The sequence below is a fragment of the Eublepharis macularius genome, chromosome 1, assembly GCF_028583425.1.
Source record: "Eublepharis macularius isolate TG4126 chromosome 1, MPM_Emac_v1.0, whole genome shotgun sequence".
Lineage (NCBI taxonomy): Eukaryota > Metazoa > Chordata > Lepidosauria > Squamata > Eublepharidae > Eublepharis > Eublepharis macularius.
Genome location: NC_072790.1, coordinates 175,413,560 through 175,485,648, shown reverse-complemented (window position 1 = coordinate 175,485,648; position 72,089 = coordinate 175,413,560).

Here is a 72,089-nt window from a genome sequence, read left to right as displayed (position 1 = left end):
GAATGGCAGCGCATTAAAAGGCACCATCCCGTAACCACCCGTCCCCAGCTGGGGACTCCAATAGCCAGCAGGGTACGCCTGCCATGCTGGGGGTTGCCCCGCAGCCCCCTGGGTCATACCCCCATACCAACCAACCGAGGAAGCCCATGGCTGCCCTTGTCCAGGGAGAGCACTGGAACCCAACTGACCCCAGGTAGTAGCCTGACCCCAAGGGGAAGGAACTGCGGCCGTGGCCGTGGCCGGAGTGGGGCCAGCCTGAGAACCAGGCGCCTGTGCCGGACTGGATGGCATAAATGTAGATCCCAGAGGCAAAGGGCCCCAAGGCCAAGTGTGAGTTGGTGGTGTGGTGGTACTCTTACCAGCATCGTCAGCGGGTTCAACCACTGTCACTGAAGGTTCCACGGCCAACGCGACAGGCCCACCTTCATCTGCCCAGGCTTGCTCAGTCTCACCAACACCTTGCGCCTCCATCGTGGATCCCAACTGTTGGTTGCCGTCTCTTGCTGAACCGGTCGTCGCACCTGTGGACTCCTCAAGAGCAGAGAGACGTGTCAGCACCTCTTGCCTAAAAGCTGACTTAGAAGCCAACCTGCTAGACTTGTGACGAACAGGCCCTCCTGGTGGGGCAGGAGTAACACTCCTAGCCTTTTCAAGTGCCGCTATGCGAGCCAAGATCTGCGAAGTGGACACTCCCCCTTCCTCCTCATCTGAGGAAGACAATACCGGGGCAGTGCGTTTTGAAGCAGGCCTTTTTGCCGGCTGTTTGCCCTTAGAAGGGCCCTTAGCTTTACCTTTAGGCATTGTCACAACAAAATGGCCCCCAGGTAAGAGCCAGAAAATGGCCGCTGAAAACCTTAAGAAAAAGGCTGCTCCAGGAGAGCCAAGGCCAATAAATAAGACCCCCCGTACAGCCACCAAGAACAAACAGCCACCCTGTCTTCCCAAGAAGGAGGGGGGGGGGTGATAAGAACGACAGCCACCCCCAGCGCCAGCCAGGCAGTAAGCAGAGGCCCAAATAAAAGCCACTGAAAGGCCCCCAACAGCCAACCCCTAGCCCCGGAGGACGCTTGGGGGGGGGAGAGGAACCCAAGCCACTCGCCGCCAAACAGGGGGGGGGGAGAGCCGGCACCCCGATCTACCAGCCAGCAGCGGGCCGACCACCCCAGACACCCCCAAACCGTGGAGAAACGGAGGGAAGATGAGAAGGCCGCTGCCCTCTAAACGTCCCACGCTGGCTCCAAACGGCGCGCAACGCCCAGGAGCGTCAATAAGGAACGCGGCTAAACGGCCCTGAAGCTCTCCTGGGTCAGCCTGCTTCGCCGCCGAAGGCCGCCTCCCTCAACCCTAGCTTCGCCGCTCGGAGGACGGAGCAAGACTCCGACCGTCTCTCCCGAGCGCGCGAAGCCGACTGCAGGGCAGAGAGAGCGGAGCTGCCTAGCAAGGCTTGGCTCCGCCCCCTATAAAGCCCGCGTTTTCTTCCCTCCCAGCAGCCGCTTTCTCCATCCGGGGCTGCAAATGCGGCCCCCATCCTAAGCAGCTTTGAGCTGCCGGCTGGGAGGGGCCGTATTATACCTGGCAATGCTCATGGTAGTAGAGGTGAGATAGGAACTCTATGCTCTTTTAATTAAAATCCAGTTCTATTCAGATCAATAGGATTTGCTTTAATGAAAGTCTTTGAGAACTAGTTAAACAGGGTGCAAGTTGGCTTTCAGGATAGTAGTCCCTCTCAATTGGGCATTATCTTTTGTAAAGATTAATGCAAAGCTTAGACTTTGTCGTAATTAAGTTGAGATCATTATTCCAGATAGAATTAAATACCTGTTGTACCCAAATTATGTGTGTCTGGTTATCTTAACCAATTAAGAGAAATGAATACACACAAAGAATGAAGTCTAATGAAGGATGATGTAAAGAAAAAAACAGATATATTTGCCAATATAGGACACACACACACAGCTACAAGGTGGGCTCTGCGTGTGCCACCAGAACAAAGGATGGCATGCTATTTTAAAGGCACATTACATCACATCAGAGAAACAAAGTCACACTCAAGGCAAAGCATCTGACCTCTTTCTCACCTTTGGATTGGCTAGTGTCCATTTTTCAAACTTAGTCTCGTGAGTGACAGCATCTGCAATTCTATCCCTGTTCATACCTTCTTCTTATCAGTTTCCCCTTATATGGTCATTTCACATTTACTTCAGACTCCATAACCCATCAATTGTGCTGCATGTATCCTTTTCCAGGGGAGGGAAACCCTTACTCTTTCTTATCTTTGTTTCTGCAGATGTGTCTAGGGAAAGTCCATCTATTCATGTTTTCTAGGCACCAGGAGGAGTGTTGCCAAGTAGGCCCCCTCCCCTGCTTTAAAGCCTGCTATGAACTGTGTTAAAGTTTCCTGCGTTACTGTTTCACTGCTGCACAAAGACTGCTTTGCACGTGTGTGTTCTGATACACGTGTCAGTTTCCTGCCTGCGTGTCAATTGCCTTGCTGCTGCTATAGACTGTGTAGTTACTGACTCCATGTTTGGATAACTGCACAAAGGACTCTCTTTCTGGGCAGCCCTGCCCTGACCTGTATCTGGACTTCCAAGTGTGTGTTTGGACTGTGTTACAAGTGTGCCCCGTGCCTGCACTGCCATCTGCCACGGACCGTGCCTGTTCCCTGCTTTGGACTGTGTTTTAAAGTGTTGTTCCCGCTGCCTCCATGAAAGCCTGCCTCATATGGGCCCAAGCCGCTGCTAGCAGCCGGGCGCCTGCCGGGGAAACCTCCAGCGAGCCTGGCTAGGCGCTCCCTGGTCAGTTCCCGCCTGGAGCCTCCCGCGAGCCGGTCCCCGAGCTTGCCCTCGCTACCGGGCAGCCTGCTATCCAGCCCCAGCTATGCCCAGCCGGCATCCATGTTCTCAGGCAGCAAGAAGACCCTGGGAAGAAGACTACTTTGAGAAGCCATTTCGGCGAAGCGGGCACACCACGTCCGCAGCGAGAGCCCCTCGCCCCGCTCTGCATATCTTAGGAGCCGCCCCGGAGAAGAACTAAGTGCTGACCATCCCAAGCACTTAGAGAATGCATCTCAAAGAAACCTCCGCATTCCAGAAGCTGATGACATCAGGACAAGCCCTGTCCGCTGGAACATCCTTTCAGCCCACTTGGATTTCCCCCTCCCTCTTTTGTCCCCTCTTCCTGAGGTGTCACTTATCCCAATCTGATTACCAAAGTGGCCCATCTAAGCCATTCAGTAGCCCATTAGACCCTTTGTTTTAAACTGTGAGAACCACCAAGTACAGCACCAGCCCCAGGGTACGTTTTGGGGTATTTAAGCTGGTCTCCCAGACCACTCGGTGCCTCGGCCATTCCCTATCCAGACCTCCTTGCTGTCCGTCTGTGGTCCCAGTGCTGGCATTGGGCCACCCTCGCTGCCGTGTCTCTGCTTCGCCCCAGGATTGTGAGTATTTCCCTTACCATCGTTGGGAACCCGCTAATGCGAATGTCTCTGTATTTCCTACTCTGTATTTCTTAGACCTTGTGTGTTCCTTGTATGATTGTGCAAGCTAGGCTTACGCTACACTCAATACACGTGTTTGGAACTTATTCGTTGTCTGCCTCTTTTTCACTAGAGTGTCTGGGATCGGGACCTCCGTATACATAGGTTATGATCCTCGCTTAATATTAAAGTTACAGACTGCTGCAGCTAATTCCCCATTATAATAAAAGAGCAGTTCTGGTAACAGTTTACTGGTGGAGAATGCGGGCATAACCCAGTTCGTGTGAATACACGTGAGTCGACACGCGTGTCTTCAGCGAACTGACTTAGAGGAAAATTTTCCAGACCTCAGTGTAAAGAGCGCAATTTAGCTCAGGGAATTAAAAGTGTGAGTGTGTGGCTCTAGCGAGCATTTCCTATCTTGTGGGTTGGCTTTTCCCCATTTCCTCCTTCAGCCAGCTTTGGACTACTTGCCTTTTGTGGTGCACCGCGAGGCCCTCCAGCCGTTATAACCGGTGTACTGTGGGTGAGGACCTCTGAACTGGTGAAGTTCCTGGCCACCTTCCGGGCCGCCTAAACGCGTCTATGTGGGTGGGATCCCAGAAGTAGGCTCTATAGATATATATATCCTGAAGCAGCACATATAAAATTCTTTTCCGCCCTCCCCCGTCTCTCCTAAGTCCATCCAAACCCCGTTCCTGCCAGCACTTAGGCTTCAATCCCCGCTCCGGAGGAAACGTGAAGGGATCGATAGTCCGTTTGTTCAGTCAGTTTAGCTTTGGGAATCTAAAGCCAGGTTCCTGAAGCCCCGCGGCAGCCAGCCGCACCGTGCTTAAGAGTTTTAAGGTAGACTCTTGGGCGCCTTTCCGCTTGCGAGTTCTAAGTCAGACTCGTGGGCACCCCTCGCTTGGGAGTCAGTGGGACTCTTGGGCACCCTTTTGCTTGGGAGTTGTTAGAACTCTTGAGCGCTTTTCCGCTTGGGAGTACAGTAAATTTACTCCTGAGCACTTTCGCTTGGGGACTTGCAGAGGCAGTCCTTGAGCGCTTTCAGTCTTTTGGTCTTGGCTTGGAGACAGTTTAATCGTTTGTCTCTGAGCGTGAGGCCTGGGGACTTTTTGGAGTTTAGTTCTTGGGCAGAGAGCTTGAGAGCATTGTTGGCTTCTGAGCAGAGGCTTGGGAGCATTTCTGGTTGCCTGAGCAGAGGCTTGGGAGACCCCTTAATTGCAGTTTCCGAGCAGAGGCTTGGGAACACTTTTTGGTTTTCTGAGCACATAGGCTTGGGAGACCCCTGAGCTTTGGCTTCTGAGCAGAGGCTTGGGAGCACTGAGCGTTCTTTTTGGTTCTTGGGCTTAGAGAGCTTGAGAGCACCTTCTGAGCCAGTAAACTTTTCCTGGTCCCGTGGCTTGTAGGCAAGCTTGAAACGGGAATAGGAATTTTTCCTTCTCCCCCGGTGGAGAAGAGCCGAGTGTAGGACCCTTAAAAATCCCCTTGTGAACCTAAAAGTAGAACCTTAAAACCCCCTGGTAAAAACCCTTGAGGACCTGAGGGAAGGATAAACCTCCCAAAAGGGACATAGAGAGGAAGAAGTTGTTAAAACCCTTGAGCAGCTTTAATCGCCCCACCCCTGGTGTCGCTGATCCACTCTTTAACCTCCCCCGAGATCAGCCCTAAACGAAAAGAAAAAAAATGTACCAGGCAAACCCCACCGTGCCCCGCCTGGAGAAGTGGCTAGTGAAGAAGGGAGATTGCCCCTGGGAAGCCGGTTCCTTCAAGGGACCCGACCCGCTCCAGATAGTCAGAAGCGCCTTCCAAGATTTTTGTGAGAAGGAGAAACCTAGGTCAAGTAAGAAGGACAGATACGGGGCCTGGGCACTTTTCACTGCCCTACAGGACAGCGTGTCCCTAATTAATAAATTGCAGGTAGCGCAGGAAGATAGTGAGCAGGAAATAGAGAGGCTTAGAATAGCCCAGGACAAAGAGAGGAAGGAGCTAGAGGAAAAAGCAAAGCGAGAACAGGACGCCCTGCATCTAGAAATCCAGAGTCTCAGGGCCAAACTAGCCGAACAGGAAAGAGACCATGAGGAAAAGACAGTTGAGTGGCGCGCTGAACGCGTCAATTTCATATTAGAAAAGCAAGGATTAACTACTGCCCTCCAGGACGCCCAGCACAAGGCTGAAGCGGCCACCGCTCGTGCTGACATGGCTGAGCATGCAGTAATCGAGGGACAGGAAAGAATCGCTAAGCTAACCCATGCCGCCCAGTTCATGGCAGAGCATAACCACTCCAAGGTAACCTCCGCTGACCACTCCGCTTGTAAGAGGGAGCTAGAGGCCCTAAAGCAGCACCTGGGAATGCAGCAGGCCGTAATTTCCGCCGTGCATCCCGCAGCCCTCTTGGCCCTCCCCGAAGGTAGTACCGACAGCTGGTCATCCCCTTCGCCCCAGCCCGAGGAAGCCCCACAGCCCCTCCATCCAATAGCCACTAAAGAAATTGTCTCCATGGACGAGGACGGCAAGAAGACAGACCGGGTCGTTAAGGAAACCCGCAATTGGAGGCCCGACGAGCTCCAAGCCATAGCAGATCGTATGGGGCCCCTAAACCGAGACACGGCCATCCAATGGTTCACTCTCGTGACCACCTCTCAGCCCTCCGCTAGTGGTTCCGATGTGGCCCAGCTGGCCCGTCAATGCGCTGCCCCTGAAATAGTCTCGGCCCTCAATGCCTATATCTCTAACCGAAGGCTAGCCACCCGCAGTCAGTATGGGTCCATCAAAGAGTTGTGCGCATTCCTATGGCCCACCAAGAGTTTAAAGGCCCTGTATATTGCAGAGTCCCAAAAGCCCGGAGAGGACCCAGAGGCATACTTAGCTAGGAAGCAGCTTCTCGCTGAGCTAGCAGACGAAGTGGACCTAGATGCCAGCGATGTACCCGACTTCGATGAGCTAGAATTCAGAAGGGCAGTCATAGATGGGCTCAACAGCACCACTCGCCTAGCCCTGGCAGGAGTAGAACCCGGGAGCATCTCATGGGGAGACCTGGAAGCTCGCATCAGGAGCATTGCTGGCCTGTTGCGAGAGACCGGAGCGATCTGCCATGTAAAGTCCCCAGCCTCCCATAGGAAAGAGAGTGAGCCCATCAACACAGTCACGTATGCCAACCATGGTCCCCACTCCCAATATCGGCCCCAAGGGCATAGCTCGTACTCGGAGCCTAGAGGTGGAATCTTGCGTGGGAGAAGCGGTAGCTTCACTCGGGGCCGCAGCCAGAGGGACTCCCGTTCAGGAGTAACCTTTGCGCCCACCCCCAGTCGCTACCCTTCCTCCCCACAGGGACCCTCTGAGCCCTGTAGACCTGCGCTGCCCTCGGCGCCCCCGCCCCCTCGGGCACCTCACCCCTACAATCACCAGGTCTACCCTCCCCCAAGTCAGGCTGACTCCTGGAGACCGCAGCCAAAGGACCATGAGGAGCCCTCTGACATAGGAGAACCGCCACCAGCTGGGAACCCCTTTTTCCAATAGGGATGCCCGGGGGTCACACATGCTTCTCCCCACTTAACTGCCCGTGGGAGAAAACCAAAGGTTGAGGCTAGCCTTCGACCTCCGGGAACTAAAAATAGCTTGGAACTTAAAAGAGAGAAGGAAAGATTCCAAAGGGTGATTCGCACCCAGAACCCAGCACCAACTTTGCCAGACACCTCTGAAAGAAATCTGGCAGAGCTGCAAAATAAAATTCAGGAGCTCATAAGTGTAAATAGGGAACAGAATTTAAAAATAAATGATCTTAATAAAGAGAATGAGGAATTAAAAGAAAAATTAAATGCTTGCACAATAGAGAAAGAGCAGCTCCACAATAAATTCCTTAACATGCAGACTTTGCTGGAGAACCAGAATAATGAAACTGCCACTTTAAAAACCCTGATGCAAAATCTCCTGGAATCCCAGAGACTCACTGAGGCCAGATTAAAGACTTTAGAGGAACAATCAGTGATTGAATCAGCACCCCGCCCCGCCAAAGGCAGTGAAACATGTAGCCAGTCACCTTTGCCTCCAATTTCTGCCTCAGCCCCCATGCCCAAGAAGCCAGAATTCACTTTAGCTTCTGAGCATGTGCAGAGTTTAAAAGTCATTCCCCAAGAAATTGTCTTGGCTCCCATAGACTGCCCCCAGCCAAGCTATGTACAGCCCTTTGTGACTGTGCCCTCTTGCAATGATCCCAAGAACCAGATAAACAGGAGTAAAAATGCAGTTCCTTTAAAAGAATTAAATTGCTTTGAGAATCCAGTGCTTGCTACTACACACCAAATAGCTTTCTGTCAGCCTTCCCTGACTGACACCCCTGAAGAAAACCTCATGTTGGCCCTGTGTGGTTTAATAGTGCTTGAGCTAATTCAAAGACATTTGTGTATCTGTTTCCACGTTTTAAAAGGCTCAAGCCCAAAACTTAATGAAAAGGTAGAGCCTCCAGCAGTAAGTGCAGTCAGGAATGTAATAATGCAAGTGAGCAGACTCCAGAAAGAATCCCAGTTGCTAGCAGCGTCTAAAACAGACTGTTCCCACTCAGCGTTGCACCCCCACCCCTCATTGAAATGGAAAAACTGGCCAGACCAGGATTCTGACCTCCTCCCAGTTCTTCCTTTTGTCCTCTCCCAGGCTGAAGTAAGCCCAAATAAATGTAATCACTGGTTCCCTGTCAGAATTTGGAAGGGATTGGAACCAGGAGTGGAAAAGCCACCTTAAGGAGACTTGAGTTCAAGTCCCCGCAGCCCCCGTCCTTTTTCGTTGTGCAGTCTTAACTTTATGTGTGTGTGAACCTGAAGCCCAATTCCCTTTTGAATTTAGATGTAAAAGGCCAACTTAGCTTCCTATAATCATGTAAAAGGCCAACTTGGCTTCATATAATCATTTAGTGTTTTTGCTATTTCTTTTCGGTTCTATTCTTTAACTTCATTGGCGGGCCCCACAGTTGGGACCCTAGGGGGAAACACGGCAATCAAAGCCAAATAGGACCACCACCGAGAGTGATTCTTAATTGGATTGTAAGCCGCTTGCTCGGAAAAAATTGCACAGGCAAAAGAGATTTGCTGTGTGTGAAAGTGTTTGGAGAGGCTTTAGCCCAAAAGTGAATGCAGTCTTCCAACGTTGAAACCACCAAAAAAGGTGATTTCTTTGTTTGAAAACATTTCACCCGCCGTGCTGGTGAAGATCCCGCATCTACGTAGATTCGGGGTCTCACCTGCCAGACCCACGCTTTCGCATGATGGTCGGCTTTGGCTTTGAGGGCCGTGCCTCCCCTGGAAAAGGACCCCCAGATCGCCCAACATCCCTCTTCTACTAATGCTCATATTCGTCATGGTGAGTTGCTATACGGCGCCACCATCTAGTACGCTTTAGTGCAAAGGTAAAAGACCCGCCAGTATTTTGTAAATATGTTACCCCTGGAATGTGTTATTGGGGTGCGTTCGCCACGCACAAGGGGCAGCGTGCCTCATTTACATAGCCAGGATCCCCCGCGCCAAGATGACCCCCGAATAACCCAGACCCAGTGGCGCCGGCAGATCTCGGCCGCCTCCGCCGCTTTTCAATAAACGCCGCCGAGCGCCCTCGGCTCCACTTCGGCCCTTTCCGCCAGCAGCCGCTCGTCCCACGTACTGAAATCTTTTCCCTTGCCCGTACCGTACAAGGGAAAAGAAGGGGGGGAGACATATCGAAGTTATAGTGAAGCCCTGCCAGGCCTTCCAAGGGAGGGCAACCCGAAAGTACCCCACACCCGTATGCTTCTTGCTCCGTGTGTTTTTCTTTTTTGCTCAGTGCATTTTTCTTTTGCTCAGTGTATTTTTCTTTTTGCCCGGTGTACCTTTTTTTTAAACCAGAAAACGGGGCCTCCCGAGGGAGTCCCTCCAAAAATTGGTTGTCCTGCAAACATATGACGAAAGCCCATTTTTGAAAATTAAAGCGAGGGCCCCCGTCTGCAGCAACCCTTATAGTTAATGGAAGCCGCTCTTTAGTTTTTTTTTCCTTTCAAAGCGGCAAGGCCAGGCCGAGCCGGACCGATAGCTCTCAGCCCGCAAAATAAAAACAGCCCGCCACCAAGCCAGGGGCACCTGAAGGCCACATAGTCCAGGCACCCAGGGACCCCTGGGTCGAGTTTGCATAATCCCGCCTAACGTACAGCCGACCCTTGCCCGACGCAAAGACGTCCCCCCTGAAATATACACGCTTTAGAAAGAAATCTTCGTACAGGAGTTCCCCAGAGCAACAAGCTGGAAGGCTCGCTTAGTGCTCCGGGACTTCTCGTTCGAGCCCCACCCAATAGACAGTGCTGGCAGAAAAACGCTCTCCCTTTTTCTTTTTCCCCCTTTACGCCATTTATTTTGCTGCAACAAACTCAGGGAACCTGTACTTATATCCGCAGGTCTCCCCAGGATATTTTCACTACAGAAAGGAAAGGAAGGCCAGGAGATGAGGCACCTGGCTACTCTGTGTTTGCTCGTGCTGGCAGGCACCCTAATAGAGGGACGCCCGTCCAAATTAATGCCCTACCCCCACTGGAGATGTATCAATACACTAGCAGGGAATGAGATGATGGTCTGCAAGGTTGTGCAGCAGATTAATATGACCACCCCCATGGATCGCACTAACTTCCGCAGTTGCGAAGAGCAGTGGATCCGACCCCCAGAGCTTGTTATTTTATGTGTGGGAGTCAAAACCATGTCCCAAGAATTAGTATGTTACTCGCCTACTGACACAGTGTCACCACTCGCTCCGATTCCATGTATGTTTCTTCCCCGTATCAGGCCAGCCCCCACCGCAGTCCCGGTGGTAGACAAATATACCACCCCTGCCAACTTCGAAAACTCGCCATTTGTCACTGAGGCTTTCGGACCATACTGTGAAGTTATTTTAGTGTCGGCCGCAGTATGGAAGGCAGGAGACCCCTTTAGAATGACCATCTTACTAGGCACTACTACCACTGAATATGCATCAGTTACTATCACGCCCCCTTCAGGCACAGTTCTCTCCTTTGCTATAGAACGCTGGGAGAACCAGACCTGGATTGTAAAAGAGGAAGACCTAGCCAAACATGGCCCACCCGATTGGATACTGGTTCAACAGACGCCCGAATGCCAAACCAAGCCCCTAGTAGAGAAATTTCACCGGCTTGGGCTGCTCTTTGTAAATTTGACTCACGAACCAGGCAATTATTCCCTGCTGATCCGGACCCAGGAGACCCACACCATCCAAATTGACCCTTTGATTGCTAGCAATGAACAATTAAGCCAAGGCGGCACGCATATAGTGGGCTCCCATGTTTTGAAAACTGACATTCGAGAGAGAGTTCTAGTCCGCCCGCAAATGTCTTTAAAAGAGATCCGCATAGACTTAGCTGAGCTAAATGTAACCCAGAGGCTGCCGCAGTGCGCTCCCTATCTGGAGGCCGGTAGCAAGGGTTGGAATGCATGGCTACAACTGTGGATCGATCCCTCTCCCTCTCTCTCGCGTGCCAGACGAAGCATCGCCGACTGGACTGCTCCTGCAGCCGGAGGCTTAGCAATCATGGATTCGGTCAATATTGAGACTCTCGCTAATAAGTTTGCCCATGTTACGACTAGCATCTCCGACTTAGGTAAACCGGTGGTGCAGTCCCTAAATTCCATTTCGAATGGGCAACACGAGATCAGCTCCATTTTAGTTAACTGGGAGAGTCAAATTGAAAGAGATTTTTCTCTGCTGCTCAAGGGAACACAGTCTTTGGAACGCAACGTGTCAATAGCCATGGCATGTATGCAGGCCCAACAATTAAACCAGGCTGTGGCCATGGGGCTAATTCGGCAAGCCACGGACGGGCACTTGCCCCTGGAAATTAAAAGATTGATTATGCCCAAATTGTCACCCGTTGAACTGGAGCTTGAATCCTGGTGGTCTCTCGTAAATTCCTCATTCTCACCGACCACCCAGGAGCTTAAATTATTTTTGTTAACGGTCAGTGCGCACGAGTCATTCCACGTGTATCCAGTCGTGCCTCTGGGACTCCAAGTCAGCGACACCGAGGTCCTCTACGCCCGCCACCCCGACCATTGGGCCCGCTTCACCCCGACCGGATGGCAGCTCGTCAGCCTCCAAGGGTGCCAGCATCGAGACCAGACCGGCTTCATTTGCCAAGACCAAGCCTTTGCACCACATCACCCCTGTGTAGCTCCACAAGTTGACGCCCTCAACGAGTGCCCCTTCGAGGTCGTCCGGGAGAACAGCTCCGCTGTCGTCTACATTGGGAAAGGATGTGCCTGCATGCGAATGGCCTGCGATTTTGTGGTCCTGAACTCGTTCCAGCTGAAGCCCGTGATCCCGGGAGTCAATCGCTGCTTTTGCAACCTGTCTTCGGTGGCAGCCTGCGACTTCACCTACACGGTACCGGTCTGGACCCAAGAAGAGATCCTGGTGGCACCCTCCATCTATCGTTATGTGAAGCCCATTCCCCTTGGCATCGGTCTGGAATTAATCCACGAGCTCCTGACCCACCCGCAGCTCCACCGCACCCTCCAGAGCATCCAGAGGGACGGGGATACCACTGCTTTGGTTGTGTCCCACAACGGCAAGGAGATTTTGGATCTTGTCCAGCGGATTAAGACCACCTGTGAGCACTCATGGTGGGAAACCCTCTTTGGCTGGAGCCCCACTGCCACTGGAATTTACAATTTGGCTTTGCACCCGATTATTGTTATTTTGGCCTTCCAAGTTTTGTTATGTGCCTCACTGCTTTATTTGGGCTGTTGGAGCCGCCGACAGCTCCAGCAACTCCAACTGTCCTACCGTTTGGATCATTACAATCCAGACCTCCTCTTGCCTTAAGGGTTGTTCTTGGCGCCCTCCTTTAACCCTTGTTTATTTGCTTATGTTGTTATGAACTATGACTATGTTTTATTATGTGTACGGATCCTGAACCAGCCCCATGGACGCTTTGCTGCCGGACACCGCTCCGAGGCCCTTTTGTGGACTAGGGGGGGACATATTTCTCTGCCTCCCAGCCCACGGCCCGCCTACGAACGACCGCCAGCGGCACTACCTCCATGAGGACTAGAACTGTGTGTCTGAAGCCCTTTTCGCCGCTCACCGACCCTGCTCTGCGGATTGACGCAGACAGCAAGGGGGGGTGGAAGTGTGTTTTGGAACACATGGACTAAGTTTGCTTGTTCCTGTATATATGCAACCCAGTCTAGCAGCTGTACTGCGGACTGAGCCATCTGTGATCTTTGTAGCTCTATTGTTTTATGAATTTCTTGCCATTGCTTTTTATGAATTTCGCTCCCATGAATTTAGCCCCGAACTAGTCCCGCCCTCTATCTACTGCAAGTGCGCCCACGATCTTCCCATGAACTGGGACCCTTTTTATCACCCCCCATTAACTTTATCCCGATGAATTTGATTTTAACCTTTTGAATTGCCTTTTTAACCTGACTCCCTCCGCCGAGGTAATTCTAGCCTATTTATTATTTTATGAATTGGGTTTTAACCGGGACCCCTCCTGAACGGTCTCTTTCAAAGGTTATTTTATTTCTGATTTTAAGTTCGATGAATTTGGTTTTAATCTGACTATATGAGTTGGTCTTTTAATTGCAGAGTTTATTTTTCTGTCCCCTATGAGCCCTTCCGCCGCTTACCCCTCATGAATTATTTCTTCGCACTTGCTTTTACTATGGCTGCTATCATCTATGAAATCGGTTTTAACTTCCTGAATTATCATTTTAAACCCTATGTATCTATGTATTTATGATTTTAACCATTTATGAATTAGCCTACCCTCAATGAATTATGCCATGCTTGCACATTTCACTTTACCCTGTATGAATTATCCCTGCTTTTAATCCTATGTATTTATGATTTTACTTATCTATGAATTGATCCATGTATATTAATTGCCCCTGGTTTTTAGTACTTTTAACCCACCATGAATTCCGTATGAACTACCTTCATCCATGAATTAATCAATGTACACAAATATGAATTATTGCTATTTATATGCATGAATTGCTCATTGCTGCCTGTATCACTATGAATTGCTATTACCTATGAATTACTGCTATTTATTCTGACGATTGCACTTAGCACACCCCCTGGTGTGAACCCAGAGACCTGCAGCCCATTGGCTGATCTAAATTGCACTTATTCGGTTAGGTGGTTCTCCAAACTAAATTTTTGAGTGACGCCTCCTCCCCCTTCCCTTCCCACTCCTTCTTCGCTCGAAGCTCGACCACCGGACATTGCCAGCCACCTCGCCTTTGAAGTCAAGTTCGGAGACCCGCGTGCCTGACGTCCCGGGGTCGCCGAGGGGGGGAATTGTTGCCAAGTAGGCCCCCTCCCCTGCTTTAAAGCCTGCTATGAACTGTGTTAAAGTTTCCTGCGTTACTGTTTCACTGCTGCACAAAGACTGCTTTGCACGTGTGTGTTCTGATACACGTGTCAGTTTCCTGCCTGCGTGTCAATTGCCTTGCTGCTGCTATAGACTGTGTAGTTACTGACTCCATGTTTGGATAACTGCACAAAGGACTCTCTTTCTGGGCAGCCCTGCCCTGACCTGTATCTGGACTTCCAAGTGTGTGTTTGGACTGTGTTACAAGTGTGCCCCATGCCTGCACTGCCATCTGCCATGGACCGTGCCTGTTCCCTGCTTTGGACTGTGTTTTAAAGTGTTGTTCCCGCTGCCTCCATGAAAGCCTGCCTCATATGGGCCCAAGCCGCTGCTAGCAGCCGGGCGCCTGCCGGGGAAACCTCCAGCGAGCCTGGCTAGGCGCTCCCTGGTCAGTTCCCGCCTGGAGCCTCCCGCGAGCCGGTCCCCGAGCTTGCCCTCGCTACCGGGCAGCCTGCTATCCAGCCCCAGCTATGCCCAGCCGGCATCCATGTTCTCAGGCAGCAAGAAGACCCTGGGAAGAAGACTACTTTGAGAAGCCATTTCGGCGAAGCGGGCACACCACGTCCGCAGCGAGAGCCCCTCGCCCCGCTCTGCATATCTTAGGAGCCGCCCCGGAGAAGAACTAAGTGCTGACCATCCCAAGCACTTAGAGAATGCATCTCAAAGAAACCTCCGCATTCCAGAAGCTGATGACATCAGGACAAGCCCTGTCCGCTGGAACATCCTTTCAGCCCACTTGGATTTCCCCCTCCCTCTTTTGTCCCCTCTTCCTGAGGTGTCACTTATCCCAATCTGATTACCAAAGTGGCCCATCTAAGCCATTCAGTAGCCCATTAGACCCTTTGTTTTAAACTGTGAGAACCACCAAGTACAGCACCAGCCCCAGGGTACGTTTTGGGGTATTTAAGCTGGTCTCCCAGACCACTCGGTGCCTCGGCCATTCCCTATCCAGACCTCCTTGCTGTCCGTCTGTGGTCCCAGTGCTGGCATTGGGCCACCCTCGCTGCCGTGTCTCTGCTTCGCCCCAGGATTGTGAGTATTTCCCTTACCATCGTTGGGAACCCGCTAATGCGAATGTCTCTGTATTTCCTACTCTGTATTTCTTAGACCTTGTGTGTTCCTTGTATGATTGTGCAAGCTAGGCTTACGCTACACTCAATACACGTGTTTGGAACTTATTCGTTGTCTGCCTCTTTTTCACTAGAGTGTCTGGGATCGGGACCTCCGTATACATAGGTTATGATCCTCGCTTAATATTAAAGTTACAGACTGCTGCAGCTAATTCCCCATTATAATAAAAGAGCAGTTCTGGTAACAGTTTACTGGTGGAGAATGCGGGCATAACCCAGTTCGTGTGAATACACGTGAGTCGACACGCGTGTCTTCAGCGAACTGACTTAGAGGAAAATTTTCCAGACCTCAGTGTAAAGAGCGCAATTTAGCTCAGGGAATTAAAAGTGTGAGTGTGTGGCTCTAGCGAGCATTTCCTATCTTGTGGGTTGGCTTTTCCCCATTTCCTCCTTCAGCCAGCTTTGGACTACTTGCCTTTTGTGGTGCACCACAACATGCACAAATAATATATTTCATGTCTCTTTTCTATACTAGTGTGATCACATTGTGCTTACATGATTAATCTAAAAGTTACTACTAAAATTTGCTAATCCCACATACCTATTGTAATAAATGTCAGAGCATGGGAGGGAAAGCAATGCATGTTATAGAGGCATCATGCTTGGTGATGTTATCAGTCAGAGTCTGAGATGCAGAATAGGTTTGTGGAAGCTGAGTCCTTAGTTATTCCAGATTTAAATGTTATGATTTAACATCTGATTTTGAAGTTTGCATCGACATTCCCCAGAGAACAGATAACTGTGTTCTGTGTGTTGTATTTATTTTTAAAAGGCTTACTAATGCAAGAGCTTCACTCTTCACTGTTCATTTTGTGTGTGAGAGTGTGTGGGGAGGAATAATGAAAGAGCACATTGTCTTCTTTCATCTCCGGTAATTCTATTTACCCTGACAATATTTTTTTTATTTCTGTCCTGCTTGCTCAGCAGTTGAGGAAATACCCCTTTGACATCCTTTCCAAGTCCCCGAGACCAGCATCTCAAAGTGCTTTTTGTTCTTGAAGATTCAGTTAGCTGGAAATTGTTTTTGCAATCCTTAAAAAACAACAGTGCCATTAAATTGCAGCATGTGTAGATGTGTAGGTAGCTACTCAAATTCTCAGAATATACATAAAGAAGGTCCTCCTTTTCTTCTGCTCTCCCGCCCCTTACATGTCTTTACCTATATGTTGCCCATCCTTCTCTCTCTTCTCTGCTCCATCATTTTATTTTTTTTAAAAAAAAATTATTGGATTAGAAACATTTAATATCCATTACAATCAATTTCCTTTAAATTCTAATATTCCAATTCTAACCCCCTCCCTTCCCCCCCCTTTTATTGACTTCCAACAGTTTTCCAACCCTTTGTCTATTTTCCCCCTACTCATTTCAAACTTATTTTATCTATTAAACATATATTTTCACTCTCTTCTAAGCTTATCTATTATAACACAGTGCTATCTCTATTTCCTTTCCCTTTTAACTTATCAACTATCTCTATTTCCTTTCCCTTTTAACTTATCAACTAAATAATACATTCCTGGCATATATTCTTCAATAGTCATTTTAGTAGCCTGTACTCTATCTTACTCATTCTAGTCTCGTCTATATGGTACAAACAATTTGTCCCTCATTATACATAACTTTAAGTACATTATAAGCATTGCATACATTCAATATAAGTCTATCAATTTGACCCATACTCCATATGTTACTCTTTACTTCCTTCTACATATCTTATCTTTATACTATTTTAGTTATCTAATTTCTCCATTATACAACTATCTGCCAAAAATAGTCAATCATTTTAACCCATATACACATTCAGCATGAGTCAATCAATTTAACCCATATTCTGTATGCTACTATATATTTTCCCCCCTTTCTTGCATTCATTCATTTTGATTATATAAATTCTCCATTATACAATTATCTGCCAGTGATGAAATTAATTAATTTCTATCCTTATAGATCTTATAATAACACCTCTATTACTTAATACTATGTATAATAGTCAAATAGAATAATTGCTTAGAAATTTTCAATTAACTCTCCACCCCCCGGTATAGTCACTTCCCTCTTCTTTTGTTATATTTCAATAATTTTCAAACTGCCACAGTTCTCTTCCCACCTCCCATTTTTTCACCAAATACTGTTTCAGCTTCTCCCAATCTGTGTTAAACTGTCCTGGATCAAGGTCTCTCAGTTTTCTTGTCATTTTATCCATCTCCGCCATGTACAGCAATTTGTAAATCCAGTCCTCAATAGTTGGCACTTCTTGTACTTTCCACTTTTGCGCGTACAAAAGTCTGGCCGCTGCTGTCATATAAAATAGCAATGTCCTGTATTGTGCTGGAATGTCCTCAATTCCCAAGTTCAGTAGCAGGAGTTCTGGGTTCTTATTAACTTGAAATTGTAAAATCTCACTTATTACTCTTATTACTTCCCCCCAGTACTGCCTAGCTACTTCGCAAGTCCACCACATATGATACAAAGATCCTTCATGTTTTTTACATTTCCAGCATTTATTAGACGTATTCAAGTTCCCTAGCGCAATTTTCTTTGGTGTCAAATACCAACGATAAATCATTTTATAGACATTCTCTTTAATATTGGTGCATGTCGTGATCTTCAACGTATTTTTCCACAAGTATTCCCACGCCTCCATTGTTATTTCTTTGTTAAAATTTATAGCCTACTTCACCATTTGCACTTTAACTGTCTCATCTTCAGTGTACCATTTTAACAACACCTTGTAGACCTTAGAGATTTCCTTTTTGTCTTCTTGTAAGATTATTTCCTCTAATTCCGAGTTCTCCATTCTTATCCCTCCCTTTGCACAATCGGAGTTGTAAAGATCTCTAACCTGTCTATATTGAAACCAGTCATAACTTAAAGACAACTCTTTTTGCGTCTTTATTCTTAATTTAGAAAGATCTGTTCGTGTTATTTCCTTGTACGTTAAACATTGTTGTTCATTATCAACAGTTCTCGGGTCTATTACTTCGTAAGGCATCACCCAGGAGGGAGTTCCTTCCTGAAGGTAATCTCTATACTTCTTCCAAATTGTGAAGAGGCTTCTCCGGATGTAATGGTGCAAAAACATAGAATCTGCTTTTACTTTTTCATACCACAGATATGCATGCCATCCAAATATTTTTTTGTATCCCTCTAAGGCCAGTAATTTGCGGTTTTTCAGTGTCATCCAATCTTTCAGCCACACCAAGCAAATTGCATCGTAGTATAGTCTTAGATTGGGCAGTTGCATTCCACCTCTCTCTTTTGCGTCCTGTAATACTTTCATTTTCACCCGAGGCTTCCTGCCTGCCCAAACAAAGTCCGATATTTTCCTCTGCCATTTTTCAAATTGCTTAGAGTCCCGGATAATTGGTATTGTCTGTAACAAAAACATCACTCTTGGCAACGCATTCATCTTGACTACTGCAATTCTTCCCAACCATGACAAATTCAATCTATTCCATTTAATCAGATCTTGCTCTATTTGAGTCCACAATTTCTCATAATTATTCTTGAATAGATCTATATTTTTTGCAGTCAGTTCAATTCCCAAACATTTCACCTTACTTGTTACTTCACAGTCTGTTATTTCCGTTAATAACTGTTGTTTTTGTTTAGTCATATTTTTACATAGTATCTTTGACTTCTTTTTATTTACATAAAAACCTGCCAGATCACCAAATTCTTTGATTTTTTCTATTACCTTAGGCATGTTCTCGATTCGATCTTCCACAATTAACATTATATCATCTGCAAATGCTCTGACCTTATAGGAAAAGTCTTTTATTTTTATTCCACGGATCGCATTATCTTCTCGAATCTGTATCATCAAAATTTCCAAAACCAAAATGAACAACAGTGGAGACAGCGGGCAACCTTGTCTTGTACCTTTGCCTATAGTCAATTTCTTAGTCAGTTCGTCATTCACCACAATTGCTGCACTCTGGTCTCTGTAAATTTCTTTCACTGCTCTTATGAATCTTTCTCCCATTTGTAGCTGTTCCATAGTGGCAAACATAAAGTCCCAGTTCAAATTGTCAAATGCTTTTTCAGCATCCACAAAGAAGAAACCAACCTCCTTATCACAACACCTATCATAATATTCAATAGCATTTATAACTGTCCTTAAATTGTCTTTGATTTGTCTATTCGGTAAAAAACCAGCTTGTTCTTCTCCAATAACTTCGGATAACCATCCCTTTACTCTTTCTGCCAAGATCTTCGCAAAGATCTTATAATCATTATTGAATAAGGAAATAGGTCTATAATTTTTAACATTAGTCAAGTCTTGTCCTTCTTTGGGGATCAATGCTATATTAGCTTCACTCCAAGTATCTGGAATTCTTTGATCTCTCAAAACACCATTGATCACTTCTTTTAGGAATGGTACCAGTTCATTGGCCATTACCTTATAAAATTTAGCTGTAAGTCCATCAGGTCCTGGCGCCTTTCCCAGGTTTGTTGACTGTATTGCCTTCCTTATCTCGTCCTCTGTTACTTCACTATTCAATTTGTCTCTCCAATCTTCCGAAATTGCTGGAAGCTTCATTTTCCCCAAATATGTCGCTATTGAGTCTTTATTCACTTCTTTTTATTGTACAGTTTAGCATAAAATTTGTAAAAGGCTCTACTAATAGCAGTCTGTTCCAAATGTGCTTTATTGTCCTCACATATTTTATTTATTGTCTTCTTCTCCTTTCTCTTCTTCAATTGCCATGCCAGGTATTTCCCAGGTTTATTTGCACCTTCAAACGCCTTTTGGTTCATTCTCTTAAGATTCCATTCCAGTTCCTTGTAATTCATTGCCGTCAACTGCTCTTGAAGGATTTTAATATCCTGATAGATTTTCTTTTTCCCTGGTCTTTTCTTTAGTTGTATTTCTTTGGCTTTTATTTTCTCCATAATCTCCTGTCTCTTCTCCTCTCTTTTTTTTCTGGCTCTTCCATTTAAGTCCATTAGTGTGCCTCTAATTACTGCTTTGTAGGTATCCCATACCTTATTGGTTGGTACTTCTCGATTCATGTTATGTTGTATGAAGAACTTAGTTTCCCTTCTCAACATCTCCATATTTTCTCCCTCTTGTGACAAATCCTCATTTATTCTCCATCCTTTCCTCTTAGTTCTTTTTCCGAACTTCCACATAATTGGATTATGATCTGAGCCTACCATGGGCATTATTTCCACATCCTTAGTCCAAAGCACTAAGTCCTTTGAGGCCCAGATCATGTCAATTCGTGATAGAGTGGAGTGTCTCGCGGAGAAAAATGTATATTGTCTACCTTTGGGATTCTGTATTCTCCATACATCTTCCAAAGTTTCCTGTTGCATTAATGCGAAAAAAGTCTTTGGTAATAGTCCTCTTTTCTTTTGTGCAGTTGCTGATTTTTTATCCTGCTCCAAATTTGTGACTCCATTGAAGTCTCCTGCAAGAATTATCTGGTCATAAGAAAGTTCATCTAATTGCTTCCTCAAATCCTCAAAGAAGCTCTCTTTTGCTTCGTTAGGTGCATAAATTCCAATCACCAACACTTTCTTTAAATTCCATGTACATTCCACTGCTAAAAATCTGGCTTCCACATCTCTAATCACTAGCTTTGGCTGTAGCTCCTCTTTTATATATAATGCCACTCCCCTTTTTTTCTTTTTTGAGGCCGCTACAAAATCATTGCCCAATTTGCTCGATTTAAGATATTTTACATCCTGTTTTCTAATATGAGTCTCTTGCAAACACACAATATCACATTTCTGTTTTAATAGCCAGTGGAAAATACTTTTTCTCTTATTGGGTGAGTTAAGTCCATTTACATTCCAAGATAAAACTTTACACTCCATATTCATAGCCTTGTTGCTGGTAAGTCTTTTTCATTGTCCCTCAAAAACTTTTCCATTTCAAATTCAGATCTGATGCGCTTTTTCACTCCTCCAAACTCAAATGACAATCCTTCCGGTAATTCCCATCTGTACCTTATTTTCATGTCCTTCAGAATCTGGACTAAAGCTTTATATTTTTTCCGGTCAAGCAACACTGATCTTGGTAGCTCCTTCATAATAACAACTGTCTTGAAATCAACCTCCAATGGGTCTTGAAATTGCTTACTCACAATCATTTCTCTTATATTTCTAGTCGTAAATTGCACAATCACATCTCTTGGTAGTTTCCTCTGGGTCGCAAATCTTGAATTTATATGGTACACCACATCTAGGATAGCCACAGTTTCCTCCTCCTCCTTCCCCAGGTATTCTGCTAACACCTCGGCAATTTGTTCTTGGGCTGTCTTTCCTTCAACTTCCGGCAAGCCACGAAACCTCAGCTGCTTCTCCATATGTTTACTCTCCGCAACTGCCATTCTTCCCCTCATCACCCTCATCTCTGTTCGTTGCGTGTCTGCTAGGTTCTCCACCGCATTTTCCACTACCTTGACTCTTTGCTGTGTCACCTGCAGGTCATTTTGTATTGTTTCCATACCCTTCTTCACCTCTGCCAGTTCATTCTTTACTGTTTCTTTAACCTCTTTCACCAGCTCAGGTTTCATGTCCTTGAGCTCCTTAATCGCTTCTGAAAGTTTTTTATCCAAGTTCTCTATCGCCATTTGCCACTCTTTTTTCAACATCGTGGGGCTTGCTTTACCTCACTCCCACGAGTCTGCTCGCTTCCTTAACTCCGTGGCGTTTGGCTTGGCGTTCTTTTAATTTAATTTAAATGTCCCGCTTTTATAAGGAAAAAAAAAACGTTTAAAGAGTCCAAAATGTCGGGCGTCTTTTCTCTATGATTTTTCTATATTTTTGTAATCCAATATGGCCTACTTCCTCTCCTGCTGAAGTCGAGACTCTTCCCTTTTCAAAGATGGCGATTCCCTTCTTCCTGTCCTCCAGTAGGGGCCGTCTCTCTCCAGAAGCTCTATTGCTGTTACGTACTTCCTGTTTCCTGACTCCCCACAGCAGCTCTCACGATGGTAAAAACTTTCTCACAGCCTACTATCTCCTTGTGACCACAGGTATGAAAAACAATAGTCCAATTTCTTTAATAACTTTGTTTAGCTTAGTCCTTTTTCTAATACAATTCTTGCCGAATCTTCCCCTCTTTATAATCAATCTGTTGCAGTTTAAAAGTCCACTTTAATACTTCGTTACTTTAATTAATCCATCCCGTTTCAAGAGATAGTGATCTTTACCTTTTTAAATGTCTTTCTGGGTTGTAATCACTGTTTCAATCTCAGATTCTCCTTCAGCTTCTTTCCCCCTGTTGAAGCTTGGGCATGTAGGTCTTATGCCAGCCGCATTGGCTCCAGGACTGCCGCAGAGATTTTAGCCGACCTGTCTTAGGGTGGGACCTCAAGGGTCGGGAGAGAGTCCGTTGCGCAGGACCCCCCCCTCACCCAAAATCAATGCGCCCTGAGGTACTTAAGTGTTCTATGCCTGTTCTCCGCCTGAGAACAGTTGGCCGCGAGCATGTGTTGCCCCGCCGGCCGTTGAAACGGCAGCCCGGTCAGCTCAGCACTTAGAGCTGCGTTAGACCTTCATGGATCCCTAGCCGGAAGTCCTGCTCCATCATTTTATTTTGAGGGCAGACTTTAAAAGACCTGAAAAAGGCTTGTGCCTTTTGGGGCTTCATTGCAGAGTTGTTCAGGCATTATCAGAATGCTTCTTAGGGACACAAAATGCCCAATTAGTCTTCTTAATGAAGATTTCAGTGGGAGGGAAGAGGAGACAAGGAGAATAAATGGAGATGAATTAAATGATGTGAACTGATCCTGATTTGCAAGAGCTTATGAAAATGGTCCACTCATAACAGCAGCATATAGACAGAGGGATAATCCTACTCATGGATAGAGATGGGCATGAACAGGGAAAAAAAAGAACATGATGTTCGTTGTTCATTGCCATCCACAAATAGGGACTCGCAAACAACCACAAACATGGCCCTGTTCACGAACATGTTCGTGGTTGGCTGTTCATGGGGGCCAGCAGGCTCTCCTCCAGCCATCATCCAAGTCAAGATCCCTACTGCACCACTCCCAGAAACCTGACCTGAGCAGGCACCAGGAAAGGTACCAATAATAAATACTAGCTTGGTCCCAGAGCCTGGCAGCAGACCTGGAACTTGAAAGGGTAGATCCCTATCCCACCACACACAAAGAAAATTCAAGCGCCAATGCACTCTCTATCAAAATGCCAACAGCAACTTTCTCACTCCCTCTCCACTGTCTGCAGTCAGAGCTAGAAGCCCCCCTGCCCTCTGCTCTTTGCTCCCTTGTTGTAACAAATTTGGAGCTCCACACTTGAAAGGAAGACCTACCTATCAAGCTAAATTGGGCTTAGATTGGGGTTTCCAGGGCAACAGCAGGAGTTCAGATGGAGTTCAGACAATCCCAGACTAAGTTGCCAAGGGAATTGATTGCAGGCACCAGACTGTCTGGCTTGATGAACAGCAACGGACGAGGCTTGCAATGACCACCTGTTTGTTTAGAATGGGACCTCATGAACAGCTTGTTCGTGAACAGCAGATTGGGCTGTTCGTGGCTTTTTTTTGTTCGTATTGCTATTCGTGCCCATCTCTTCTTATGGAAGACACAGCAGAAATTTCTTGGTGTACCTTAGAGAAGTAGAAATTCATACTCACTGGTGACACAAATGCTCACTCCCATGTTTTGATTCATTCAGTTATTTATTGAATCTAATCAAATCCTATCTTTTGAGTCTGAAGATTTCTGCAAGTCACGTCTTCAGACCATAAAAAAATTATTTGTAGTAAACCAGCAACAGCCAAAATCCCAAACCAATAAAAGTAGCACCAAACTTTGTGAAACAAAATTGTTTTTTGCATATCTCCTCAAAGTCATCGCAGAGAGAGTTTGATAGTTTGAGGAAGTAAACTACATCTGTTGAATTTCTGTCATGTACCTTCACTAAATTTATTACTATGATGAAGGAGCACTTCCTGTTAGAAATGCATGAGACAGAAGCAGGAGTGTGAGAAAGCTTCACCTGTTGAGTTTCTGTTTGAAAACATTCCCTGAGCTCAGAGTTGAGTTGAACAACCAAGACAACCTAATCTGTAAACCAGCATACATGATGAGACTGTAGAACATGTTTACTGCTTATGTGATGCAGAAGTGAAGGCATGATTTATCTTACAGTTTCCAGTTTTCAGAACTTTAATGGCTTTAATCTTCCCTTATAGGGAAGTACTTTTGATCCCAAAATTTCCTTCCTTCCTGAAAAGGTGTGTGGGGTGGGGGTGGGGGGAGGACATTCAATATCTAAGCTAAGTGCAATATCTAAGCTAAGTGCAATTTTATTTGTTTGTTTGTTTATGCAATTTATAATCTGCCTTTCTCACTGAGATTCAAGGTGGATTACACGGTGTGAGATTAGTACAGGCAATATCAAGAACATTCCCATAAACAATGCCATAGGGTAAATAGATACAAATTTATGAAGACATAGCATTAGCAGGAATCCCATACAACATAGTGGATGTTGTCTATGGTTCCTAACTCATTAGCGGAGCGTCTGAGACCCTCTCCCTACAGAACAGCCCTCCTAAACTGAGGTACAATTTGGGGGGAAGTTTGGAGAGACCAACACCATTCTTACTTTCACTGTCTTTCTATGCTCTCACTTTCATCCTTTTTTCTTTTTCACCATAGACACACAGTTTTTTTCTCTCTTTCTCCAACCCTTAGATGTCCTTTCTTTACCTTTTTCCTTAACTTGCCACCCAAATAGGAAGACATTTTGTCTTTCCCAGAACATATGAATATGTTCTCATAGTCTCTCGACCTCTCTGCAAACAGCAGGCACCACTTTCTCTCTTGGCTCCCCCCCTCCCAACACACATATACAGGCATTCTTTTCTTCTATTCTTTCTTTTATACTTTATCCCACCAAATACACAGTCATTCACATGTGTACACATGCACACACACATGCTATTTCTGGCTTCTCCCAAGCATTTCATCTTTCTTGCTCATTCTCCCCCAACACATGCATGCTCATATGTGCATGCTTACACACACATACACACAGAGAGGCATTCTGTTCCCTTTCTGATTTACTGCTGTCCCACTTTGGTGTTTCTAATCCTCTGTTGGATTATTGGTCAACAACAGAGCAGGCCCGAAGGAGTACTTCCTCCCCCTGTAGTGGTTTTTGATGCTGTTTGGACTTTCCTTTATTTTTTAATATCCATTCACCAAAGCTGCTGTGTGGCTGCAGGAACCCGAGTTGGTTCTGGGAAACCCAGAACCAGCTCTAAAACCTGCACATCTAGTTTGACCCTAAGACGTAGGCTGTCTGGGAGTTCTTCACTCGCTGCTGGCTGATGCACGAGAGCCCCCAAATGAAATGCTGCAGGTGGAAGAAAGGCTATACAATCCTGCAGCAGCTCCTGCTGCTATAACAACCCATGACTTTTTCTGCTTTTCCTCAGTTGCCTGCCTGCACTATGAACAGCCTGGGGCCAGCCAAGTAGTTTGGAAGTCGGAGCCGGAGCCATGAGTGGCAGCACCAGCAGCAGGGTGCACATATATTCTGTAGGGGGTTTAGGGGTTGGCTGTTCAATCAGTTGTCATCCTGTCATCAGTGAAGATAGCTTACAGAACTAAAAGAAAATCAAAAAATTGTCTCCTGAGTAAATAAATAAATAAAGGCAAACAGGACGGCTTTTCAACAGTCCTCCTGAATGCCTTTCCAATCCACTTCACAAGTGGCTGAGCTGGCCTCCTCCTGTAAGCAGAGAGCAACCTTCTTTTACTTAGAGCTCATTGTTTGGATTTTATGACAAATAGAATTTTGTGACATTAGAATGATACACCAGGTAACTATTGAGATAACATAGGTGTCTCCAATGCATTTATTGCTAAGGACTAGACATGGGCACGAACAGAAAAAAACCTCCCGAACACCCTGTTTGTCTTTCAGCGCCATCCATGAACAACGGACAACGAACAAGGATGAACACGACATGTTCATTGTTCATTGTTCGTGGGGGAATCCCCCCCTGCCCCCTGCCAGCTGATAGTTTAAAGGGATCTTTAAAGGGCCAGGTAAGTGGGTTTGAAGGGAGGGGGGCTAGGTGGGGGGGTTGGGGTGGGAGGTTCTGGCCCCCACAAACAACGAACATGTCTGGGAACAGTTCATGTTCATCCATGTTTGTTGTTTGTTGTTTGTGGATGGCACTGAATGACGAACAGGATGTTTGGGTTTTTTTTTTCTGTTCGTGCCCATGTCTACTCACGAACAACTTGTTCGAGAACAGCAGATTAGGCTGTTCGTGGTTTTTTTCTGTTCATAATGCTGTTCGTGCCCATGTCTACTAAGGACTTAGAATGTACAATTCCTTGCTTTCTTTGTGCTGGAAAATTCCGGTTAGCAAAGCCTTTGAGCCTGCCAAGTTTGAAGAGTTGCCCCCTCCCTTTTTACCTCTCATTAGTTTTGATGAAAGGTATGTTTGTCTGAAAAGGAAGGAGAGGAGACAATGTTGAATGCCCAATAATATTTGTGAGAGTATCCAAAGGAATTTGCTTGTCTTAAAGGTCCCTCCCCCATCTGAGTCCAATTCAGGAAAGAGCAGAGTAGAATAGGGCAACCATGCACCATACATGCAAAGTCAATTAAATGCACAAACATCAACCCCAGTAAAGAAGATACTAATTAAACAGTGTTTGATTGGTTGAATGGTTGATTTCTTACTGATGAATGGATTGCTTGGAAAAGGTCAAGAGATGAATCCTTGCTGTGTGCACACTAGTGCTGATCTTGAGTGATTTTGTTTCTTAGAATAATGTGAAACAGCGCCTTAAAATCATGGGTTTAAACTTGAATAGCAACCTTCAGCTTTCCAGTATGGATGTACCTTGCTGAATTAACAGTCTTAAGTCATGCATGTTTACTCAGATGTTCCACTGAGCCAGTGAAATTTTCCCCTGTGCAAGTGTGCACAAGATTTCAGCCCCAGTTAGTTAATTTTTATCCATCTTAGAGTTGAAAAAATGTAGGGAAGGCTTTTCTGCTCTGGATAATGTCAGATTTTTTAGCCTGCAGATTCTTCAGTTTCATCTCTGTACACCGTTTAGCTCACATCACTTTCTCTGTGAGTACAGTTTAGTAACACCAAGTGCAAATATTGGGTGGGCATTCTCTTGCTGATTCCCCCCTCCACACCATTCCTCTGGGGCCCATGGGAGAAACAGCAGAGGGGCAGATGTGACGTTGTGCTATGTGCTGACATGACATCTGAACAAAACCCCAGATATGATGTCAGATGTCAGCTAATGCTTTAGAAATTATGATAACATCATAGTAATAGTAACAATACTTTACCTTTGCCCTGTCCCCAAACCTCCTGGTATGCCATGTGGGGGCCCAACTTCCCTAGTACAGTTTGTGCAATTCACAGTTCCAAGCAAGACCTAACTACAATTCATAATGACAGCAGGGCATCAGCAAGATCATTACCCCTTCTCTAATTAATGGTATGGTAGATGTTACTTTTGAGGTCTTTTTTACAAAAAGAAGAAATCTTCAAGTAAAGGAGATTTGAAACCCAATTCACCCAATTTACATTTTATAAATGTTTTATAAACCCTCACTCTTTCCATATTTTCTGTGCTGTTTGCTGTTCAGCAGCTAAAGAGTGTTTTCATACACAAAAACTTGCTGCAGTTGAGCTTGTAATGTGAATATTAAAAGTACATTAGCCAGAATGCTCATTGGAATTATAAAAGCATCTTCTCTGCTTTCTTTTCTACATAAGCAGTAGGGATGAGCAAATGCCCCTTCTTTCATTTCTTTTTGTTCTCACACATGTTGAGTGAAGACACCAGACAACAAATATGCATTAAGCTAATGTTTGTTAATTTATAGACAGCTGACCTGCAATTTATTCAAACTCTCCTTCTTTTTAATGTGGGTTCCTAAGAGGCTACACAACAGGGTCCTTACTATTTAGGTAGAAAGAACCTGGCTCAAAGCTTGGAGAAAAAATGTGACTAGATCTCAGCTTCCTTGCCTATGCACCAAAATGTGCCTAGATGTTGTTCATCAACACCATTCCACTATGTTGGTTCAAATGATGATGTTCAGCAGTGAGAGAGTTACTTCAGCAGGCCTTTGGGTCATTCAAGGCTTTGTGCAAAGACTGCAAGTGGCTTATGCAACAACACTTTGTACTAAAAAAAGGATCAAACTGGAGGCACACCCAACTCTGCTATGGCACATAGATGAGTGGTCTAATATGTGACTGGAGATCTAACCCCAATGCACTGAAATGTGCTTAGCAGCAATCCACTTCTATAAGAAATAACATAAGGGCTACCATAATACCGAATATGAGCACATGAGCACAATTAATGTTTCTATTCAAATTTCAATTGTGTGTTTATTCTGTGCAAATTATCTAGCAGTAAATTTTCATAATACAAATAATCATTTTTTAAAAATGTTACAGCTTTAGTGCTTTCCCAGGTCATTCTTCTATGGGCCATTTTGAGACACAGGATATTATATCTGTGTATTCCTGAAAAATGCCCCTAAAAGAGAAAGGAACATAAAGTACTGAGCCAATCAAAAATACTTTGAAGTATGTCCTGCACGCATATTAAAGAAAGGTGGGATACAATATCTTGCATTTAGTACAAGCAGACTATGAGATTTGTTTTTAGTATTTTCATTCGGGAAAAGCCTGTTGCATATACAGAAATGTTCTGTGGATTCCAACTTCTAACATGTAAAGGCAAAACAAAATTATGTTACTCTGAAAATATAAGGGAGCCTAACACTGGGATACAATGAAATTTATTTATACATTTAGAAATATAAGTTCTGTCTTTCTAGAGCCATGACATCTAATGCAGCTTAAAACCTACAAAAGAGAAATATTACCTAAATGAATAAAAACATTGTCCACTCAGTTCAAAAATGAAATAAACTCTTTAAGAGATTTTTAAAGGAATGATTAACTGTGGTCCTGGATGCTGGCTGACCTTACTAGGTACAATATTCCAGACCACTGCAGTTGATATATTTCTTTTCAAATCAAAGAGATGCCAAAAAGTAATCTTTATTATCACATCTTATTAGATGGGGCATTTCACATTGGAAGAGAGTCAGGGTCCTCATCTGCATGAACCAGAATCAGTCTGGATAGCGGGTCAGCCTTGTCAAGTAACGCATTTTGCCTGGCCATGTCCAGTAATGTAAGGCACTGTCAACTGAAAGACTGGACAGGAATGAGCTATTCATGAATTGCACGTGATAAGCTCGGGGCAGTGAGGGGGTTGGATAGGCAGATTGCACTGTATCTCATTCAAAGGCAGCATGCTCAACTGAAGGATGGTGAGGGAGGAGAGTGGAGGCTACAATAGAATCCTGTGACGATCCCCTGCATTTATGTGGAGCTGCCAACCCATACATAAGTTCTATGTTCACAAAGGCAGAAGGATTGTGAGGACACTTCTGTATTTTAAAGCTCTGAGTTTCAAAGCTCACAGATTTCAAATTTCAGTGCCTCAGAAGTTAGAGCTCAAACTTGGTACATAACAGTCAAGCAGCATTTGAAGTGGGTGAGTTTCAAGTTCCATATTAGCAACCTTCAGTCCTAGTTGAGTTCTCCCCCCTACCCCAACACCATGAAAGCAATTAACCTGGAGTGAATGTGTGGCCTTCAATGAGACATATATACTGCAAGTTGAACACAAAGACTCTTCTGAAGAAAGAGATGAGGAAAAGAATTATCAAGAAATGCTTTTCCACCTTTTTGATTCTAGGTAGTACTCTCTGTTAAATTGTTGGTAACATTCTCCCAGGGATCATTCAAATGAGAATCTAAGGATGAGCATTGACTTCATGCCGCTGAAAGAGCTGCCATGCTTCAGATATATATAATTGCCTCCTTAGAGAGCAGCCCAGCTATCTGGGCACTCATCTAGTAGACCTGTGTCCAAACTGTACAAATTGCCATCTCTGGGTTGGGAAATTCCTGGAGATTTGGGGGTGGAGCTCAGTGAGGGAAGGATTTGGGGAGGAGTCTAGTGCCATAGACTCCACTCCACACCTCTGTCTCCATCTCTGAGGAGTGGGGTGCCACCATAAAACCACCTTTGCCCAAGGGAAATGAAGAAAATTTCAGGAGGATGGCAGGCAAGAAAGCATTTTTTCTTTTGGACAGTAGTAGCTTTTTTCTGTTTTAGGGTGCTCTGACTTGGGGTCTTCAAAGGCATACCCTCACTGCTCCCCCACCTATCAAATTTAAAGGGGGCTGAGGGCTGAGAGGCCCAAAAGCCTCTGAGGGTCCTGCCACTTCAACCTTCCAAGATCCTTGGATAGGTGGCTGTGAAACTGTATCAACTTGGTTGCTAGGAAACTGAGCTATAACTAGAAGGACAGGAAGGAAGTAGGGTAGTAATTAATGGTTTAACATTTAGATTCAGATTGGCTAGCATGCATTAAGTGTGCTCTCATGTTTGCAACCTTTTGTTTCATATTTTTGCACAATGCCTAGTCGTTTATGGTTCATCTGTGTCCTCTACTGGGAGCTGGTTTACAACCAGTATTGCCAGATCACTTACAAGGCAAACCAGGGGACAGTGGGTGGGGAGTGGGGCAGGTACTCATCTCCACATGCAGTCTCCTACACACATAATGACTGGGGGCGATTTTTAGAGAATCAGCCCCCAACATGGCCTGTCACTTCTGTATCACTCCAGAAATGATATCATCTTCCTGCAACATGGGTACACACATGCTTTGTGTGTGTTTCTCAGGGCTGCCTCCCCTGTTTCTCAGTGCCTTTTCTTCCCATCAGCCAGGTAAGCAGTAGGGGGGGAGGTGGCTGGCAGGGACTGGGGCAGCTCTGCTCACAACTGTGTTTTATTTACTCATGCTTATGAGCTGCATGTGTATGTATTTCATATTATTTCCTGTAGCATCTTTCTGATGGCTTTATATTAGAGATGGGAAAAATGGGGAAAAAATGAAATGAGAGTTTTGCATTTTGTTGCATTCCACAAATCATGAAACACGAACTTCCACAAAATCGTCCCATTTCGCGATATAATTCGTTAGTTTCATGATACATCAGAACCCGGGGCACTTCAACAGCCCCCTTTGTACCCAGAGATGCCAAACTTGCATGGAGAGTTCAACAGGCTCTCCTCCAGCCACCCTCCAAGTAGCTCTCTTCAGGCTCTCTTTGCTGACTTTTCCCTCCCATCCTCCTGGCCTCCTGCTTTCCGCTGCTGCTGGCAGAAAAGTCAAGTGGAGCGTATCTGCTTAGGTTTTCCTCTCTTCAAATTCTTTTTGCTAACTTTTCTTTACCGTCCTCCCATCCTCCTGCTGATCTGACATGCCCTCCTCCCTCCTCCAAGTTCTCCAAGGAAAAGCCAAGCAGAGCAGATCCACTCAGGATCCACTCTGGTGAGCTTGGGGGCAGCGGGATGGGATATCAGAGCAGCAGGAGGACAGGATGAAGTGAGGGAAGGGTTCCTGAAGCTGGCAAGCAGCGAGCAGTGGCAGAAGGAGCTGCTGAGGCTGCCACCACCGCTGCTACTCCTCCATCTCGTTCTTAAAAACGGAGAAGGGAAACAGAAAGGGGAAGGAGTCTCTGACTACAGTTCCCAGATAAACTTGAACAGACCTGCATTGTTCAGCTCTCTGGTTGGCAGGGAGAGCTGCCTATCAAGGTTATGTAGGCTAAGATTGGGGTTTCCATGGCAACAAAAGGTCTGCAGACATTCCAGGCCTATGTTGCCTAGGGAATCAATGGATTAGCGCCAGCCTGTCTGGCAGCATGAAACATTCACAAATCAAATGAATTGGCTCCAAAAATCATGGACTTCATGAAAAACGCTGCCCCATGAAACACAGTTTCGCAATAAATGAATCGGCCCAATTCGTCACGAAATGTGATTCGTATTTCAATTCGTGCCCTTGCCTCATTTATATCCATGCTTTTCCATATGTATTTGTGTCTCAAGCATCTAATTAAATGTGAAGTTTGCTTTTGTACAGTATTATGCAGTATTGCCTTCTAATAAACTACTTAAATTGTATCATTCTGTAACACTTTCTAGACTGTTTCTTCCTACTTACAGTCAGATACCCGCATAGGAACAGAAGTCTCCTTCTTTAAGGGGACTGTATTAACATCTACCTCATTTTTGTACTCTCTTTTTGTATTGTAAATGCATTGTGTCTCCATTAGATAGAAGATTGGGATACATAATTACACAAATAAATTAGACTCCCTGGTCACTCCTTCTCCTCAAAACATTTTCCCTCACACAAGAAGATTCAGAGGCTTTGATTAATTATGTCCACTGCTTGTTGGAGACAAGAGGTCAGTATACCAGGGTAGAGGTGTTTTCATGTCCCTTGTTTGTAGCTTCTAGCTTAGTAATGCTAAGGTGTTGAAAAGATAAAGTAACTCTGAAAAGTCTTTTAAATGCTGGACTTATATCCTGACTTCCTTGGGAAACAAGAGGGATTTGAACTACATGATATGCAATCATTTGAGTTCTTTTGTGCAGCTGTGGAGTTTGCCAATGGAACCTGTCTATATAGTTGGACATGCAAAAGCAAGAGTTGTAAATAAGGCTCTTTGCTGAAGGCTCTTTTCCATGTGAATTTGGAAGAGTTAATTGCTCTTTTTATCAATAGTTGTGACAAAGCATGACAAATTTTAATAACAACAACAACATTCAATTTATATACCGCCCTTCAGGACAACTTAACGCCTACTCAGAGCGGTTTACAAAGTATGTCATTATTATCCCCAGAACAAAATACCCTGTGAGCTGGGTGGGGCTGATCCTCTAAATCAAAGCACAATTCCCGGTCTACCTTAGGAAGAATGGCATGGCAAACCTTTACGTTTCATATAAAATCAAATATCTAACTACCTAAAATTGCCATATTAATCTTTGTGCTCTTATGTGAGAGGTGCTTTGATGACAGGGTGGGATGGTTTAGATCAAGTACACGGCTGCATCATTTTAGAATCTTCTTGTTATGCTTGAAAAGTGTATGGGGTTGAAGTGGTCCCCCCTCTCCTGTCTGCTTCCCATAGTGAATTCTTCCATGGAGCTTCACAATTTCTTCAGGTGGCGGGAGGGGTCATTCCAAACATGCCCTATCTTCTCTGTTTCCCTTGTACATATTAGTTGACTACACTATCCCCTGGGGTTATCAGCTCTGAATGCACTTGATATAAATATTGTTCATGTACACAACCATAAGAAAGTAAATAAAACAGTGGCTATGACATCACACTAAATCCAAATGGTATGCATTATATAAATGGTTTAAAACTAAAATGAAAGTAGGAAATGGACTAGGACCATCAGCAATGAAAACATGTATTGTGAAAAGTCTCACCACAACAAGATACAAAAAAGGAAGAATTCCAAAAGGGCATATCTGTAGTTCTATGTACTGAACATGCATTACCCATTATGGAAACAAATCACAAATCATACGCTCTCTCAGTGCCTATCACTGCTAGTTCAAGTGATCCTGCTCCATATTACTATACATCCCAAAACAGTATCATGAGGCTAAATGAATTAATGTTTGCATAGTGTATTGAGCTTCTTGGATGAAAGGTGCAATAAAAGTGTAGTAGTAATTCTATTATGAATCTCCCTCTGTCATCTCTTTATTTTTCTATCCATATAAGTGATATTTGTCTGTTCCTGTTCCTCCTTCCTTGGTGAGACATCATGGGACATGAATACTAGTGACTAAAGCTGGCTACTTTCAGCACTTAAATCTTGTGACATGTTCCAGTTATTACCCTCTTGTGTCCTTCACACTGCCTCTTAAACCAAGTCGCAATCCAGCCCAATAATTCAGTTAATGTTGTGAAAAGCGGCCAGTCTTGGATGACTCACAAATTATTTTAAAAATACCTTTGCAGAATGAAGCTTTTCACAGGTTCCACCTGTCCAAAGTATGATTTGCCACAGGATTTTGGATCCTGGCGTTCAGGGACACTGGGATTAAATCCACATAATGGAGGAAGGATAGCTAAAGTAACCTATGCACCTATGTTGGCAGCCAAATTCTTTCATGTGGAGATTGTAAAGTGGAATGGTAGGCAGGGGTCAGCTATGATTCTCTGTAATATGTACTTTGGTCTTCCATATCGCATAAGGCCTAGTCTACTCTTACAGAGGAATGAGATAATAAAATGGGCTGCAATATCTTTGATATTTCCTCATATAATGGCTCTCTGGGGAAAATAGCCCATTCAGAATGAAAACTTTTAGCTAAACTGTTTACCTCATGTGTGAAGTGCCTAGAGGTGGACAGTTTGCCTATTTGGTAAAATTCAGCTTTTCCAGATTAATAAAAAATACCAAATCAGATTCAATATTCTGAACTCAAGCATTTGAATTAATTCAGTAAAAGTCAGAACACAACCTTCCCTCTAAACCATTGATCCACCGAGTTTGAGAGCGGGCTTCCATGTTTATGAACCCTGAGGAATGCCCAGGAAAGGCACACGTCAAGGTGAGTGTTGAGCTGTGCATGCACGTGCTTACTGTTCTTTTCGGGTGCGGGGGGGAACGAGGCTCTATTTGCACTTAAGCAAAAACTGCCTCATCCAAAAACTCTTCGATCCAATTAATTTCTCCTCAAGTACATGAAAACTCACATAACAATGTACCCCAAAAAAGGCTAGTATTGGCGGCTGGGTGTACACAATGGTGGGAAACTTACTGGCAAAGTTGTGCCAGCATGGTATACCATCACTGTGGGAAAGCAGGAAAGCGCTCCATGGCCAACCAGCACAGCGAATTTTTTTTAAAAAAATTGTTTCTTGATGATGGTGACAAAACCAATATGTTGAGTCCTCCTGTTATGCCATGGTTCCCTGTGTCTTATAGTTTTGTTTCTACGATGAGGGGGGGGGAAATCCTCCTCTACTTTGCAGTAGCCCTGGACTCCCTGTCCCAAACCTACTAGCTGCTGGCATGTTCTTGTACTGTGCATAAAAATGAGCAGAAAAGGAGGGCTAGATGTTGGTTTTTCCTTCATGGGAAGGGAAGTAGAGGGAGGATTGCCCTTTTTTCAAAAACCTTATTCCATCACAATACAAAAATTAAGAACATAATTAATAGTTCAATTTGGCCATAAAGAGTCCCTTGTGTAGAGACTTCTCCTTCATGCGTTACTTCTCACATGAAGACATTAAAGGTAATTCCTTTATGATGTGGCAATGTACTCTATTGGGTGAATCTTCACAAGACTATATTAATCCACAATAGATAACTTTGTACAGATCTAAATTGCCAACCCAATGGCATAATTCATACTCCTTTACCAACAGGTATGACTGGGAGACACCAGAAAGCGGATACCCACCACAGTTTTTGAATATGATGTTATTTATTGTATAAAGGAATATAAGAGCACTTTGAGCATGTTGCACTTTAGGAATGAATATTTAAAACTTTATAAAAATATTAAAAATATTAATTATATTTATTGTTGGTAGATTAGCTGTTATAGATAATATTTGTGAAGGTATAGCCTGGCAGTAGTTTCTTAGCTCGGCAGAGTTGGTTCACTTTGGTAATTGTTATCTGGTTTGCAGGGCTGCCTCTCTTTTTGCTATTCAGCTGCGAGATGAATTCAGTAATATTCTTACTGTGAGACAGAACTAATTGCTGTATATTATATCTACCTGCAGTTTTATGTTATTTGCAGGGTTTTATAGTCTAGGGTTGAGACTAGAGTGGTTTTAAGTATTTGTACTATGCTGATATTTTATTGTGATTTTATTAAATATACCAGCTTGATAATCATGCTTCTCTATGGTGTTTAACTACTTTAAATCCAGTTATAATATTTATGGGTATGTAACTTTTTTTGGTTTGTGGAGGTTTTTTTAGTTGGTTTTGTAGTATAATAGCATAGTACTCGAGCTTCACAAAGGTGTTTGAACAAAGTGAAGCGTGTTGATGCTGAAAACTGATGAAGTGAATTTTGAAATGTAACATTTATTGAAGAGATTTTTAAAAGGAAAAGATTGTAGTGCAATAAATAAAGTGAAAAATACGCACAACCATTTTTTTTATACTGAAGGACCTCTTTGTAGACTACATTGGTGGTTTTCCCCTCAGGCGCTAGGATCACCAAGCTGCTGGGTGAGCTCACTCTGGAGCAGGCCACGTAGAACTGCCCATGTGAGAACTGCCCAGTCCTCCCTCAAGTCAATTCCTGTCACCTTCAGCGTGTGATCCTGGGACTTGTTGATCGTCATAGCAAAGCAGACCTTGAGGGGGAACTGCAGTCTCTTGAACTCAAAGAGGTTATTTGATTGTATGAGTGGTATGCATGCTATGAACATCCCCTCCCCCCTCCCCCAAGCACTGCCGGTGAACAATGTGGCCTCGATGACTTTCCTGTGGAGGGCTTTCACTTGCAGTCTGGTGCTATTGCAGAATTTGGGTGGGGTGAGATTCCAGAGAAGCATCACTGGAGACCTAACTCTGAGGAGAAACTTGTGGGCTGGGAGGCCAGGAGGGTTGAGCGTGTTGAGGAACTCCACGGGTTAGTGGATGGCATCATCCATTTGTACCACTGAGTCCACAGATCAGTACTCCATTTCTGCCCCTTCAAGGGAGTTGTGTTTCATTAATGATGGCAGCCTTGTCATTCTTGGTGGTCAGAATGGCATGCTTGCACAGCCAGTCCATGGACTTCTCTGTGATAGTGGCGATATCAATGTATATCATGGCTGTTAGGTCTGTGTCAGGCTATGGATGACAGGATACGGCAGTCAGATCCCTGGATCATTGTAGCAAGTCACAGATCCTTGGTTAAACGACTTTTATTCAGAAATCAGATCTTTTCCATATGCACAGGTCCATAGCTTTACTTAGAGGCAAAAAGTGACTAAGCAGTACAGCTTCTTTGACATTCCCCTCCCTTCTAAACCACAAGTTTGAGTGGGAAGAAGTCTGGGATACATTTCTGGAGTTTATACATTAACTAGACAAGATATAGAGAACTGTAACATTTCAGACATTACAAGGTCATTTCAATGAGCTTCAAAGGAAGAGATTACCTGTAGTTCTCCCAGCTGTGTTCCGAGGCTGTGAGAGGGAGAAACTAAAGCAACGCATACAGTCTATGAAATCAAACAGTGATGTACATAGCAGTTGCAATATGGAATCAGACAGTAACACAGTATTAGAATTTAGCATCCCCTAGAACTATGACATGGATGTAGGGGCTACAGACATGACATTCTGCTGGGGTCATCACTATTGTGCCCAGGCTTGCAGGGATGGTCACCTTTCCCTTGGACTCGGGATAATCTCCATCCCCTATTTTTAGTAGGAGTTCAGAGAATTCTCCAGCGGACACCTTGCCTCTCAAGTGGAAACTCATGTTCTTTCTTAGTGAGAGTTTCCTGATGAGGGGCCACAGATACAACACCTTGCACACACGTAACCTCATCAGCTCGAGTTCCTCTTGGGACTACTGGCAGAGTCTGCCAGAAGTCTCCAGCCAGCAGCACTGTGACTCCCCCCTTCACACTCTCGTTGCCTCTGACATCTTTGCAGGTTATGCTCAGTGCCTCAAAACACCCCTAGTGCACCATGATGCTGTCATCCAAATGAGCTTACAGTTCTGCAGCACTTGATCCATGTTGTTTTGTTTTGAGATGCTGAACAGGGGTGTTTCTGCATGGATGAGGTTAAGAGGTAGCTTGAAGGTAGCGAAGGATCATATGCCATGCCTGAGTGAGCCTCGACCTTCCATGGAAGTATGTGCCTGTCATGGAGCTCAGTGATAGTAAGGACTTTTCAGGAGGAGAGGAGCCTTGTGTAGCCAGCCCTGATTACTCAGGAGGAGAGGAGCCTCGTGTAACCAGCCCTGACTTAGCAGAGCACAGGGATCAGGAAGAACAGCTGCTGGCTGATCAGCATCCACAACCAGAAGCACTGATACCCTCTAGCACCAACACCACTGGTGAAACACAGTCAAGGATGTCCAAACCCCCAGTTTCACTCAGAGAGTGCCACAGACAACGGCAACATGTGTAGCTGCAGGAAAGGTGGCAAAGCACATGCCTCCTGGCCAGACGCCAGTTGCTTGTGGAGAGTGATGAGGAGTGACCAGAGGATAGCACCCAAGCAGCTGGCTGCAAGCCCAGCCTTACTATAAAACCCAGCCACAGAAGACCAGGAGGCATGGAAGCAACATGTCAGAATTAGAGATGGGCATGAACCTAAATATGACCCAAAAAAACCCACAAACCAGGCCAATTCAGGGTTCGTGAACCAGGGTTTGTGGAAGCTCCTTTTCACGGAACATTCACGAACTGTATACTGGTTCATTGGGTCGTATTTACAGGACTTCAAGGAGTCCCTTAAAGTCTTTTAAGGGACTTGCAAGGGCAGGTCCCTTTAAACTGCCCAAACCCCAGCACCCCTACCAGCCCCAGCACCAGCACCAGCACCACACTTACCTTCCCCTGAGGCGTGGCGTCCTTCCTCTCCTCTCAGGAGGGGCAGAAAGGCTGTTTTTGGCCTCCTCCACCACCCGGGGGGCTCGCAGGGCGGCGGTGGAGGCCAAAAATGGCCACCCTGCCCCTCAGATGGCTGCTGCAGGGGTTCTTCTGTGATTCTTTCCGAACACTGTACCATCATCTGGCATCCTTGCAACTGATGATCACATACAGGAGCTCCAGTCCATGCATTGACTGTTACAAGAACAACTGCAGCTTGCAAAGGAAGCCTACAAGGAGGCTGAGGACTGGAAACAGCAACCTGGCAAGCACCTGAAAGTGGTCAATCAGGTCTGGTTATCTACCCACCATATCCACAGCCAGATGCCCTCTCGCAAATTGGACACCAGGTTCATCGGCCCCTTCATCATCACAGACCAGATTAACCCAGTAGCGTATCACCTGTGATTACTGCCAACATTCTCGATCCACCCAGTGTTTCATCAGCCCCTTCTTGTCTCAGCTCTGCCCCCAGAGCCATACCATCCACAGCCGCATCCTCCTCCGATAACAATCGACGGGCAGGAGGAGTATGAAGTCGCTCAAATCCTAGACTCCCATCACCGGCAGAGACAGCTGCAATACCTGGTTGACTGGTGGGGGTACGGCCCACAGGACCAGTCCTGGGAACCAGCGGGCAATCTACATGCCCCGGACCTTGTATACCGCTTTCACCAGGCCTATCCCCAGAAACCCGGCCCGCCAGTGGGAGTGGGCCCTGAGATGGGGGATGGTGTCATGGGGCTCAGTGATAGTGAGGACTCCTCAGGAGGAGAGGAGCCTTGTGTAGCCAGCCCTGACTCCTCAGGAGGAGACAAGCCTTGTGTAGCCAGATGTGACTCCTCAGGAGGAGAGGATCCTCATGTAGCCAGCCCTGACTCAGCAGAGCACAGGGATCAGGAAGAACAGCTGCTGACTGATCAGCATCCACAACCAGCAGCTGAACCAGAAGCACCAACACCCTCTATCCCCAACACCACTGGTGAAGTGCAGTCAAGGATGTCCAAACCCCCAGCTTCACCCAGAAACCTCAGCAGAAAAAGGCAACATGTGGGGCTGCAGGAAAGGTGGCAAATTGCATGCCTCCTGGCCAGACACCAGCTGCTTGTGGAGAGTGATGAGGAATGACCAGAGGATAGCACCCAAGCAGCTGGCTGCAAGCCCAGCCCCATTATAAAACCCAGCCACATAAGACCAGGAGGTGTGGAAGCAACGTGTCAGAATCCTGTTAGTGCTGTGACCACTCCATTGAACCGTGCCTTGCTCTTGTGACCTTTGGACCGTGCCTTGACTCTGCCTTTTCTTAGTCCTTGAACTTGCTGATAACTGATCTTTGGACTGCCTGACCTTGCTATTTGGACTCTGGAATGGACTCTGACCATGCTATTGGACCAGCCCACAACAGCGCCTCTCGACTCGTCTTCCAAGATTGCTTTGCTCATAGAGAGACTCTGCTGTTCTGTGCTCCTCAGTGTGATCTTGCTGGTACTTGGCCACTGCTGCTTGGTGCACCGCAGGAGTGTGATGTGCATATTTCTTTGGCACATCTCTAAGTTGCTTCCTCCTTTTAGTGTTGGTGTATCTTGCACAACGTTTGCCAGGACGCTTCTTAGGGGTAGTAAGAGGTGATGGCTGTGAGAGATGTGAGGTAGAGTTGGACTGAGGGAGGGGTGTTGTGGTGGGCACTTTGGCAGGTTCATGTGAGAGGTTCACATCAAAATGGCCCCTAGAAAGGTTGTGCACCATCCCCCCATGAACATTTAAAACTCAGTTGCCATACTGACTTTTATATAAAATCCATATTCAGGAGTATTGTACCATCTTTCTTCAATTGTCTGCAGTTTCCTTGACCTGCTTTTTACCTCAGAACACAGAGTTTCACAGCTGACCAATCAGAGAGAGGGGAGTGGAAGCAGGCAGCAGCCTGCCAGCCGCATAGGAAAGCCAGGCCCACAGGGAGATTGGTGGCACTAGTGAACTTTTAGGAAAAGACTGGGGGGTGCCTTTTACCTCAGGATACATTCAGTGACTCCCAATAGCAACTGCATACTGTTGAGAATGTGGGGAATGAGGAACAATCAGACAGCATATGTAAATAACCTTGAAAGGCTGGCCCAATCAGGGAAGAGTGGTCGAGCTGGCAGTGGGCAGGGGCCCAAGTGGGCAGCAGCCTGCCAGCCACACAGGGAAGCTGTATCCCTTTGGGAAAACACATTTTACCCCTTTTTACCCCCTTAGGGTGCAAATTTCTTAAAGTCCCTTAGTTGATGTTTACATCATGAAAGGAATGTTCTCCCCAAATTTCATGCTTCTAGGTCCAGAGGTTTGGGCTGGGCAATGAGTCAGTCAGGACACTTGTCTTTATATATATAGATTATGTTTTGTATTAGTTTTTAACTGATGTAATTTTTGTGAACTGCTTCAAGCACTTAATTGAAGAGAAGTATACAAATAAACAAATAAAATAGATCCAGAGGAGTTAGCCACATTAGTCTGTTGTAGCAAAATAGTAAGGAGTCCAGTAGCACCTTTAAGACTAACCAACTTTATTGTAGCATAAGCTTTCAAGAGCCACAGCTCTCTTCGCCAGATGCATGTGACGAAGCTGTGAGGAAGAGAGTTGTGAACTCTAAACAAATAAAATACTACCTCAGTGCTGTGTCACATAATTAGCACCTCCTAGGGTTGGCATCTCTGGCCTGGGAAATTCCTAGAAATTTGGAGGGCTATGCCTGTGGAGGGGGGAGTTAGGGAAAGGATTTCACCTAGGATCTTTGTACACTATAGACCCTGCCCTCTGAAGCTTCCATTTTCTACAGGAGAAAACATCTCTATAGTCTGAAGGTAGAGTTGCCAACTGTACATTAAGAAATCCTGGAGATTAGGGGTTGGAGCCTGGGCAGTATAGAGTGTGATGAGAGCAGGAACTGTAGCCCATCCTCCAAATCAGCCATTTTGTAAAGGGGAAATGACCTCTGTAGTCTTTACTCTGTAGATCAGTTGTAATTCCGAAAGATCTCCAGGTCCCACTAGAGGTTAGTTGTAATTGTGGGACCACTGTAGGCTCCACTTGGAGTTTGGCAACCCTTGCAACTCATTCTGCTGCATGTGAAGACTAGGCCTAAAAGTTTCCTCTTCTATCCCAAAGAACTAGGTTATGCAAGCATAATTCATTGATAGATATATTAGCAAACACTTTTAAAGTCTTATGCAAAATAAGTAATTTACAAGTCCCATCTCTCTTCCCGTCTTGCCAGTCATCATCCATCTTTCTCTTACTCTTTCTGTTCTACTACTTTAATGTTCAAAACAAAATGCATCTTTTAAAGTTTCCCCTCCTTCTTTTCTTGCCATTTTACTGCTTTTAAAAATTTTCACTCAGGAGACTCTGAAGTCTCTAGTATATTCCTGCTTTGTGAGTTGTCCATAGTGGAGGTGGGCACTAAGAGAATGACAGGGGAAAGAGGGGGAGAAAATCCTAGCTGAATGCATCTGAAGCAGCATGTTTTTCCTGTTTGTCTGCACTTCTTCTTGGTATGCAGGAGGCCAAGAGGGTTGGTGGCATGGAACAAAGCAGAACTTCTCCATTAAAATTTAATGTCAAACAGGGTCCTAAATGTTCATAGGATAGCACTGACAGACTCCCAAATGAGCAAATACAAACAAAACCACAGTTTGTTGGGAAGCCTGAATTCAGGTATCAAGCAAGAATTTAACCAAATAATATTTTGCAAACTATTGTCTGATGTTTGGATGCAACCTTAGAAATGCTTCAGAGAATATTACAATCTTTCCATATGGTTCTTATTGGTTCAGTATTATGCCCTGGAGGCAATTTCTTTCTGAACTGACCTGCTGATGACCTCACTTTGTGAAATATGAGGATTAATAGCCCTTGTAATTTCACCTCCGTTACCATTGCTCCAGATACTTATTCTTCATAAATGTTGGATACAGTTTGAAACTAATTAACCTCTTCGCTTTACATAAGCATGCTTAGAAAAAGCAGAAATAGACAAACTATATTTGATGGAAATATATTTGTTGTAGGGCTGAAATGTTCAGTTGAGAAAAAAATATCATTAAAATAATTTAATTTTGCAGCCAGAAGTGGAATGTGGCAGAGCAGGGTGGGCGCTTGTTTAAGTGCACAGCCACTGGACCAGAGGGAAGACTGCTTCCCCGAGGTCCGGCAGTGAGCCCTGCCCTGCTCTCGCCTCCCGGCCGTCGCTGATTGGCCGGCCGCGATTTGAACTTATCGGCTGCCGGCTTGCCTGGAGGGATACCGGGCAAGCCGACATGGCGGCCGCCGTGCCTGCCTTGCATCCCCACCCCGCGGCAGCAAACCAACCACCCGGTAAGTCGGGTGTTCATGCTTCTTGTACAGGTAAAGATGCCTCTGTCATCTTATCCTCTGCTCCTGCAAATGGGTGCATTATCAAAAAACAATTAAATTTCTTCTAAACTAGTGTTCTTTTATAGATATATGTATTGTTAGTGTGTTATGTTTAGAAATGTGTGTTTTTTCTTGTTCTCTGTGTTTGTTGTTTATTGTCTTGTGGTGTGTGGTTTATAGTTTAAATAAAGAAAATTTTAGTCTAAAAAAAATAAGGTAGTGTTCTTACTGAATAGCAAATATATGCAGATTTAATTGACCAGTTACCTGATTGATCGTTTAAAACTTGCACCATTAATTGATTGAGATTCCATTAATTGGGTAACAATTAATTTGTTGTGATAAATTAAGGGGAAATGTTTGCTATCTAGAATATGAGGATCTGGGCTGATTTCTGGTTTGGCTAATGGTGACCTGACGTGGTCCAGGGAGCTGGACCATCAAGAGTGACTGTTTCAGGCAGGCGAGGTGCTCAAATCACTGGCTGCCACTCCTCTACAGGTAGAAGAGGAGCTAGAACACTACGAGTCCCAGAGAGACCGAGATCTCAGCGGTGGGGAAGGTCCTGGATGAAGGATTTCCCTCATCGCTTTGAGGTACTCTCGGAGAAGGGCAAGCTAACATCTCTGCAGTACTCTTTGAGTCATTGTTTGGCATAAGGTTGCCAGGACCCAAGCTTCAGAACCAGATTTGGCTAATTGGCAATGAAAGAGGCAGCACGAAAGACCCAAACGGAACAAACTGAGGTAAAAGATCTTTATCTGGCTTTCGGACTTAAAGAGAGAAGGAAAAATTTTATTAAAAGTGAAAATTGTGGACTGAGATGATAGAATAAAAAAGGAGCAAGGCATCTTGAAGGAAGAATTGAAATATGATAGACTATAAAGTGCAAAAGAAGTGAAAATAACTTTTGTTTACACATACTTGTGGTTTGGAGAAAGATAGCTGGCTGTGAGAAAAGGGGAGGAGGTGGAGAAACGGCCAAGTAAACATCGCGAGAGAACAGAATGCAAGGAGAATAGTGAGTGGAACTGCCTAGAGAGGTTCAATTTGGAAAAGTAGGAAGAAGGAAGTAAAACAGCAAAGAAGACCCTGGAGAAACAACGCGAGATATAGCAATAAGAAGACAAGAGGAAGTGGATATTCACCATCCCAGAAGAACAAAGGATGAACTGAGCTACCACAGAGACTCTCTGCCCGATATCTGGTGAGACTAAAACAGTACGAATATTTAAAGTAAAAGATAAAAAAGATGTCAGGGGGGAAGAAATCTACTGTAAGTTTGAAGAGAGTAGAGAAGGAATGGCAGGCTGCCATGGGATTGGCTATAGAATCACTGGGAGAAAAAGTTGCAGAGGGTTATGAAGCATTGACACAATCTATTCACAAAATGAATGAAAACCTAATTAAAAGCATTAAGGATGTATTTAAAACAGAAATGGAACCGAGGAACGAGTTGCAAGCAACTAGGCAGATAATTCAAGGAAAGGAGCAAAAAAATACCGAGGTGTCACCAAGTGTAAATGATGGAGAACAAGTGTCTCAAGATTATGTGGCAGAAATTGAATACAGAGCAGCAGAAATCAAGCAGCAAAAATGTGAGATGCAAGGAGAAGTAGTGCAGAATGTGCAAGAAGAAATGATTGAAGATTTACTAGGATTCTTAAAGAATCAAGTGCAAGAATTAGCAACAAGCATGAAAGATAGAACCATCTCCAATTATTTCAAGCAGAAGAAGCTACCAAGCGACAAAATAATTCAAGTGAAGAAGAAAGCCTGGAAAAGCAATATAAATACAAAAATCAAGTTACAAGTGGGAGTTACTTAAAAGACTAAGGCTACAGCTCAAAGCTAGAAGAGTTTTTCTCTTTTTTAGAATTTGGGATGTATGACTTAATTGCAATGTTAAAAGTTAAATGAAGGAATTAGCAAATTAAGACAAATGGAAAAATTGGGAAATGCAAATGTATAGCTAATTATGTGAATTGACATAAAGTAAATGTATACACAAAATTATAGAAGGAATCAAGTGAAAGTTCAAGTTGTTAATTTTAAATTAAAGTGTTATATTAGAGACTAAATTAAATTAAAGGATTGGGACTGGGAAAATGTTAAGGCAAATTTATGTGTAAAAGAAATAGGAACTACAAATGGAATGTTTTGAAGAAACAAATTATTAGTTTCAAGTTAAATTGTTAAGTAAGTGAGTTTAATTAAATACAGGTAACTGATGTAAGAAACAATAGTAATGGGGGGAAGATAGGTTTTAAATAATAGTATAAGGGGGAAAGGAAATGAGTGATAAAGAAAAACCAATTTATATTGAAATAGAGGGGATTTAATAGAATATGGATAATTTATGGATAATTGATGGTTTTTTGATAGTTTATTAATAATTATAGAATTGTATTAAGAAATGATAAGTTAAGATTTTACCTCTAGCTACAGGGACAAATAAAAGCAATACAGAACTAATGATAAGAAACTATGGGGTCATAGTGCTGTCGGGAGTCTACATAGAAAAGGGGGGGAGGGGGTGGGCTGCATCTATGAATATATGGGGGAATGTATTTTTAAGATAGGAGCAAATTGTATGTCAACCCATCCAATAAAAATTGTTTGTTTGTTTTTAAAAAAAATAGAATATGAGGATCTGGACATTAATAAATGCACTTTGGTTGCAATCTTTAGAACATATTCCTGGGAGTATGTCCCACTACTCCTGATTAGGGGTGTGCAAAGGCACACTGTTTCGGGATTCTCATTTCGGGTATACCCGAAATGAGAATCTGTTTTGGTAATTGCTAAATCCGAAATGGCAAGCCGTTTCGGGTTTAGTGATTCGGGTATCGTTTCGGGTTGTTTCAGGATGTTTCGGGATGCTTTTCAATGGGAAAATGCCTCCGTCTTCCTGGACGCCTGGGGGAGGCATTTTCCCAATGAATCAAGCCAAAATTCAGGGGGACCTTCCTCTAATTCCTCTCTAACAACCCCCCAAGTTTCAGACAGATTAGACTTTGGGAGGCCATGTTATAGCCCCCCAAACCAGGTCCCCCTATCCTCGCCTAAAAAAGGGAAACGTCTTTTTAGCTTGCTGCTGCTAATCTTCATTATTTCCTATGGGGGGGAAATGAAGAGGCAGGCTTGTCTTGCCAGGGGTGGCATTTTGCATGCAAAATGCCCCCCAACCCTCTGGGGCCCTTCTCCCACCTCTCCTCCCACCCCCCACCAAGGCTCAGCCTGCTCCCACTTGGGGGGGCATTTCATGGCCTCCCCAATTAGGTGCTCTTTTCTCCAACAATTCCACCTGGGGGAGGCAAAATGCCACCCAACCCTCTGGGGCCCTTCTCCCACCTCTACTCCCACCCCCCACCAAGGTTCAGCCTGATCCCACTTGGGGGGGGCATTTCATGGCCTCCCCAAGTAGGTGCTCTCAGCCCCCAAAGTCCACCCCCTACAGCACCACACAAACCCAATTCCCCCCCAGCAGCCACACACAGACCCAAATCCCCACATTAGCCCCTCACAGACCCAAATCCACCCCCAGCAGCCCCACACCCATAACCCCAGGAACAGGCTGGCCAGCCCTCCCCCTTTGTTCCCTATGCTGGGAACTTCTAAACTCTCTTTCCCAGGGCAATTCTGCACAGCCCAGGGGTGCCACAATGGTGGACACACTTCTGAGTGCCAACTTGTCCCTGGGAAAGAGCACCTGACACACAGACAACCACCCCCTGACACCCCTACCACCTACAGAGAAGGCTGGCCAGCCTGCCCCATTGTTCCCTATGCTGGGAACCAACCTCACATCAAAGAATGAAGCACACACACACACAATGATTCAAGTTTAAAAAACTTTATTTTCTCACTTTCAAAGTACAATAGGTCAACACATCACGGCAAATCACACTAACCGTCCCCCACACAAAAGGACAACTCAATTCACTACACATCAAAGAATCTTAAAAAAAATTAACAAACTCTAAATTTTTGAACAGATTTCGGTTACATAGTAGGAGGGCAGAACAGGGCATGGAAAAAGAAGTCCACTAGACAAAATTAACATAACTACTAGCTTCAAATAAGAGATACAACAAAACCACAAGACCTTTCCAAAACACCTCATGAACAGCTTAAATTTACACAGCAGTAGGGCACAAAGGGGCATGATAACAGCATGCTTGCAGTGAGTCACACTGCTCAAACATAACACAATTCAATAAATATCAGACAATCACCAAAGCTTCAAAACATCGGTACAAGATGTGTGTTACACAGCGGGAGGCAAAATGGGTCAAAAACACTTTTGTTCTTGAACAGATTTAGGTTACACAGTAGCAGGGCACACCCACAGACAGGTCAGCATTGTCTTGGTCAGAAAACAACACAACTATCACAAAATAAAAAAACTTATTTGCTTAACCCCTCAACACCTCCGCCATAACAACAAAAAACACACAAAGACATTTTCTCTTTCAAAATTTCTTTATCTCTATGCGCGTGAGCCCATCTCCCAACCATCCCTCCATAACCAAACTTAATGGGGGGAAACCACTGTAACAAGGTCCAGCAGAAACAATGTCATTTCCTGCGGCTATGCTTTCAGTTCAGCCACACAAAGCTGGACTGGGCACTGCCCAGGCACTGCACAGTGGTATTTCTGGAGCAGTGTTGCAGAGGTTTCCCCCCACCCCCACACCAGCCTCAGCATTTACCTGGAAACATCTGCGAGACATCATCATTGGCTGGTGCCCATCCCCAACTCTTCCCCGCCCCCCGCAAGCAAACCAAACAGTAACATTTCAACTTTTGGGTTTTTTTTTTTATAAATAAACATTTCAACTTTGAAAAAACATTATTAAAACTTTTTTTTCCCCAGAAAATGTCAACTCTTAAAAAACATTTCAACTTTTTGGGTTTTTTTTTAAACAAAGATTTCAACTCTGAAAAACATTTTAAACATTCCAAACAGCAGGATCTGACATTTTCCCATTCCCTAACCCCCACCTAAGCAATCCCTATCTAACCTATTTCTCCCTTCAGTGGCAATCCATGTTTCTGAGGCATTATTTTTCAGAATAAATTTGGTCCCACAGGGTCTGTCTCAGTGCTGGGAGATGTTTTGAATTCCCTTTGGGGGGGGGGGCTTTCAAATTGCTGTGTGGATTCCCTTTGCCACTGGTTCCTAACCACCCTCCCTCTACTGGCCGGTTTTAACTGCATCTACAGGGTTTTATGCAGGGGAGAGCGCGATTCCAAAGGATTGGACTCGCAGAGGATGCAGGCCACAAGTTGGGCTCACCTCAGTCACTCTGGCAGTCCTGAGAAATCGAAGAGGCGAGAGTTGACCTTCAGGAAGGTCAACTGCTCGACTCTCCATGGGAGAAGGCGAGTGCGATGTGGGCTGACAATGTCGCCCGCATGAGAAAACACACACTCGCTCTACATGCTCATCGGAGGGCATGAGAGCAGCGCTGCGCCTTGAGGGAGAGGTCCAGCCAGACCGACTCCTTCTTGGCCCAGTAGCTGAGCAGATCAGTGGAGAGCGACTCAAAGGGCTCTGCGAGGTAGTCCCTGACCATTGCCTCTGCCACATCCTCTCTCATGTTCCTCACAACCCCAGAGGGGACGAGGGCCCACCGGAGCATCTCCATCTCCATCGGCACTCTGGTGGTGGCTGCGGGGGGGGGGGGGCTGCACAGAGGGGGTGTCAGAGGGACCCGCACGGCAGGGCCCCTCTCGCATCACCCCTGTCGACAGGTATCCCCTCTCGGCCTGCCTGCGCCTCACCCAAGAGCAGAGCCCATCTCTGGCTTGGGTGAGGTTCCCGTCCCGCTCAGCGAAATTGCCCTTTATGCGTGGGTCACACATGGTCGCCAACATGTATGACTCGATCTGCTTGAGAGGAGTTAGCCTGGTAACTATGCCATGCTGCAGCCTTCTCACCAGTGCGTGCACCACTGGAGCAAGGTCAGCACGAGGCACGACCCGGTCTGCAAGGGTGGCCAGATTCCTCTGGAGCATGTGCACCAGGGGAATGACCAGACCAAGGGTCGCCATGTCTGACGAGGCCGCCACAGTGAAGTCCTTGAAGGGCTTCAGGACCTCCACTGTCTGGGTGACAGTGAGCCAATCCTCCCGGCTGAACTCACCCACCTAACTCGCACTGCAGCTCTCGGAGAGCCACGCGTGGAGTGCGGCCTGCTGCTCCACCAAGCGCTCACGCATGGCACAGGTGGAGTTCCAGTGAGTGCTCACGTCAGTGATCAGAGCGTGCTCCGGCACACCTGTCCTGACCTGCCTCTGGCACAGTTCGTGCGTGGCTGTCACGCTGCATGAGAAGTGACTCGTGAGCCTCCGACATTTGTGGATCAGTAACTGGAGTTCATGAGTCCGGGTATCAAGGGGTTCCTTTGAGGAGCCCAACCCCAGCGCATCTCTCACCACTAGGTGAAGTTTGTGAGCGGCACAGTAAATGCGCTCTTGGCTCACTAGATGCGCCGCTGCCCTCATGTTCTTGCCACCGTCCGTCACCATGCATCCCACGGTGGCGGGTCCCTGGCCTACCCACTCTTCCAAATGTCTCCTCAGGGTGGCAGCGATGTTCTCCGCTGTGTGGGACACGTCAAGCACCAAGACCTTGCAGTAGCCAGCCTGGCAGTCTCCCATCCTTCCCTGGCTAGCTGTACTAGGCACCTCCCCCCAGCCCCCACCCAGAACCGCCTCAGGTTCCCACCAGTGAGCAGTAAGCGAGAGGTACGCTTGCTGCACACTTGGGCAGGTCCAGATGTCGGGTGCAAAGTGCACAGTTCTCCCAGCAACCCAGAACAGCTGTGCCTTCACATGGTCCCTGGCAGCCCTGTAAAACGAGGGCACCACCGATCTGCTCAACGTCGTGCGAGCAGGGATGGCGTACCAGGGAAAGAAATCGTGGAGCAGCCCTGAGAAGCTGAAGTCTTCCACTATGGAGAATGGTCTCCCATCCACTGCTACCATATTGACGATGTGGTGTGTGAGGCGCCGGCTCGCTCTCCGGATCCCCTCTCTGGGCACACTAGGGCCCTGCGTACCAAGCATCTCCAAGAGAGAGGCTTGGCGTCCCTTCCCTACAGGAACCCTTGGGGGGAGAGCACCAGAGGAGCCTGCCTCCTTCTGGCTAGCTGGTGGCTGTTTGGCGCCACTTGAATTCTCCCCCAGAAGAAGCACCACCTGGTGGTGCCTCTTCATGTGGGATCTCATCCCAGACGTGGAGAGATGGTGCACATCTCTGCCACGGCTGACGCGCTGCCTACAATGCAGGCACTGGGTTGCTCGGGGATCCTCCGTTGTCTGGAAGTGCTTCCAGATTTCAGAGTAACAGGCCGGCCCATGTTTCACAGGAGAAGCATTTTTGGGCCCACCCTGAGGCACCTCCTGTGAGGTGCTCTGGCCGGACACACTGTGTCCCACTCTCAGCCAGGCAGGTGGGGATGGACGAGGCTGAAGGGGCAGAGATGTGGGCTCCTCCACCACAGCCTCTGCCTCTTCCTCCTGCATCCTCTCCTCCTGCATGGCCACGAGAGGCCTGCTGCTGGCCTCAGAGGAAACTGGGGTGGACCGCCCCTGAGGGGGGTCTCACGGGCAGTTCCTCCAACATTCTCTGGGTTCCTGGGGTGAGCGGGAGCGCAGGGAAAGTCATGTGCTCCACGCTCATCCCAGGAGACATCACATGCTGCCTCTCCTCCAGCAGCTGGGTCTCAACCACTGGAGGAGGAGGAGCCACAGCAGCAGGCCCCTGCCCAGTGCCAGCCCCTGCCTCATGCACCCGGGTTGGTGGTGGCCCCCCAGCAGCTGCCTCAGTAAAGAGAGCCTTGCGAACCCTCTTCCTGTCACCAGAAGCCAGGCTGGTGAACGGCAGCAGTGCAGGGGGGAGGCCTCCTCCACTCAGATGGGGGGGCTGCCGCAGCAGTCCCCCTCTCCCTAACCTTTCCCCCGGGGCCCCTCTCTGCTTTCCTCTCTGACATACTTTCCCCTCACAAAATCTACACTAACTAATCAGAAAACCCTGGGAAAACAAAGGTAAACTTTGTTTTCAAGACCTAACTGATTCTAAATCTGCTCTTCTTATGGCTCTGTTCCCTGGAGATGGACAATCAAAAGTCTTTTTAAGCGACCCTATTTATGTGGGGGAACCTGAGCCTGACAAACACCTGAATTCCTCTGGAATTGAGCTGGCCCTAAACCCCAATAACAGGTGAAAGCCTGATACACTCACACACTAGTATGCCCAGGCCGGCCTGGCTCCACCACGGGTGCCAGAGATGGGCAGTGGAACCCTAGTTAGGGGGTCAGTAATGGGAAGCCTATTAACAGCTATTCAAAATTTGTATGTATATATATATTTAGAAATCAAATATAACCTAACTCTCACTCACTAATGCTTTTCCTGCTGAATCCCTATTTAATGTTTTAAAAAAACTAATCTTGGTTCCCTGATCGATTAGGTTGAGTGCAATTAGCCACTGAATGCCTACTAACTGGCCTACCTACCTAAGACACTATTTAGCGGGAACAATGTTTCTGTGGTGTGTCTGTGTGGAGTGTGGATGCGGTGTTCTGAAAATGTACCTCCCCCCTTCCAAGCTAGCAAAAACTCACCCCTAAGCCCACCCTGCTGTAAACCCACAGACTCACTCACCAGTCCTGCAGTCCAGCGAAGTTCAGGCAGTCGTGCAGCTGGTCCTCCTCTCCTCCGCGATGCTGTTAAGAAAGTTGGAATGTTAATAGAGTCACACACGCTGCACACACAACCCCTAAAAGTCAATGCCCAGATCTGCTTTGGGCCTAGACAGTCATGAAGCCACTGTGGGGAAGCTGTGCCAGAGTTAAAAGTCAGGTGGCATGCAAGAATCCCCCCCCCCCAGAAAGGCTAGGCTCAGCCAGTGGAAAAACACAACACACCCACCCTGCAGAGCAGGCCTGTGTGGGCCAGAAACTGGCACACTCGTTTTTAAGCCTGGGAAGCATTAAATCAAGCCCACAGTCAAGCATAACACAGGAAACATTAAATCAAGCAAGCACAACAAGCAGTACTGAACCCCCCTCCAACCCCCAAACATTGTCCTCTTGCCCATCCAGAAAATGTCTGCCTAGCCCAAGCCATAAAGACCAAACTGAAACATATGCTAGCAGATTGGCCCAGCAGCAGCAATACATTTCAAAAAAAAAATTAAAATCCCTACCAGTCCTCCTCTCCAGATGTCCAGCAGCAAAGTTGATCCTTCACACTCAGAGGTCTCCAGGCCGATGTCCTCCAGGTGCAGTCCAGTCCAGAAGAAGTCCACGAAGGCAATCTCTCAGCAACAGTCAACTGCAACCTGTTTGTGAAGCATAATTGTGAGTGCCAGCCAGCAGAAAGACACCAGAGCCACCCAGCAGAGCTGCGGGGCGGCCTGTGTGTAGTCCAGAAGCCGGCACACTTGTTTAAGAGCCTGCATTAGATCAAGGGCACCAGAAACAGCAAAGCAAGCTACCAATCCTGTTTGTGAAGCATAATTGTGATTGTGAGTGCCAGGCCAGCCAGCAGAAAGACACCAGAGCCACCCAGCAGAGCTGCAGGCCTGTGTGTAGTCCAGAAGCTGGCACACTTGTTTAAGAGCCTGGGAAGCATTAGATCAAGGGCACCAGAAACAGCAAAGCAAGCTACCAATCCTGTTTGTGAAGCATAATTGTGAGTGCCAGCCAGCAGAAAGGCACCAAAGCCACCCAGCAGAGCTTCTGGCCTGTATAGGCCAGAAGCTGGCACACTAGTTCTTTTAGGCCTGGGAAACATTAGCTCAAGCCCACACTCAAGCATAACAAAGGAAACATTAAATCTAGCAAGCATAACAAGCATCATTGAACCCCCCCCCACCCCCAAACATTGTCCTCTTGCCCAACCTGAAAATGTCCCCCCAGGCCAAGCCATCAGAAACAGGCACACTGTTTTTTTAGGCCTGGGAAACATTAGATCAAGCCCACACTCAAGCATAACAAAGGAAACATTAAATCTAGAAAGCACAACAAGCATCATAGAAACCCCCCCCCCCCCCGCAAGCATTGTCCTCTTGCCCAACCTGAAAATGTCCCCCCAGGCCATGCCAAGACTAAACTGAAACATCTTTTTGCAGAGGCAGGCCACAGCAGCATATTGGCCCAGCATCAATAAATTTACAAAAATTAAAAAAAAGATTCCTACCAGGCCTCCTCTCTGGATGTCCAGCACAGTTGATCCTCCAGGCAGATGTCCTCCAGGTGCGGTCTCTCTCCTCTCTCAGTCCTCCTCTATCAGTCAACAGTCAGTGAGCAACAGAGCTGTCCCAGTCTTGCCACAAATTTAAATCCCCTGCTGCAGCCTCAGCCAAAGATTTGAATCTATTGGCTGGCAGAAGAATGCAGCAGTGGGATTGGTGACTCCTAAAGTCCCCCCTCCCTTGCATGACCTCCCACACACTCCTACAGTCACCCTCCCTCCTGCTCCCCCTCCCCTACCTGGTCATTTTGGCGGGAATCTCTGCATGCTGTCATTGCTTTGCAAATGCAAAGTGCAATGCTATCAATGCACCTTGCATTTGCAAAGCAAAGGATTCCCTCCTATGCAAAAGGGGTGAGGGGTGAAAGGAGTGAGTCACTCACTCCTTCTCCCCCCCTCCCCTCTTCTAAGAGCCTGCAGGAAGCTTTAGCTTCCAGCAGGATTTTGCTAGACGCTTGCAAAGGCAAACGCCTAGCAAAAACAAAATGGCGATTCTCGGTTTCCGAAAAAAACCCGAAACAACACGAAACGCTTTGGGTATCATTGTTTCAGGTTACCCGAAACGTTTCAGAAAACCCGAAACAACCCGAAACAGGTTTGTTTCGGGTTTGTTTCGGGTATCTGAAACCCGAATTGCACACCCCTACTCCTGAGTAGACATGCTTAGGATTGCCCCATATTTCTTTCTTTCTTTCTTTCTTTCTTTCTTTCTTTCTTTCTTTCTTTCTTTCTTTCTTTCTTTCTTTCTTTCTTTCTTTCTTTCATGATATGGGTACATCATTTGGGGCCATAATTTAAGAATTTAAGAACAGCTAAAACCTGGCTTTCATGCAGAAGCATTTGAGGATAATTTCACTGAAGACAGGTACAAACATGGGACACAAGCTACAGGGATTGTTCTGCTCAATTTCCTCTCCTTGGTCATTTCCACATGACCTTAACGGGATAGACTGCTAACAGAACTTTGGGTTATTTCACTCATTACGTAAGTCATCATTTCCCATACACAATGACGATCCCAGTTTTTAAGCTTTTTTTGTGAAACTTGTTTTGTTCCATTTTCATTTTTGATGCTGCTTTTTTCACACGATTATCTACCGTATCAATACATCTGGAGACTTTTTTCCGTTTCAGAAGAGCCCTCCCACAAATCTCCAACCCCTCCTCTTGCCATTACCCCTCCTACCCCCAGGTGCATGTGAGCATCTGGCTCACATGCGCAATCATATAACCCCCCCCTTTTAAACTTTTAAAAACAGTCCTTGCACTATTACAATAAAGGGAATCGTACTGCAGTGCTTGCTACATTGGATCACTTATCAATTGGACTGTCAATCACAATGGGGCCCTAGCAGCACTCTGCCTGGTCCTCCCCTGGTGGCATCAGTCAAAGGGGATCCAGGGAAGAGATCAGGGGCTCCTCTTCCTCTGGCCCTTGGCTGCCACTCGGCTTGTGCATAATCCTTCCAAGGCCTTGTGGAGGTGGCTGGAAGCCCCATCCCCAGCTGCTGCAGGACCTTGGGAGGACCTCACTGCCGTGCTGCACCTTTCTGTCTCTCTGAAAACTCAAGGAGGCAGCAGAGAGGCAAAACGTTTTGCCTCTGACTCACTTCTTATCCCTGTGTAATACACCTGCAGAGTGATAAGGAATGAGTGGTTGGAAAACAGTTTCCCTTTTATGTAGTAGGATATGGAATTGTGTGATCATGTTACTCTACTGTTTGCATATTTATGAAACACTTTTGCATTTAAAACTTTGAGTGGGAAATCAATGGTAGAGAATACTGGACTACGCATGCCCAGTTTCTACAGAAGCTGAAAGATGGGACAATGGTATAGTGCAATCCTGCATGCGCTTAAAAAAAAAAAAGGAAAGTTGGATGGGAATGCACCACAAAACATGCATGAGGACAATGCATGTGAAAGGTGAGTTCTCAAAGAGGATTAGGAAGATGCGGCTTTTGTATATAAGAATTTTTATTGGATGAGTCATTATATCAATTCACACATACAACACATTATTTTATCTCTCCCCATATAATAATATCCCCCCTTTCCCCCCCTTTTCCGTTGACTTCCGACAATTTTCTATTCCCTTCATCTAATTAACTTTACTACCTCTTAATATATAATCCTTAACCATCCTAAACCATATATAACATAGTTATCCAATAACATATAATATATTCTAACAATATGTATCGTATATTTAATACTATATAATATCCAGTATATTCTAGCAATGAATCATATATTCTATTACTCAACATATACACTCTCTATAATAACATACTCTATAATAGTATAACCTATAATATTCCATATCCAAAATAATATATATCTACTATACCATATCTATAACATTCAAATTTATTATTTTCAGTATTACTTGAAGATATATTGTCTCATTTTTTCCTCTTATAACTTAAATTAGGCGTTTAATATAGTGTCCTACAATATACCATAATCTGGTGTATACCCTATAAATCTTGTTTTATTATGACCTAATGTATTATAGCAAAATACATCACTATAGCCTGGTATATTATCACAAACTATATTATCCTTTTCCAATATAATGTTAAAATTTCTATCTCTATATTCAGTTAAAATAACAGAGCACTATCCTCCCCTTAAAAAGTATCCAAAGACCACACTTTCCCTTTAATGTCCCACTTTTTTTCCACATAATTCTTAAATTTCTCCCAGCTTCTTATATATTCTTCCGCAACTTCTTCTCGTAGTTTCCTCGTAAGTTTGTCCATTTCTGCCAGATTCAAAGTTTTCAAGATCCAATCTTCCACTGATGGTATCTCCTTTGTCTTCCACAACTGAGCATATAGTATCCTAGCCACCGTAATCATATAAAACACCATTATCCTGTCCATTTTATCAAATTCTTCAAGGTTCACACATAACAATAACAATTCTGGGTTTTTAACAACATTTTTCTGTAATATATCTGACATAGCGTCTACTATTTCCCCCCAGAACTGTTTAGCTTTTTCACACGTCCACCACATATGGTAAAAAGAACCTTCATGTTTCCCACATTTCCAACATTTATCTGACATCTGACTGTTTCTCTTAGCTAACTTTTTTGGCGTAAGATACCATCTATAAATCATTTTATAAACATTTTATCTTATCAAGGTACTGCCGATATCTTTGTAGTATTCTTCCATAAATTCTCCCAAGCTTCCATCAATATATCCTTATTACAATTTATTGCCCATTTTACCATTTGAACCTTTACTATCTCGTCTTCTGTAAACCATTTCAACAAAATTTTATACACTTTAGATATCAATTCCCCCCCTTGAAGTAAACACTGTTCCAGCTCTGAATTTTCTGTCCTAAAACCTGCTTTCCTCCGATCAGAATCATACAACTCTTTTATCTGCATATATTGAAACCAACCATATTGAAATGGCAATTCTTCATTGTTTTTAATACTATATAAATTCTGGTCCACTCTAAGGATATTTTGATATGTCGTCCACTTCTCTCCTTCGTATTCAGTCCTTCGATTGACAACCTCCGCTGGTACAATCCACATTGGTGTTTTTTCATTCAAATATCTCTTATATTTAGCCCATACAGCAAATAGACTTCGCCTCACAAAATGATGCAAAAACATCATATCAACCTTAGTCTTTTCATACCATAGATATGCTTGCCATCCAAAGGTTTTATTGTACCCTTCCAATGTCAATAGTTTATGGTTTTCCAACAGCATCCAATCCCTCACCCAAACCAAACATATAGCTTCATAATATAATTTCAGATTTGGTAACTGTAGTCGACCTCTCTCCTTTGCATCATATAACACCTTCATCTTGACTCTAGGCTTTTTCCCTGCCCACACAAATGTTAACATTTTCCTTTGCCATTTTTCAAATTGCTTATTATCTTTCACTATTGGAATTGTCTGCATTAAAAACATTATCCTTGGTAGGACATTCATCTTTTTTTTTTTAATAATTTTTTTATTTTTCAGTATACTACACAACACTACAATAACACTACACAAGACTATCACAAGGAAAGGAAAAGGATGAAGAGAAAGGGAAGGGGCGGGAAAAAGGGGACATAAAGGGAAGGATAAACTACATTCAACACTACACTTCAATGTTTTCCCTTCATACTGCCATAATAGAAAAAAATAGTTCAATAAAATGATGATGGGGTGGTTAATCATACAGATTACACATTTCAAATTCTAATTAAACTTTCCTCCCCCTTCTGGGTCCCAGACGCAATTCTCTCTGTGCAACCGCAGCTGCGGTGCTCTCCTCCTCCCCCCCCCTCAGGCTTCTCCTTTTCTTCGTTCTTGGTACACTGGAATTCCGGGTTTTTATCCTCAAAATCCTTTAGTTGATCTTCTGATAGTATCTTATAGGCTTGATCTTTATGTCTAAACCATATTCCTTCCGGAAGTAACCATTTATACTTTATTCCATGGTCCCTCAGAAGAGCTGCGAACTTTTTGTACTTAAAACGTCTTTTCCGGACTAGAAATGGAACGTCCTTTAAAATCTTGACTTTAAGACCCATAAAGTCCAAATCCGCATTGTATGAGTTATATAGGATAGTGTCCCGAATCTTTTTAAATGAAAAGTCAATAATGATCTCGCAAGGCAACTGTCGCTTTGTTGCATATTTTGAAGAAGCCCGACGGACCTCCAAAATGGTGCTTTTAACCTCTTCTTTAGTTGTCCTCGCGGGTGTCGCCAGTAGTTCCGAGACCAAATCCCACAGATCCTCATTTTCCTCCTCTTTCACATTTTGGAGACGCAAAGTTGTCTGCATTCGTTCCACCTGTAGCCCGATCAGCTGGTTCTCCACCAACTTCAGCTCTTTTTTCGTAGCCTTCACAAGTGACGCACTTTCCAGAGCAAACTTCTCTGCCCCCCCCGCTACTTCCTTAATGGTTTTCACTTCGCTTTCAATTGAGCCCACCCTTTGATCAGTTTCGTTCAGCTTGTCAACAAAGGGTTTTATGGCTTCCACCACCGCCCTGCGCACCAACTCTTCGAGCAACTCTCCCTTCTGTAAGGTAGCCGAGATTGACTTACCGAAAGTGGGACTTTGCTTCTTTGCTGCCATTTTGGGGGGGGGGGGGGCGCCAGCCAGATCCTGGAACTCACCGAAGGGGAAGAGCGAGTCTTCTTCAGATCAACCTCTCCTTCACAAACGCTTGTAGAACAGAAGGGATTCGCTTGTTTACAGGCTTCCGCCTGTTTCTTTTATTTGCCGTTTCTCGTTGCCCGGCGGCACTCAAGGCGCCGCGCACGTCTGCCGGCCTCCATAGGGACAAACGGGCAATTCCCCCCCCCCGCATTGATTCCGGGAGGTTCTTCCCGCAGCGTCCCGGACCCTTCCTCCCTAACTGGGAGTCCTGGGGGCTAATCCTTGCAGATCAGCCGCCCGGTCAGGGTGCCCGGTCGTTTCCTCCCGGACCTGCCGAGAGGAGCATCCGGCATGGCTGAGAAAGTGAAACCGAATCGCGGTAGGACATTCATCTTAATTGCGGCAACACGACCCAACCATGACAGATTTAACCTATTCCATACCATCATGTCTTTATCTATTTGCTGCCATAACTTTTCATAATTGTTCTTGAATAAGTCAATATTTTTTGTAGTTAACTCAATACCTAAGTACCTTGTTTTATGAACCACTTCACAATCCGTTATCTTCATTAACTCTTGCTGTTGCTGTTTAGACATATTTTTACAAAGCAGTTTAGATTTCTTTTTATTTATATAAAATCCTGCCAACTCTCCAAATTCTTTTATCTTCCCCAACAGTCTTGGCATATTTTGGAGCGGATCTTCCACTATCACCATCACATCATCTGCAAAGACCCTCACCTTATATGTATACCCTTTAATCTTCATACCTTGAATTTCATCATCTTCACGTATTTGTCTAAGTAAAATTTCCAATACCATTACAAATGACAATGGAGAGAGTGGGCATCCTTGTCTCGTTCCCTTTCTTATCTCCAATTTTTTCGTTATGTCCCGGTTAACAACTATAGCTGCAGATTGGTTTTGTATATCATCTTTACTGCTTGAATAAACATCTCGCCCATCTGCACTTTTTCCATCATTGCAAACATAAAATCCCAATTTAAATTGTCAAATGCTTTTTCGGCATCCACAAAAAAATCCAACTTGTTTTCCTGGGTTTTTATCATAATATTCTATCGCATTCAAAACCGTCCTCAAATTGTCCTTTATCTGTCTATCTGGTAAAAAACCTGCCTGCTCCTCCCCCACAAACTCTACCAACCAGATCTTTAACCTCTCAGCCAATATTTTTGCAAAAATCTTATAGTCGTTATTTGTTAAGGATATCGGTCTATCATTTTTCACATTAGTCAAATCTTGTGTTTCTTTTGGTATTAACGTAATATTAGCTTCATTCCATGTCTCTGGCAAATCATGACTTTCCAAAATCGCATTCATCACTTTCTGCATCAGCTGCTTCAAGTCCTCTGCTATTACTTTATAAAATTTAGCTGTAAGTCTATCCGGTTCTGGCGCCTTTCCCACTTTTGTATCTTGTATCGCTTCAAAAATTTCCAGTGTTGTTATTTCAGCATTTAATTTCTCTCTCAGTTTCTTGGGCACCGTTGGTAAACTCAACTTTCGAAAATATTCTTCTAATAACCTTTTATCAATTGATCTCTTCTGATATAACTTTGCATAATATTTAAAAAATGCCCTCTCAATTGAATTTTGATCAAACAGCTCCTTCCCATCCTCCACAATCTTACTGATTGTTTGCTTCTCCCTTTTCTTCTTCAATTGCCAAGCCAAATATTTCCCTGGTTTGTTGGCTCCTTCAAATGCTTTTTGTTTCATCCTTTTTAACTCCCATTCCACTTCTTTATTCTCCATTGTTCTAATTTGTTCCTGTAATATTTTAATTTCTTGTTGTAACTTCTTTTTGCCCGGTATTTTCTTTAACTGTTGTTCTTTTAGCTTAATTTTTCCTTGAATTACTTTCAACTTCAACTCTTTGTTTTTCTTATCTCTGGCATTTAAATCCATAAGCACTCCTTGAATCACTGCTTTGTATGCATCCCATACTTTATGAATTGCCACTCCTTGAGCCACATTATATTGTAAAAAATCTTTAGTCTCTTTCTTAAGAACCTCCACATTAGCATGACTGCTCAAAAGATCCTCATTTATTCTCCATCTCCTCTTTTTACCTCTCATTCCAAATCTCCAAAACACAGGATTGTGGTCTGAGCTAACTTTTGGCAAAATGTCAGTTTCTTTTGTACACACTGCAAGCTCTTTAGATACCCAAATCATATCAATTCTTGAAAAAGACTGTCTTGCTGAAAAAATGGTATATTGTTTGGTATTCGGATTATATTTCCTCCATATATCTTCCAAACCCTCTTGTCCTTGAAGTTCAAAAAAAGATTTTGGCAATTTCCCTCCTCTGTTTTTTTATCAAATTCATTTTTTTATCTAATTGCACATCTACTACCCCATTGAAATCCCGTCACAATTACTTGATCATATGTCATCTATCCAAGTCTATCTTTAATTTCATTAAAAAATTGCTCTTTCGCACCATTTGGTGTGTATATTCCCACAATCAGGGCTTTTTTAGCATTACAATCAAATTCCACTGCCACATATCTTCCATCTTTATCATTGAAAATCAATTTCGGTTGCAATTCTTCTTTAATATAAAGTACAATTCCTCTCTTCTTTTGCTTAGTTGTTGCCACAAATTGTTTCCCTAATTTTTTATTTTGTAAATATTTTACATCTTGTTCTCATATATGGGTTTCTTGTAGACAAATCACATTACATCTCTGTTTAGCCAGCCAATGAAATATTGCTTTTCTCTTTGAGGGTGAATTAAGTCTGTTTACATCCCATGATAATAATTTGTATTCCATAATTACTATCGGGTTGGTTTTTATAAGTCCTTTTCATACTCTACCAGAAACACTTCCATTGCATGTCTTGATTTGATAACTTGCTTCACAGATTGGAACTCAAAACTCAACCCTTCTGGTATTTCCCATCTATATCTTATATTCATGGTTTTCAACTTTTGAGTCAGATCCCTATATTTTTTTTGATCTTGCAGCACTGATCTCGGTAGCTCCTTCATAATTCGAACACGCTTCCCTTCAAGTACCAATGGGGATTCAAAATGCTTTCTGAGAATTTCCTCTTTCATTCTTTTGGTAGTTAACTGGACAATAACATCCCTTGGCAATTTTTTTTGCTCTATAGGCAATATCTAAATTGGCTGCCACTTCTTCCTGCTCTTTATTTAGAAATTCTGCAATTATTTCAGTAACTTGTTTCAGGGTTGTTCCAGCCATTACTTCTGGAATGCCTCTAAAACTAAGTTGCTTTTCCATAGCTTTGCATTCCATTACCACAACCCTATTGCTCACTCCAGCTGCCTCTGCTCTTAAACCTTCCATTTTCACATCCATCTCTTGTACCTTCTGCTGTGTAGCTTGGAGTTCCATTCTTATTTCATCAATACTTTTTGCCAATTCTGCAACCTCTGATTTTATTGCCTCTTTAATCTCTTTCACTAAATTCAACTGAGAGTCCTTCACTTGCTTTTGCAATTCTTGAACCATTCCCTGCGTCTTTTGTATGGTTTCATTTGTTTCCTTATTACCTTCTGTTATTTTTTTGTCCAAATTTTCAATTGCTACCTGCCAGTCTTTATCTTTTTCCTCTGCCATTGGACTTGCCTTAGGACCCCACAAATTGGCTCTCTTCCTCAACTCCATCTTTCCTTTTTTATATTTCTTACTTTAATTAAATCAGTCTTGTTCAATCCTGGTTAAAGTTCATTTCTGAAGCTTGGGTACGGTGATCCTATGTCAATTTAATGACTCCAAAAGGTTGCTGCAGAGGTATTAGCCGCCCCTCTGGGAGGGGATCTCAAGGCAACGGAGAATCCTTAATTCAGAACCCCCCATCTGCCGAGATCACACCCTCTTAGGGCCAACGAGCATCCTTGCCCAACTTCTGCCTGAAATTGGGGGGCTGTGGGTGATCTAGGCACCCCACTAGCCCAAAAACAGCAACCCAGATGATCCAGTTCCCTGAATCACTTCAGACCACCATGGTCCCAAATCGGAAGTTTGGGAAGATGCGGCTTTTGGACAGGGAAAACCCAAAAAAAATGGAGCATGTGGAAGCGACCCTTGTTATAATTTATAGGAATAGGCAAAAAAGATTTAAAGATTATTGATTACAAAGGAGCTTGCATAAGAGAAGAACTCAGCAACTATGCCCAAATTCTCTAGTTCAGAGGTCCCTGAAATGGTGCCTATAGGTACCACCGTGTCTGCTGACACCTTTCCTGGCACCCACCAACAGATTTTAGGAAGTGGGTAGGGCTCCTTTCCATCAGGACTTCTAACTGACCATTGGAGATCTGATTGGCTATGCAGATTAAATAACGTTTCAGCAGCAGCTGCCACAGTGTTGATTTTATTCTCTCTTTCACTCCTCTTTCCCAGGTTTTTAAAAAATTTATTCCTTTTGTCCCCTGTACTTGGGCTTCCTCTGTGTGTGTATGTGTGGCTCCACTACCACCCATGATGGCCATTTTGTGGCTGTGCCCACCACTTTGTGTCAGTGACTTGGATGAAGGAGTGGTGGGATTGAGATAACACAAAACTGAGAGGGATTGCCGACACCTTAGAAAATGAAATAAAATTTGATTCAGTTTCGTTTTCCCGGCCATGTTGGACGTTCCTCTCCGCAGGTCTGGGGGGAACTATCTGAGCAGCCTGACTGGGCGGTTGACCCGCGAGGGTTAACCTCCAGGACTCCCAGTGAGGGAGCCTGGATCCGGGGTGCCACGGGAAGAACCCTCTGGAAGTAATGCAGGGGGTAAATTGCCCGCTTGCTCCAACGGAGGCCGGCAGACTTGCGCAGCACCGTGTGTGCTGCTGGGCCATGGAGAATGGCAATAAGCAGATTTAAGGTGAAAGCCTGTAAGTAAGCGAATCCCTTCTGATTCTTAAGCGTATGCGAAGGATTGGTGGGAGCTGAAGCTAAGAAGGCGCAGATTTCTTCCCCCTTTACCGAGTTTCGGAACTCAGTTGGCGTCCCCCCCCCCCAAGATGGCGATGAAAAAGCAGAGCCCAGCAATGAGTAAATCGGTGATGGCGACGCTACAGGGGAAGGGGGAAACTTTGGAAGAGTTGGTGAGACGAGCAGTTTTCGATGCTGTGCAGCCCTTTGTAGCGAAACTGAATGAAATGGGGCAAAAGGTTGATTCAGTGGAGAGCGAGGTGAAAGCCATTAAAGAAACAGCAACCGGAGCAGAGCAGTCTGCGCACGAGAACGCAGTACTCATGAAAGCAACAAGTAAGGAAGTGAAGCTTTCGGAGAATCAATTAATAGGATTGCAAGTGGACCGTGCCCAAACGGTACTGCGTCTTCAGAATGTAAAAGAGGAGGAAAATGAAAATTTAAAAGATGTGGTGTCTGGACTTTTGGTGACAGTCGCAGAGGCAACTAAAGAAGAGTTAAAAAGCGACATCTTGGAGGTCCGGCGGACGTCTTCAAAGTATGTAATGAAGCGGCAGCTGCCTCGCGAGATTATTATTGACTTTTCATCTAGGAAGACTCGGGACACCATTTTATATAATTCGTACAATGTGGACTTGGATTATTTGGGCAACAAGGTTAAAATTTTGAAGGATGTTCCATTTTTGGCTCGTAAAAGAAGATTCAAGTATAAAGGACTTGCGGCTTTCTTGAGGAAATGTGATGTGAAATATAAATGGTTGTTTCCAGAAGGCGTTTTGTTTAGTTATAAGGATCAAACTTATAAGATTACATCGGAAGCCCAGCTGACAGACTTTTTGTTCAATCATCAGGAGTTCCATCAAGACGAACGTCCAAAGTCTGAAGGGGAAGGTGGGGGGGGAGGAGAGAGCGGGCGCAGCTGCTCCAGCTGCGCAGAGAGAATTGAGACCGAGACGCAAGGGTGGGGGGGGGGGGGAAGAAGATCTGATCCTGAATATAGCTTGTACTGTATAAGATCTACTAATCTGATCGCATGTTAGAAAGTTAACTTTTAAGAAAAATTGCAGCATGAAGGGAATACAAGAGATGTAGTGTAGTGTTTATTGTTTGTATGTTGCTCTTCCCCTTTTCCCAGTCCCCCTCCTCCTTTTCCCCCTCTTTCTTTCCCTTGTATTTTTGTAGTTTTTTGTAGTTTTCCATGTTAGATATTAAAAAAATTAAAAAAAATTCAAAAAAGAAAGAAAGAAAATGAAATAAAATTTCAAATGAGTTTGATAGGTTGGAAAGATGGGCTGGAACTTGCAAAAGGAAATTCAACACAGTCAAATGCAAAGTTCAGCATTTAGACACATGCATGCAATTATAGTCATATAATCTTAAAAGGAATTTTCTTTTTGAGTTTGTCATTATAACAATTTGTAAGCCAGTCCTCAGTAGCCATTTTCTGGTAAAGACAAACTAATGGTCACAAATTTGACACTAAGAAAGTCAAAACAGAAAAGCCTGTAGGGGAAAATTGTTTCAGTTTTCCTGGACATTCATTTACAGGAGTCTTGATTCTACCTTATTCATAAGGGTGACTTAGTGCTAAAATTTACTAAATTGTGGCATTGCAGATGCCTTTGTTTGGTAAATGCATGGTTGAAGTTTGAACCAGGGCAGAATACAAAACAGTTGCTGTGCACTCAATTTCTGAGCAATGTACAGAGTTCAGAATAGTAGCAATCTCCTTCTTCTCATTTCAAACTCACATCCACTGAGTACAAGCAAATTTTGAGGCAAAAAATTTTGAGGCAAAACAGTGCTAGTCACAACCTCAAAGAAAACTCAGTTATACTACCTAGGATTGTATATACCTTGCTTTCTTAGTACCCTGCTTAAAAACAACACCTTAAAACACAGACATTAAGAACAGATTATTAACAAAATCACACAATTAAGTGCACATTCCTTGCCAATGTTCTCTCTGGGCTGCACACAGGGCAAAAGGAAATTTTTAAAAGGCCTCTGATCTGCATCCCCACAGACAAATCTTGTTCACGCAGATGGGCTTTTTCATTGTTTCAGAGAGAGCACTCAGGCTGCCATTTTAGGAATTGTCCTTTTTGGCAATAGATACCACCTCTCCATTTAAAAATGGAACAGAAATTGAAAGAGGAGCTTAGGAGTGGCTGAAGCACCCCCACAAACTACCATGAAAAAACTGTTCTCCCACACCCAGACCCCTATCTAAAATTCCTATCTACCGATCTATTCCTGAGCAGGAAGTTCTGAGATTAACAATCTAGACATCAAAGGATAGTTCAGGGCAGTAAAGGAGTAAACAGATGCCCTGACCTGTCTATCTTTCTAACTCTCTGGTTTCTCCTCTTCTGAAACTTGAAGAAAGGGACGGCATTAGAAGTGAAGTCTTGTTGTTGTTGTTGTTATGTGCCATCAAATTCCCTCCAACCTATTGCGACCCTATGAATGAAAGACCTCCAAAATGTCCTATCATTAACAGACTTACTCAGATCCTGCAAACTGGAGGATGTGGCTTCTTTGATTAAATCAAACCATCTCATTTTAGATCTTCCTCTTTTCCTACTGTCTTCTACTTTTCTAGCATTATTGACTTTTCCTGAGAGCCTTATCTTCTCATGATGTGACCAAAGTACAATAGCCTCAGTTTTGTCATTTTAACTTCTAGGGAGAATTCAGGATTGATTTGATCTAGTATCCACCTTTTTGTCTTTCTGGCTGTCCATGGTATCTGCAAAACTCTCCTCCAGCACCACATTTCAAATTAATCCATTTTCTTCCTGTCAGTTTTCTTCACTCTCCAACTTTCAGATCCATATATAGTAATGGGGAATATCAGAGTTTTGGATTACCTTGATGTTGGTTCCCAGAGAGACAGCTTTATTTTTAGGGATCTTCTCTAGCTCCCTCACAGCTGCTCTTCCAAGTCTCAGTCTTCTTCTGATTTCTTCATTGTAGTCTCCCTTTTGGTTGATGATTGAGCCAAGGAATAGAAAATCTTGGACAATTTTAATTTCCTCATTCTCAACTTTAAAATTGTGTAATTCCTCAGTAGTCATTACTTTTGTCTTCTTGATATTCAGTTGTAATCCTGATATAACGCTTTCTCTGTTAACCTTCATCAGTAGTTGTTTCAAGTCTTCACTATTTTCTGCCAGTAATGTGGTGTCTTCTGCATATCTCAAACTGTTAATGTTCCTTCTACCCGTTTTTACTCCACCTTCTTCTAGATCTAAACCAGCTTTCTTTATATGCTCTGCATAGAGGTTGAACAGGTAAGGAGATAATATGAATCCTTGTCTGACACCTTTGCCAACTGGAAACCATTCTGTTTCCACATGTTTTGTCCTGCCAGTAGCCTCTTGTCCAGAGTACAGGTTGTGCATCAAAACAATCAGATGTTATGGCACCCCAATTTCTTTTAACAGTCTCCATAGCTTTTCATGATCCACACAGACAAAAGCTTTGCTGTAATCTATAAAACACAAGCTGATGTTCTTCTGAAATTCCCTGATATGACCCATTAGCCATCATAAATTTGCAATGTGATCTCTGGTGCCTCTTCCTTTTCTGAATCCAGCTTGAAATCTGGCATTTCTTGTTCCATATATGGTAAGAGTCTTTGGTTTAGAATTTTGAGCATCACTTTGCTTGCATGGGAAATTAACATGATAGTTTGATAGTTGCTGCACTCTTTGACATCCCCTTTTTGGGGAATTATAAGGTAGACTGAGTGTTTCCAGTCCGTGGGCCATTGTTTTTTTTAAAAAAATGTAAATTGGAACCAAGCAATTATGTTGCAATTATGTCCAACAGAGGCCTTGCAATCTGACTGTTGCTACATTGAAAGTGGGTGGAGCCAGCCAGGGTTAAGGCCTAAGCTACTTAGTGTTGGCCATAGCCATAGGCATTTTAAGGCAGTGTATAAATTCTTTTTTATATAAAATTTATTTTTATAAATATAAGAACAGAGAAAATAAAATAAAAATGAAAGCACAATCATAATTACATCAAAAGAAAAAGAAATGAAAGAGTAAACATATAATAAACAATATAAACAACTCAGGGTTTTTTATATCCAGTATATATCAATCCTTGAATGTGTTTGGCGTCTGAAAAGAAAGTACAGTCTCCAGTATTCAGATTTTTGATCCTCCAAGCATCTTCCAATTGCAACATTTCCATATAATTAAACACATTTTTGGGAAGTTTGCCTTCTTTGGTTTTTTTCACCTATCTTTTTTTTTTAGATCCATTACCCCATTCATATCACCAAAGATCACTACCTGCTTGAAAATCGAAAAAGGATTGGAAAACATTTTCATAAAAACTTTCTCTTACATTGTTTGGCACATATATTGTTGCTAGTGTGTAAATCCTGCCTTCCAGGAGCCTGATTTTCAAAATCATGTATCTTCCATCAGAGTCTCTTAATTCTTCTGTAGCATTTATTTGTAAATTGTTTATATAAACTGCAAGTCCTTTTTAAAATTATAAATTCTTAATAAACACAGATATACATAAGACCAAAAAACAGGAACAAAGCCCCAAAGAATCATGGAAATTGTAATATGATAAATAGGAGGGGTGGACAGTCCTGTGCTTCACCTGCCATTATAACTGAGTCCCTCATATGAGTTTGTCATTGCTTTCCCCCCTGGCCAAATTCAAGGGGGCTTGAGCCCCTCAGCCCCCATGTAGTTCACCGGTTGCCTGGGGGGGGGCTCAGCCCGCACTAGCCAAATCCAGGGGGGCTCGAGCCCCTCAGCCCCCCCATAGTTTACACCTATGCCTCAAAGTAGCTTCCAGCAGACAGTCCAGTTTCTGCCACTGTGTAGAGAAAATGAAATGAAAGGGGGAGGCCCTTGGACTCTCCTTTCCCCGGTTCAAGTTCAGCTAAGTCCCAAGGGGGGCATTCTGGCTCCCACGAACCTCCAACCACAAACATGTTCGTGGACATGTCATGGCCATCCATGTTCGTGAATCCCTGTTCGTGGATGGCAATGAACAACGAACATTGTGTTCGTTTTTTTCCTGTTCGTGCCCATCTCTATTCACAACTCCTTGTAAAAAAGAAACAAAAACGTTTGTCTTTGACAGTCAGGCATGTCTTTGTTTTCTACTTCAAAAGGGCCATTTCATTCTGATTTTTGACAACAGGAAGGAGTTTCCATGAATTTCAGCTGATTTCTTGTCATGTTAAAGCAATAGCCATATAATTCTCTTTTTAAGCCCAGTATTACCTTTAATCAAGATGCAGATTAAGAGAAATTGGGTATATTTGAGCTTCTTCTGCTGCTTCTTTTTTTTTTTGAGGAGAAACAGGTTCAAAAATGGCCTTTTCCCCCCTTCCTTACAACAAGATTTTCAAATACAGCAGGCAGTCTCCCATTGATACAAAGGAACATTTCACTTTATGTTTGTCAAAAGGTTAGCAAATCATTCTGTTATGTACCTGTGAAAACTTTTTTCAAAGAACTTTGATATGGAACTGTAACTTTATATCTGTGGCTACTGCTTCCAATGCTGTACTGCTAAATTGCTTCATTTTATGAATGTGTGTTTTCTTAGTTTGAAATTAATATAGATGTTAACTTAATTGCAATAGATATGATGAAGGTACAATTGATTTTTAAACACATTTTACTAACTCTCTAGCACTCGATCCAAACACCCATGTTTGGAGCAGACAGATGTTAGGAACTGTAATTACAGGAAACAGTGGAGAAGTCACACAGTTTCAAAGATAAGTTAGAACTCACTTTTTTTGTAACTTGTAAACAGACCTTAAATCTCAAGAAGTGTTACTACTCTACTCTGCACTAGTCTACTGTCATTTAGGGTACCACACCCTGTTCCAGGTAGTAGTAGTAAATTTTATTACTGTCCATGACCAGATTCAACCTTATAAAACAAAACATTATCTGGTATACAATATACAGGTTTAACAACTTCAGTTAATTTTTTAAAAAAAATACAAATATCAGGACACCTAGTTAAAATCACATCATAGAATTAAAAATAGAATAAAATATATAAACTACCATCATAGATAACCATTTTAAAATTTGGATCTAAAGACCTTAAAACAAAATATAGTGACCTCCTAATGTGATCTGATTCAGGGATCAAGTGAACAGGACTGAAATTTATTGCGCAGTTTAATCACCTGCGCATAGAATTTAGCTGTTACCTTGGTAATAGCTGAGGTTCCATCTATTAATAGTTTATCTAGACATACTCTGTCCATCTTTATAACAGATCTATCCATAAGGGAAAGAATTGTCTTAACTCGAAATTTTTTATAGAGGGGACAGCATAAAAGAACATGTCCCATTGTTTCCACCTTGGATACAGTTTCAGGAAGTAAAAAGGATATAGACAAATTAGAATGTATTCAGAAGAGAGAAACAAAGATGATTAGGAGTCTGGAAAACAAATCCTATGCAGGAAAGTTGAAGGAACGGGGTACGTTTAGTGTGGAGAAGACTGACAGCTGGAGAAGACTGATTATGATCTTTGCATATTGGAAGGACTGTCATTTGGAAAAGCAAAAAAAAAATGTTCTCTGCAAATGTTCAAAGATAAATACTAGACGTAATGGGATTAAGTTCCAAGACAGTAGATTTTGGGTGAATATTAGGATAAATTTTCTAATGGCAGTAAAAGTTTGACAACTGAACCAATGCGGGGCAGAGGCGGGGGGAGACTGTCCATCACTGAAACACTCCAAGTAGAGACTGTACAGCCATGGGACTACTCTAGCATTGGGTTTTCTGTACTGAGGAGGGGGTTGCACTGGACAGCCTTCCAACACTTGATAACTTCAGTACCAAGTGCTGGTTTTATGTAAGTTAAACTATCACTAGAGATGGGCACAAAACGAACTACGGAACAAAATTCCTTACGGAACGGCCGGTTCATAGTCAAAGAACCACGCATTCTATGGGACTGCGTTTTTCTGAACCAAACGGACTTTTCTTACCATTCTGTTGCCAGTTTGGACACTTTTGGTGCCACATACTCCCTCACCCAGGCAACGGTGGCAATCTTTAGCTTGCCCCAATCTGAGGCCTCCGGGCTTGATTGGCAGCTGTCCCTGCAATTAGAGAGCCCCCACTCTGGCCAATCCAGCCAGGAAAAGGGGAGGGAGAGGGTTAGAATCTCCAAGGCAATTGAGGAGATGGACCTTCAGCAGCCAAGGTAACACCAATCTCTTCCTTCCATAGCCATGTCAGGCAGGTTTTTCTGCCAACCCAAGTGCTCCTGTGTTGTTCCATCTCTTGGCTTTTCCCATAAATAGGGGAAGCCATGTGTCTCCTGGTTTCATTTTCTCTAGAGTGGGAGAGGGAGGAGAGCTTGGTGGCTTGGTGGCTGGCTGTGGTGTTGGGATTGGGATTGGAACTTGGATCTTTGGCCTGCACTTTGGCTGCTGGAAAGGGGGCTGAAAAAGCCTCTTTTCTCTTGCTTTCTTGTTTTTCTTACTGACTGGGGATTGGGGAGGTGTTTGGGGAAAGGGTGCTTTTTTCTCTGAGCATGAAGGGGGCCATCCTGGGCCCCCCTGAACCCCAAACCTCGAACCGGTTCAGAAATTGGGTGAGTTCGTTAAATTCATGTTCCGTGTTCCATGGAAATTAACGAACCATGAACCGAGCAGTTCTTTTTTTTTTCATTCCATGCCCATCTCTATCACATAAAAAACACAACACGTGGAACTTTCATATCTCCTCGGATTGCTTTAAAGACTCTTATATTGTATTCAATCAACAAGCTGAATATGTTGTTGGATGTGAATTTCCAGAGCAGTCCTTTTTACCTCTGTAAATTCGATTACTGAAATCATAGGTTCTAGATGGGCAAAAATCAAGGGCACCAGGAGGCTGCAAGGATGAAAGGGAAACAAGTAAAATCTCTCCGACTCTTCCTTTTTCACCCATATCCCCCTCCTCCTTTCAGCCTCACTTGGCCTAGTCAAGCTCTTATGGGTAGAATTGCCCATCCAGGGGTTGAATCCCTGCTTTTGTGACTGGTGGGCAGGCAATCCATCAAGCTGGCAAGGTTTCAAGCATTCCTAAACATTTTGATATAACCCAACAGTATCTGTTGCTGGTTTTGTGGCTCATCCAAGATATTTGTTTGATCACTATAGGGAACAGGATGACGGACTAGAAGGGCCATTAGTTTGAGCCAGGAAGGGTGCTCTTTGATGCTCTTACAAACTTAGTGTTGAAAGTATATTTGGAAGTACTGAAATACAAGTAGTTAAAATTAATCACTCATTTTGCTTCCATGTGATCTAAACTAAAATGAAAACAAAATTGTTTTATAATAAAAGTGTGAATAAACTGAACTCGTGTCCTTATCAAATAATGTTATTGCATAGAGAGCAAAGCATAATTTATTCACGTGACTTTTCTATATGATAGTCACAAAAATTAAACTTCCACAGCAAAGACATTGGCAGGAATAGTATGATGTGACTTAATAAAAGAACATCCATTGCTTGCCAGAATGAGGTAAATGGGATGGATCGTGCCTATTTTGCCTTAACTTTACCTCATGGTAAAGCTGTCAGGGGAAAAAATGGTATAGTTTTGTTTTTTTTCCTAATAGGTGATCATTCACTACAGATGTGATTTGAAGGGATTTTTTTATCATTCTTTTGTAAAATTCTATAAGAAGAGAAGGCCTCAGGGACTAGTGGGCCTCAGTGAGATCTTGTTCAGATTACAAGCCTATATGCTCCATAGCAAAAGAGTAAGTTAATGGGAACATCTGGACATCTAGAGGGGTCGTTCTGGATATGTCACTGG